This window comes from Myotis daubentonii, chromosome 3 (genome assembly GCF_963259705.1).
Source record: "Myotis daubentonii chromosome 3, mMyoDau2.1, whole genome shotgun sequence".
NCBI lineage: Eukaryota > Metazoa > Chordata > Mammalia > Chiroptera > Vespertilionidae > Myotis > Myotis daubentonii.
In genome coordinates this window covers 168,530,752-168,582,935 of record NC_081842.1, presented here as the reverse complement: position 1 = coordinate 168,582,935, position 52,184 = coordinate 168,530,752, and the positions used below count along the sequence as shown (strand labels likewise).

Here is a 52,184-nt window from a genome sequence, read left to right as displayed (position 1 = left end):
TTGAGTTATGAAGGCCAAACGTGAAAGGGATGACAGTGGAGTGTGTGCAGGGCATTCATATCATAGGAAACTTGAACAACGAGCGTCTCTCGCAAGTAGTTCCTATGTTCCCAGGTATACTAGATTTGGAGTTTAGGAGGACGAGGTGGTGAGATGTCAGCACTTAAAAAAAAATGACCTTTTTATGACATAGAAAAAGATTGTAGTTTAATCCTGAAAGCCATGGAAAGACACTGAAAGAAATGACATAAACAGAATTGATAGTTAAAAAGACCACTTTGGTATCACTGTTTGGTGAAACAAATTAATTCAGCAAATACTATGGAAAACCTTCCATTGGCCAGACAGAACTGGAGGCCAGATGACCATTTAGGAGGCAACATAATATCTTAGCTTACAAACCAAAGTAGTGGCAGTAGTAATGGGGCAGTGTGGGTTTGAGGCTTTGAGGTAGAACTATTAATTCTAAGTCAATCAGATTTGGTTTAGAATAGGGAAGCAAAAGAGAAATCTAAGGATTCCTTCCTATTGACCAATATCACCCCAATTTAATTAGAAAGACAGAGAGGAAAGAAAACAAAATAAAAATTCCCGAGTTACTGATAATGCTTTTATTGATATGAAATATAATACTGGTTTTGGTGGATACTGGGGGAATTTAGATATGGTGAAACTGACATTTATTTAAAGGGAGACAGATACACAGTGGGTAGAGATACAGATTTGGTGCTATAGAAAGGAATAAGCAGGAAATAAAATTTGAGTATTAGTATTATACGAAATATCTGAAGACATGAGTAGAGGGTAAAAATAACAGCCAACATTTGTTATATACTTATGTGCCAAACATAAAGAACACGGCAGGGTCATAGAGCTACCATGAAAAATTCAAAGCAGGTACTTTAACTCTAGGGGTAAATATATAGAAATCAATTATCACTGCCAATTCTAAACTGGATCGCACCCATTAAAGTAAACATTACTAGTACTTCGTTACATTCAGGTTGGAGGTACTCAGTCTTTGTGATGACTCCACTAGGTTACAGATGTTTCATTTTGGGAGATACTGTAAAGGTCTCTACCTCATCAGTTTTCAATCAGTGTTCAATGTGGTAGTTTAATTCAGACAGCATTATTACAAATTCCTCTCATTTTCCAAGGTTACCCATAGCCAGTTATTTTTGGTCCCCTAAGATGTGATCAAATCTTGAACCTTCACAAATTAGCTCACCTTATTAATCTGTAAGGTTTCATTCAGGCAAAACTGATTCTTCCCATTTTACGTTTTTTCCCCCCTACCATGAAAAATTCTATGGAATGTTCTCCCACTGGACTGAAATAATAGGAAAGGGGTTGTCTTATACATTTTTTAGCTTTAAATCCAGGTCTTTTACTTAAGTAATGCTATATAACTTCCTTCATAATCTTCTTCTTAGATGTATTTTAATAATTCATTAAAGTTTTTATGAATTTACCTGGTTATTATATATTTCTTATGCTAGTACCTTTTATTTTGATAGACATTTAGGAACTATTACTTATTACATGTTTATCTTCTGTTTCTGTGTATAATGCTACAACATCCCATATCCTGGGTGAGCACCCATGTGCTAGTGTGGCTGGGGAAAAAATCATAACGTGTTTACTGGTCACTCTCAGCGACTACAAACTTAGCTCTACTACTACATGGATCCATTCCTCCTGTTACTCTAGTTAACTGTCAAGACCCCTATTTAAGGTTGATGCCATTGCCACCACATTGCTAGATCCCCTTCCATTAAGTATTCGACGAACCTCTCTAACACTTCTTCCTTCTCTCCATCATTTACTTTCTGTTCTATTGGAGTATGGAGGCATGTCAAAGACACAGGAGCCAACCTGGAAAAATTCCCAATGGCTAAAGGTGGGACAATTTGAACCATAAACTAAACACTGCACTGAACTATGACCTAAAGTCTAAAATAAATAAATATGCATGAGTCCATGCTGATATAAAGTAGACAAAACTTTCATACAGAAGAATCCAAATTATGAAGAGAAAGCCTTCCCCCACAGGAGGTGGCATTTAATACTGCCACTCCCATGCCTACGCTGAAGGTGGGCTATACTTAATGCTTTGCTACCAAAAAATGGGAGTAGGCTAAGAGGAAAGAAACTAACTACAATAGTGTATTAGAGCAATTCCTACCTTAACAAAATGATGAAGGTTAACACCTCCAGTGATGTCATATGGATACCATGTAACCCTGGTATGATGTGGTAAGGCATTTTTCCTCTATGGTATTCATATTCCAAAAACCCATACCCCCAGTCTAATAACAAGGAAAAATATAGACAAACTTAAAGTAAGAGGACATTTACAGGATACCCAGCCAATATTCCTTAAAATTGTCAGTCATCAAAAGCAAAGAAAAAATGTCAGACCAGACAGGTAAATGTGGTACCTGGATTGGATCTAAGAACAAAGTAATGGAAAAATGTTAAAATTCAAATCAAATCTGAACTGTAATATACCAATGCTGCTTTCTTAGTTTTGACAAAAATATGTGGCAATATCTTAACGATGGTAGAAACTGGATGGGGAGTTTATGGAAACTCTCTCTATAATCTTCACAACTTTTCTGTAAATTTAAGGTATTCCACAAACTGAACATGTCTACCTATCTTCCCATACATGACTGAGATGATCACCTTCTTATAAAAATCACTGGATTAAAAACATCTGACCATTTTGGCTTAACGTTATCTTCTCAAAAAGCTTATTTCGTTATCATAGGTAATACTGAATTTTGCCATCAGATTTGGGGGTTAATCCTCATTCAGCCACACCTGTGGCTCCCTTGGGAAAGTTTTTCATTTCCTTAAGCTGTGTAATCCTCCTTTATGTTAAATGGGACATATTATGTAAGGGTGACAGAGAAAATTAAATAATACCTGTAAACCACTTATTACATACCTTAAATGACTTTTAATTACCTATCTTCTTACCAACATCTGTAAGGCAGGCTATGAATGCCACATAGCAAGAAGAGATGAGACAGGAAGCTTTTTTGAGACAAGAATTGTTTTATCTTGATAAATGTGCCTAGAGATGATCTTACATTTAGGGCTTACTCTGAACTTGGTGAAAGGACTGCAAATAGAAACTTAAGATAACTTAGCAGTTAAAAAGAACAGTTATTGAGTGCAATAAAGTGAGTTTTAAGAGTAATTCAGAGCCTGAACAGCATGGCTCAGTTGTTGAGCATTGATCTAGGAGCCAGGAGGTCATGGGTTCTGTTCCCAGTCAGGCCATATGCCTGGGTTGTGGGCTTGATCACCAGTGTAGGGCATGCAGGACGCAGCTGATCAGTGATTCTCTCTGATTTTTGAGTACCCAAGGTGATAGTGATGCTTTATAATGTTTTAAACCAAGCACTCCTATATGAAAATAAGATGACATTATATACAGGGTAAGTTGCTGGAGGATAAGACCAGCAGGTCATAAATGCAAGAAGTCCTCAGAAGGCTGATGGACTTTGATATTCAGCAGGGCTGAAAAAAAAAATCAGCAATATATTACCCTGCTGCTGGCCAAATGGCTGAAGGCGATCTCCTAACCTGTTAATTTTTAACTGTTTATCAAACCTTACCAATGGCAAATGTATATATATATTCTAGTAAATAAAAAGCCGTAGGTCCGGAGATTCAGAGAGCCACTCCACTAGAGGAGGAGTTCTCTGCCTGACTTTCCCCCATGCCTTCTAAATTTATATTTCTTGTCTAGTGTATCTGTTTAGGTTGTAGCCCCTTCTCCAGATCCTTGAACCCTTGACGCAAAAGGCTGCAGCAGTAAGTGAATATAAAGAGTTTAAAATGAGAAGTAACAAACAAGGCTGCAAATAGCTTTAAAAATGAACATTAAATCAGCATTTAAAATTTCTAATTTATTTCTAACAAACACCACTTGATGCTTGACTCACAAGCTTTATTTACATTTGTCTACAGCATCATTTCCTTATGGACTACTACAGTTTAGTTAAACCAAATGAAATCATAATCATCTGAATTGTCTGTAAACAACTATTAGCTAAATTTATAATCTTGCATTTATTTAGTACAGCCAAAGTTTAAATACAGAAAGCACAAGAATAAACCAATAGTAACATGTAAAATCTAAAAGATCATCTGGGCATTTTAGGAGGTGGACTTTCAAGAAGTCTGAGGCACAATTACAAGAGAGAAAAGTTCTTGTGCAAACTACAGTAAATGTAGGAAAGAAAATTAAGACAAAAAAAACAAGGGGCAAGTTCATTGTAAAAATATTATCAAAATATTCCTACATAAGATATTTTGATTTCATCTTTAGATCAAGTGAAGAGAAAAACCACTCATTTTAAAATAAAGAAACAAATATAATTTTGTTTGGTCTGTCTACAAAATGCCTTAAAGCATTTTAGTTTTTAATTGCAGAAGACATTACTGTTCAAAAAAACCCCCAAAAAACAGAACAAGAATAATGGGTATTGATCCCCATGACAAAAAGTCCTCAAGCACAACTGCTGATCTTCCTTAACATACTTACCTTGCATTGTCACTGAAGATACTGTTAAGAGAAACCTTTTGTTTTTTAAACCAAAAGACATAATAAAGCTTGTGACCAGATTTTAATTTTGAGAAATAAAACAAACTCTGAAAGTATTTTAAGCCATAAGTAATTTCAAGTGAACAGGAACAATTATTTCTGCTTGTGTTGTGCAGAAATAAATATTCATTTATTACTCAAAAAAATTTTATTAAGTGTTTAAAGTTAAACATCTCACAGCAAAGGTTTGCTTAAATTAACAATGTCTCTGTTGGTCTTTCACCCAAAGAGAACTATACTTCAGAAGTTTTCTTTATTAACTATAATTTAGCTTTGTCTACCCTATCATGTGTGATAATGGATTTTTAAAAGACATCACACAAAGCTTCTTAAAATAGTAAGATAAACATTTTGAACATAAGATGTTTTCCTCATCAGACAACCATATCAGCAGATTAGAAATGAACTGTTAGATATTCTTGCTCAAATGATGTGTCAGAGTGAGAAATATGGAACACCATTCTCCTTCTACAATTCACAAGATTTTTCTGCATTAAATGTGGTGCAAAAAGCAAAACTGAATAAAAGACAGAATAATTCTAAGGCACCCTTAGCATAGGGAATTTAAGAATAAAGTTTCTAGTTGGCTGTTTTACAACTAGTTTAACTTTTTCTGAGAAGAATCACTTTGACATAGGTTAACATACCTAGGCTGACTCCTTTTCTCAGATTAACATAAACAGACTGTTTCCAACTACTTCACCACAGTCTTGCCTCCATGCCCAAAGTTCAGGCAAGCCTAAGGTAACCATAAGTCACTAAACAATTCCTATTTGGAAATGAGGAAAACAAGAGTTCAAATTAGGAAATAAAGTAAACAAAAACAAAAACCCAAAAGAAGCAAAGTACTTCGTTATAGATGAGATGGTTTTTTAAAAAAAATGACTGTAAATAAAGAACGATAAATAGAGCATCTATTTTGGGATATTATGGCTTAAAATACTATTTACTTTTAATTTCACAAATAAACACAGCTGTATTGTTCTGAAAAGCAATGAAAGGCATGCACCTCTACTAGGAGACTTAGCACTTTTGACCAAGTAAGACACCAACTTCTTAAAAAATATGCTTCATGCACTGTACTGGATTTTTTTTTTAAGATGTAAATTTTAATACATTATTTCTTTTTTGAACTTGAACGGGAACCAGAATGGGATGATCCAGAAGATGACCTGTGGTGCCTGTAAGACATAATAGAGAAAGCAGGTAGTCTTAATAAGCTGGAGTTGGATATCATCATTCATTCATTAAGACTTTGAGAATATACAAAAATCAAACCTAATTATACTAGAAAAACATAACAATTAAAATCTAAGATATAAACTTATACACATAAAATTAGTGTTTAGACCTTGGATGTGAGCCCAGTAATAGTATAATTTAAAATTCTCTATAATTAAAAAAATCTCTCATTTCAAGATACAGCCATCTCTCAATTATTTAAGAAAAGCCTTGCAAAAATAGGTAAATTACAGATAATATACAACAAAGCCATATAAACTTGTTAATGGAAGAGTAACTAAAACAATCTCTGTGATAACACTGTAGATAGTGTGGTAAGTCTATATGTAAAACAGATACAGCAAGGCTTCTGACTGTATATAAGAATATGTATTCATAAATAATTACATTTTGGAAATCTAGGTCTCACAAGATGATTGTACAATTAGTTAAATGGTTATATGCATGCAGCTAATATGAATAAGTCAATATATCAACCTGGGTAAAGTAGTGGTGTTCCGAGGGGTTGGCCCTGGGCTCAGGGTTGTTTAGTGTTTTCACCAATCACCTGGCTTATGGAATAGAGAACATGTTCATTAAGTTTAGATGACAACAAACTAGGGGGATTATATGTGGCTAAAATAAAAATTTGCAGAAGTAGTAAGAAATCAACAGAATGAATTTCACAAGTATGGAGTTATTTTTCTTACAAAAAAACAAAATCAAACCAAATGCAGAGAAAGAAGACTAGTTGTGTGTAACCTTAATATCTAAACTTCAAAATGTGAAGCAAAACTAATCATTCTGTGCAAATAGGAATCATGAGGCATCCTACCACTAAACCCAGCAATAATCAGATTTTACCTAATCATTACTTTCACAAGCTGAAAGGATAAGAAAAATTTTGCCAAGGATACAAAGGAAGCCATTAAACTGACTGTATAATTAGACGTTGAGAATCAAGAGGAAAATTAATTAATTAATTAGTCTGTTGTAGGAAAGGCTGACAGATGACATGCTCTCCAAACTAAAAAATGTCCACATAGATAACATAATCAAGTAAAGGTCTTTCTCAAAAAGAAGAAAAAAACAACGGGGTTTGTACTGCAAGATGAAAAATGTATTAGCTACAAGAACAATTTCCTTATAAAGAGTATGAAACAATAATTTGCTGTGCAAATGCATTTACACATATTTAAATGAGGACAGATTTTCAATGATCTAGAATAATTATTTTTACTAGATGCCCTAGAATATTAATTTCTAATATTAATATAAAATTTATAATATGAACTAAATACATATAGAAATCAACTTCTAAATTACTTCAACACACAGCTTTTGAATTAAATCTTAAAAGATAGAAATAACCAAGAGTTGGCTATAATTATATATGAAAATAAGTATTTAAGTAATAAAATGAACAGATAGAAGAGTGGCTTGATCTACAACTTTTCTAAACAATCCAATCAAAGCACAAAAGATAAACAAAGCAATTAATGTTTTTTGAAGTTTAAAGTTGAAAAGTATAATTTAAAGTTGGACTAAAGGAGATTATAAAAATCTGATCCTTGACTAGAAGTTTAATCTATTAAACACACTTAAGAACACCCATTCTTATTTCTACAGAAACCCAAACCTTTCGGGTGACCGTGATCTTGTTCGTCTTTTTTTGCGATCACCAGATGAAGATCTAGAACGACTTCTCTTTCTGTTCCTCTCAGGAGAAGATGATGAACTTGAATAAGATCTTTTTCGTGGGGAAGAAGAGCCCCTGTGGGATCTGGAGCTGGATCTTCATTGATTGAGAAACAAATCAAACATTTCATTAAAAGAAGAAATGAGGCAGATATTTAGTTAACAGCTCCAAAACAAAAAGGATTTATAACTGAAAATTTTATGAGAAGAATACTTACTGCTTACTCAACAGAAGACTTCTGGTTCAACCATAAAAACAATTCTATTTAAATACATTCACTTTAATCTCATCTCTTTTTAAAATTGTAAGGTAAGTGTTTACTACTTATGATTAACAACCAGCCCAATATATTAAAGTAGAATTTTTAAATTATTTTTTTAAAACTTAAGGCTTTCATTTTAAAGTATACATAAATAGCAAAACCAACAGGTAAACTGTGCATTTACACATTTTTGTCTAGAAAATACATCCTTCCATTTGGAGAAAAATATGTATCATATATACACAACCTCCTGAGAAAAGTAAACATAACAATTCCTTGTGGAATTATAAAACTTATTAGTTAAGTTGCTATAGGAAAAGCAGGGATAGGGGACAGAAATGAGAAAAACAGCAACTATTAAACTGCTAAATATTCAAAGAAAAATAAAATGAGTAACTTTAAAACTTTATTTATATCAGCAATATTTATTTTTATGAAAGCCCACTATTCATGAAGTATGAAGTGTTGACATTCACATGTTTTAGGTAGTGGTAACCATGCAAATGTTTAAATGCAATTTTTTCTTCATTTACATTTTGGTTGAAGTAATTTAGCTCAAACTTCCCAAAAAATTCACCTTTGGGCTTAAAATAAACTTAGAAAGCCCAAAAGGAGAATTCTTTGGAAAGTTATAAGCAAAGAAAAAATGTTTGGAAAGAATATAAAGGCTGTTCTGTAAACCTTATTACAGTGCTTCCCAAAGGGAACTAGGACTTATCTTCACCTAAGAAGCACTCAAAAGACTATAACAATGATAAATACACATCACCACCACAGTAACAACAATAAACTCATTGGCTCTCTATTTTCTATTGGCTTAAACAAATGTGCATATCATTCTTTTCTTCTTAACGTTGTTAAACTGTTGTTGCCCTCTAATGCTATAGACTTGGCTCTAATAAACTATTAAGCCATTATTTTTACCAAAGGAGCTACCACTAAACTTCAGTGTAAAGTTCCACACAAGTGGAATTTTTTGTGTTTTCCTTATTCATGTTAGATGCCTTTACTAGATCAATAAATAAACTTAAAAAGAGAGGCAGTATATTTTGACAATGTTTAGAAAAACTGGTGTCTCGTGTGCTTTTTAGAAACTGTATAACTAAATGCAACCTAGAGTTAACAATATTACTTAAGACCACACTCTACTTAGACTAACCAACCAACTTCTTGATTTAGTTTGTGGAATTTAAGAGGAGTGTCTGTTCTCACACACTGTTTATAATAGTCTATGTAATATTACAGAGAAATGAAAATATGTATAAGACCCTCCCCCCCGGAAACTTTATCTGATATAAATAACAAAATCGTTGCTATAAATATTGAAACAATTGCCTTTTAAAACAAAATCTGTTTTGAGGCGAACTTATTTTTCTTCCTTTTAAAAATGAGAAAAAAGCCCTGGCCAGTGTATCTTTAGAGCGTCAGCCTGTGTACTAGAAGGGTCACAGGTTTGAGTCTGGTCAAGGGCACATACCTGGGCTGCAGGTTCCTGCCCCCATCAGGGTGAATGTGGGAAGCAATGTGTGTGTGTGTGTCTCTCTCTCCTTCCCGCTTCTCCCTCCCTTCCAATCTCTAAAAATCAAAGGTGAAAATATCCTCCAGTGAGGATTAACAAAAAACAAAAACAAAAGAATAAACATTTCCTTTTTATTTGCATATCTCTAATTTTATTTGAACTACTACTGCAAACATAACTAATGTATGAGATATTTGGTAATAAGACCTGGCTCTGTCTTCCTAATTCATCACATTTTAGCACAAATAACAAACCTTGCACAATGCAAAATAACCTGAATTCAATCATGGGAATGTCTTGGCACACTGCAGGCAATGGAAACATCTCATGGTGAGAAAATTAAGCCAAGGCAAGTGCATTAGTTTTCTAATGCTAAAATAAAATTGACAATAGAAGCAAAATAAGGGGGGAAAAAGCAGCAACACCTTCTGCGGCCTTTAAATACTTTTTTCTCTCTGCTTTACAGAGAGATGCTACCTCATTCACCTTGATTTCGACCCACGAGATCTCGAATGTTCTCTGGAACTGGAACGAGATCTTGACTGCGAACTGGAAGAACTTCTTGAACGGGACCTGGAACAACATGGAAGGATTTTTTTTTCCAGGACCACTTAATTGAACTTTGTGATATGAACACTGAAAGAAAGATATGCATTAGAATTCATTTTCATGTAAAAGGACAACTATTTTGATATATGTTTTCATAACATAATATTTTAAAGTAACTTTTTGTTTTGATATTTATGCAAAAACTTAAAGATATAGGTAATTTTAAAAAAATAATCAACTATCACTTTTCAAGTTTGACAAAATTACTCTAAAATATTACTCAAGATTGTACAAATTAAAACTTTCAGTATTATCACTTTATTAACACTGAATACTTTACATTTACAATATTTAAAAGTAACTTAACAGGACTTAACATATCCAAGGATTTGAATGTTGCAGTTTACATTTAATTAACTTCTCTGAAATATCTATTAATTTTCCTTATAAAATCCCTTCTATTTCCTCATTCACTATTTAGTATGAAGCTTTAAATGTTGACATGTGTATGTTTGTTTAACCCTATTTTTCTTCCTGCTCAAATGTTAGAGAATTAAAGGGAAAATACATTAACAACCCTGTCATTGTTTTAGGTAATTATATAATTGAAAAATGACACAGGGGAGATATGGTCCATTTAAATTTCAGAAGTCACAACAGAAGTAAAATTCAGTAGTAATCTTACACCTTTAATTTGTTCCTTAAAATAGCCTGCAGCAAAAGAATGTAACATTTTCATCTTAAAATTATCTTTAGAATCAATCACTTTTAAGCTTTAACTAATTAAGTACTCAATTAGCTAATAATTTTTCCTAAATACATTAAAAATTCATTGCATGTTGATTAACTTAAACTGTGAATAAGAATTCTTCAAGGAAACAGTTTATACAAAGCACTGATTTTTCTCACATAAAATTTTATTTTTATTGTTGACTACTCAATCAGGAAATATTTACTAAAATTTTACATTACTAACAAAATAATATTCAAGTACACCACCAATTGACTCCTCTAATTTATTCCTGAACATCTCAAAATTATAAGCATTAAGCCAATAAAACTTATATGACTGAATTTTCTCCTTTATTCAGAATACCTATAACAAAGTAAATTATCTAAGCACTATGTAACAAGCAAAAACTTAAGGCCTAGAAAATTTCTATATTAGCCTTTACTAGTGAAAACAAATATTCACTTTACTTAAAAATTTCTAAATGTAAACTGTATAGGTAGATAATACACTTTATGTAATGATTTAATTAGATCTTTAAAGTCTATTTTAATAAAAGGTCTGGAGATAAATGGACTGAGCAAGTTTCATATTAAAATCTGCATTTCTGAAAATACTGGACAGTAACTTCAAGGCACTAAGAAAAAAATTATCTTTTAAAAGATGACTTGAATGAAATCTCTAAAATAAAAGGAAAGCTTATTCAGTCAATAAAAACAAAATTTATAAATAAAGAAGTTAGATACTGACATTTTGACTGGTGTTACCCTTGACCTGTACCCGTTTACCTGGACCTAGACCTTGAACTTGAGGGGGAGGATGAGCGTGATGAAGATCGTGAATGTGAAGATCGAGACTTTGAGCGACTTCGTCTATTAGATTTCTTTTTATTACTATCTTCTTCTTCACTGGCATCAAGATTATATTTTGAGAGATCAGCATCATCTTCATCCTCATCCTAACAAAAATTCAGAGTCAATTATACTCAACATTTAGATATTAATGCTATGTAATAGGAATAATGAACAGTTCTAGGTACTGGGCATCTCCATATGGATTTAAATAACATCATTAATATCTCAGCAAATTCACTCTCAAGCTAAGCAGACTTAACAATTATCTCAAATATTTCAAAGAAGTAAACCTAGTAGTACTTATTTCCTCTTTTTCTGTCATAAAGTAGTACCAAAGAGCTGTCAACAATTTTCAATTTTACTCCCATTAAAGTCAATGAATCCATATCCCTTACTACTTCATTCTTTTCTCTACTGATATTACAGTAACTTTTTATGTGATCTAACTCAGAAAATCCATTCTGCCTCCCCAATTATCTCAATGTTCAAGTTGACCCTTGAACAATGCAGAGGTTATAGAGGCATCAACCTCTCGCGCATGATTTTTGACTCCCCTAAAACCTAAGTATTAGCCTATTGATCAACAGCCTTGCAGAAAACACAAACTGTTGATTAACACATTTTATGATATGTATTATACACTGTATTCTTACAATAAAGCTAGAGAAAAAATGTTAAGAACATCACAAGAAAAAGACAATACATTATAATATGCATTGAAAAATAAATCTGTGTATAAGTAGACTTGCACCATTCAAACCCGTGTTGTTCAATGGTCGCCTGTGCATATTGACACTCATCACTCTGAAATACAAGTCAGATACCTTATTTGTCTCTTAAAAATTTTGATTTGTTTAGTTGCATTCAAGGGCCTCTTATGATCTTAATCTAGACCTATACATCCAACCATAAAACTTTACACTCAGGCCCACAGAACAAACACCAGACCTCATGTGCTCGCTGCCCTCCCACATTCTTCCCTTTGCTCTAGTCACACTAGCCTATGTTGATTTTTTTAAAACGTTGCCGGCTTGTTTCCTATTCAGGGAACCTTTATTTGCTTAAGTTCCATTAAAAGAAGGGTGTTTCTGTCTCAGTCATTATTGTATTTCCAGAGCCAGAATACTGCTTGGCAGAGTGAAAGCTCAAAACCTTGGTGAGAACAAATGAGTACACAGCCAGAACATATCTTCACCAGGGGCCAAAGGTCATCAAAAACATTCATATGTTATGTCATAACTGAAATAATACAAAGGGGAAAAAAATCATTTACCTCATCCAATTTATATTTAGAAAGATCTTCATCCTCATCCTCTTCTTCTCCCTCAGATTCTTTATCTTCAACTTCCTTTAAAATAGATGCTGGACCAACTGCCTTCCCTCTGTATTTTTTCTTTTTACGTCCAAACTAGAGAAAAAGTTTCATAAAATTTCTGTCAGCTAAAAATGTACTAATACTTTTTTTCTAAAAAAATTTGCATACATTTAAATTAATATGTATTTTAAGTCCATTATGCCAATTATATAAAGTCAATTATGATTTCCTAAAATATGCTTTTGTAAGATTCAAAGTGTACTTACAAAAATAAGATACATTTATATTTTCCTTTGCACTTAAGATACTTTCTAACATGTTTTTCTAATTTGTATTCAACCTGCACACTAATGCATAGCTTATTACCTCATCATATTCACCATCAGATTCTTCTCTTTCTATATATTCAACATTTTCTCTTTCATTAAAACCGCCACCATATCCTAAAATAAGAAGGGCATAAATTGTTATCCTCTGACAATTCATTAAAATAGCAAAACAAAAAAAAACTCCTCAAAATCATCTCCAAGCAACAGAAAAAAGAAAAATCTTGCCCTGAGATTTGCCTGTGCATATAATAATTACTAGTATTTTAAAAAGCATTATTTAAAAAACAAAGAAACAAAAAAAAAACACTACAGAGAAAAGTCTCAATGTGAGATACTTAAAGGTTAAAAGGTTAGAAAGTCCTGTCACTATACTTCCAGCTCTTATCAATTTCAGTGTCCTTAGTCCAGCGGTTCTCAACCTGTGGGTCGCGACCCCTTTGGGGGTTGCCTAAGACCATCGGAAAACACATATATAATTACATATTGTTTTTGTGATTAATCACTATGCTTTAATTATGTTCAATTTGTAACAATCAAAATACATCCTGCATATCAGATATTTACATTATGATTTAAAACAGTAGCAAAATTACAGTTATGATGTAGCAACGAAAGTAATTTTATGGTTGGGGGTCGCCACAACATGAGGAACTGTATTAAAGAGCTGCGGCATTAGGAAGGTTGAGAACCACTGCATCAAAGAGGTAGAGCATGCATGGGAATATATGGGTGAAAAACATCTCCTCAAACCTCTGGTATAACTAAGTTTAAAAAGTAAAAAGGACTTTTCTCTGTAGTTTATCATAATTTTTCAGGTGAATTGGCCTAAACAAGAACCAAGAATCAAATTTCACTGTTTACCAACTGCAGATAGTCAGCAGTCTTGATATATTGAAATTTTGCTGGGCTAAAATTACAAATTACACCAGGCAAAATGATAATGGAGATCCAAATTGCTTTTAACCCTTTTCGGTCCAACGTGGAGGCTGACTCAACAGACCAGGCGCTAGGAGCAGGTCCAACGTCGAGGCTGAGGTTGACACCACAAACCGGTTCAACATTCAATCCCGTCAATTAATTTGGACCAGACTGTTTGAATTCCAAAAATAAAATTGGACCGCAAAGCGTTAATGAAATTGTTTTAAATACAGAGGTGAAAGTCACGGAGGGGTCTCTGAAGCAGCCAATTAACTTTTAAACTGAAAATATTCTATTAAAAAGTAATCAAGATCAACGAACCATTATTCTTTGATGTCACAATTAACACCTACAAGTAGACTGTCACCCCCGATCCCGACCCCCACAGACTAAGTCTTTCACATACATTTCACAGAGATTGGAATGAGAAAGTGAGTTAGTTTTACAGAAAGTGAGATGAGAGACAGTTTGAGTAAATCTCCCACTGAAAAATAATTGAGGTATCAAGTCAATAGTTAACAATCTACCCTAACATTCCAGAGCAATATGAGCACATGAGGGCAGTGATTTCCAGATTTAAGGACTTCACGAACCAGAAAAACATTAAACTTGCAAACAAATACTTTTAATTTGGGATTTGTGACTTTAAATTTATCAAACATGGGCATTAAAAGAATGATCATTATCCTATTATCATTTCATTAACAGCCACGAATAGTGGAACGGTTTTGTTTTAATAGAGTAGTGCCGGGGTCCGACCCCAGCAGGTCCAGGGGTCCCCAAAGGCGTGGACGGAGTCGGCGAAGAAGGAATGACACAGGGACTTCTCCAGCCAGGTTTGGTCACCAGGTTCTAGTCAGGTTCTCTTGCCAATTTCTGTAGTCAGGTTCAGTCCAGGATCCCCTGCCATGCTCTCTCGCCAGGCTTTGCCTCAAAGCTCCGAGGCCAGTCCCTGTCCAGGATCCTCCGGCATGCTCTCGCCAGCGAAGTTCTTCTGTCTCTAGAGAACGTTCTGTGTAGGTTCTGTGCCTAGGCTCTGTCTCTCTTGGTCCTGTCTTCCAAGCCCTGTGTTCTCAGTTCTGTGTTCTGAGTTCTGTGTGTTTCTGTCTTGTTACAACTGTATTTATACCAGTTGATTCAATCCTATCAATCTCTATTACAAAGGTTAGGGCGTTTCTTATCTCCATTCCAGGGAGAAAAGATTATGTAGTTTAAGCATGATTGTTCATAGTTAAAGGGATTAATTACCCGCCTGGCACTTAGTTGAGGGGTTTTATTCCCTCCCTAACTTCAGGGGAAAATCCCTACCTGGGGATTCAACCTTTCTAGGAGAGGTGACCTTGGTTAAAACACAGCGCCAAGAAGGTGAGCAAACATATAAAGAACAGTATGCCATATATGCCAGGTCCCTTGAAACAGCAAGGATGGACCGGCTCCCGGCAGAGTAGCATAATAAATATTGTCTCCTTTAATATAACATTCTTTCTTTTCTTCATTATACGTTGTACCAGTAAAAACTGCAATGTATCAATGTTTATCTTTGATATACTTGCATATCATCCTTTTCCTCCTCTTCCTACCTTGTTTCAGAGACAATATGCACTCCAATGGAAAAATATAAGAATTTCCTTTTCTTTTTGTCCATATAACATGAATAACAAGTGTATCAAATACCATTAACTTTTCCTTAACATTTTGGCTGTAGTTTTTCAGAACATCATAAAAAGACAGAACTAAGCACAAGTGGGTTATGTTCACCTCAAGAGAACCACTCATACTCACTGTTTTTTCTGGATTACAAAAATAATGAAAAGTTATAATTCAACCATATTCTTTGTTTCTAAATTTAGTTAACATTGTATCAGTACATCCCAAGATTAAAGTAAGAGTAGTTTGATAAATAACAAATTCTAAGAGATGACTCACAGTAAAAATCTAAACTTCAAAATACTTAGAAGTAGGTAAAAAAAAAATTCATGGTATTTTCATCATTTAGTAATTTATAGTTGAAAAATGATATGGCAAAAATGGAGAGCTAAAGAATACATTATAGACAAAATTTAGAAAGTGAACTGTAATTCACATAGGTAATTTTGCATATATATGTAAGTAGAAATTACTTTAATATGAATATCATAGCAAATACAAAGCTATTTTCATGTTATCTCATACAGGCCACAGAAAAACAACCTAAATAATCTGCTGACAAGGTACTAGAGGCCCAGTGCATGAAATTCGTGCACTGGTAGAGCCCCTAGTGCAATGATGGTGAACCTATGACACGCGGGTCAGAGGTGACACACGAACTCATTTTTTTGGTTGATTTTTCTTTGTTAAATGGCATTTAAATATATAAAATAAATATCAAAAATGTAAGTCTTTGTTTTACTATGGTTGCAAATACCAAAAAATTTCTATATGTGACACGGCACCAGAGTTAAGTTAGGGTTTTTCAAAATGCTGACGCGCCGAGATCAAAAGGTTCGCCATCACTGCCCTAGCGGCTGCCAGCTGGGTACTCCCTCCCTTCCTCCCAGTAGCCTGCTGCCACCCCAGCTGCCAGCCAGGGCCTCCATCCCTTCCCCCCGCCGGTCCCACCTCTGGCCGAACTCCCGGACAAACTCCTGGTCAAGGGGACAATTTGCACTATGCTTTCATTATATAGAATGTTGTATGAACCAACACAACAAATCCACCTTTATGAAGGGATGGATACATGGAAACACAGCTCTCTATCATGAAAAAACTTGAACACATCATTTTCATTGAAAAAAGGTGAGTTAGCATGGCCTGCATGTGTGTTTCCTTCTTTCCATTGGTTTGAAGTTTGTCAGGTTATATTGTAAAAATTGGTCTTCTTGTTTCTGTTCTTGCCACCCTCCCTCAAATTATTTTTCTACAAATCAGCAATATTTTTTAAAAATTGAGGTGTTGCTTTCTTGTCAAAAATCTTTCAGATATTTCCCATTATATTTAGAATGAAATAAACTCCTTACACCATGATTTAAATGGCTTTTGACTTTTAAAAGTGTTTCTTTCTCTTTAGTGTTTTCTGGAGCTAACTAAGAGATGACTCACAGTAAAAATCTAAACTTCAAAGGTATCAAGTCAAGAGTAACAATCTAGTCACATCCAATGTGATACATTCTTTCAAGTCTCAGGTCCTTTACACAAGCTGTTTACCCTTGCTTGCAATCATCTTCAACTTGTTACTTAGGTAATTCTTTTTCTTCTTAGCTTAAATGCTTTATCAAACACACTGCTTTCTTAAAAAGACTTCATTAATTTTTGTCTCTAGATGTCTATTTTGCTTACCCAAGTATCCCCAACATCTTGCACAATGGCCAATGAGTTATTTAATCAATGAATGAATATAGAAAAGAACATAATTCTAGTGCCATTTAAAGAATTTGAGCTTTTTAAACAAGGCTTTAAAATATAGTTGCTTTTTTGTTAATCCTCACCCAAGGATATTTTTTCCATTGATTTTTAGAGTGGAGGGGAGGGAGGGGGAGAAAGAGAAACAACAACGTAAGAGAGACACATTGACTGGTGGCATCCCTGCCCCCGTCACGTGCCAGACCAGAGCTGGTGATAGAACCTGCAACCCAGGTATGCACCCATGACTGGGAATCAAACCCTCAACCCTTTAGTGCTCATGCCAATGCTTCACCCACTGAACGACATAGGCCAGGGCTAAAATAGTTAAGTGACACAAGCAACCAAGAACCTCTGTAGGTGTTAATATAAAAGTATTTTCAAATTTGTCTCATAATAAAATGTAAAGTGGTGAACGATACTGAACACACATTTAAATCAAGCCTAAGTTAGGGCCGTGAAATAAACAGAGAAAAGGGGATGAACATAACATGTACTTCAAAGGAAGAACTAAGGCACTAACTTGAAAATTCTGTGATTCTATATTTTGAACAAATTAATTAATCCAACTTCTGAGAATTTATTCTAATGAAATCAAAAGAACAAAAATCAGTGTATTGTTTCTATTGCAGTTATCCTTAACTAGAGGCCCTGTGCATGAAATTCATGCAAGGGGGTAGGGGGGGAGATACTCCTCAGCCCAGCCTGTGCCCTCTCGCAGTCTGGGAGCCCTCGGGAGATGTCCAACTGATGTCCTTAGCGCTGCTGCGGAGGCGGGAGAGGCTCCTGCCATCACCACCACTGTGCTTGCCAGCGTGAGCCCAGCTTCTGGCTGAGTGCACTCTCCCTGTGGGAGCGCACTGACCACCAGGGGGCAACTCCTAAGTTGAGTGTCTGCCGCCTGGTGGTCAGTGTGCATCACAGTGACTGGTTGTTCCACTGTTCGGTCGATTTGCATATTAGCCTTTTATTATATAGGATAATAAACATTTAGATCAGTGGGGAAAAAGGGAATAGAGCATTTCTAAAAGTATTCTAATGTCACTGTTAGGCTACAGCTTCCTAATGCTGTACTTTGTAAATTATAAAATTCAAAAACAAAAGATGATTTTTATGAGTATGAGGGGGAAAAATCAAGGGAAAAAAACCATAAAAGTAGAACAGAAAGAATCCTCAATCACTGTGCTCTTCAGATGATATAAACTTTTAGTTCTTTAAAAATCATTGTTAGAATGTGCCTTTATCTTACCTGTTCTTTCTTCTAACTTAGCATACTTTGGAGTATTACACATGTTACACTCTGATCTTCTTGCCCAATTCACATTACTGCAACTTTAGAAGTTAAAAATACCAAGTTAGTAGATAACTACAAGAAAAATAGTAAATTTTTAAACATTCTAGAATTTTAAAATAAAAACCAGGATGAAATAACTACCATAATAATATACTAAGAATATTGCAAACAAGGAAAATGTACCATTGTACTTTTTTTTCTGAAGAGAGAATGTGGGTTCTAACTAAGCAGAGAAGCAAAAGCAATATAGTATGGTGCCTTTCTCATTTTATGAAAAAGAAATGACAAATCATACTCATAGAGATTCTGATGCCTTAGGGGAAAAACATTTGAGATCAAAGATTCTACTAATTTCTGCCTCTGAATTCACCTCAAAGAAGGGTCATTTTTTTTCCTTTTTGAGGAGTCAGTTCAAGTACTGAATTCCAAACCCAGTCTTAATCTGTTGCTGGAAAATTCTTCAGCACAAATTAATATCTATAGGATCAGAAATTTATAAGACCCCCTTCTGATTAAATCCTTTTATATATTTGATTCATGTACACAACATAAAAAAAATGGAAATTGGAAAAATCAATATAGAACTCAAAAATATTAAGAAATCTATCTAACTAGGAATAACTATTATGGCACACATGATTCTAAAATTACTTTGTAAACAGGTAAAATAACTTTTATGGTGTATTTCACATTAATAATTATTTTTGAGATTTTTCAGTAATAGTAGGCTTTTTTGGGGATGTCAGCTCACCTTAAGCATGTTTATTGGTATACATACCCCATCCTTGTAACAACTAATATTACTATTAAAAAATAGAACTTAATAGTTCTTTACACTTATATATAAGATACGGACTGAATAACAATCAACAGATCTTTGATTTAAAGGTGACCTTGGCTTGCTAATGTGACTAATAAGAGTTGGTAACATTAACAAGTAATGAGATACATTTTTATGGAAGAAGAGTGGATGATAATAAACACATACGTTTTACACTGCCAGTCATTAGCACTAAATAGACCTCGGCTCTTTTCTGCAAGTGTCTTTCCTATTTCAGTGCCCCCTGCTTTCATCATCTTAGCCTCAGTTGTTTTCTCTGAAAATAGAAAAATTATGCAACATGAATCTGGGGAAATAATGAATTTATCTGTATATACTGTCCTAATAGAAGCTTCCTTAATGCTTACCCCGACCACATCTATTACAGCTGGTTCTTCTGGCAAAGTTTACATTTCCACATCTGAAAATAAAGCGAAAAATATTTAGATAATTTTAAACCAATATAATTTTTTAAATCCTATATACACAACTTTCAAATGTGTCCTCCCTCTCGATATACCTGGATCCAGAAATTCTAATGGCATCTAAGTTCATTCTAAAACCATGTAGTTAATATTAACTACAAAAAACAAATATCAAAAAACCTCACAATTTAGTGGGAAAACGTACGATTTAAAGTCACAAGTGCAGGATAAGAAACTCAATATCTCACTTTCTACTTATGTGATCCTGGTAAGTTACTTAGGATCTCTATGACTCAGTGTCCTATTAGTGCATGTCATTACAGTTTTGCGCCAAATAACATTTTGGTCAGCAATGAACAGCATATACAACAGTGGTTCCATAAGATTATAATGGAGTTGAAAAATTCCTATTGCCTAGTAACTTCTTACTGCAACGCAAGTGGTGATGCTGGTATAAACAAACCTACTAGGCTGCCAGTAGTATAAAAGTTTAGCACATACAATTATGTATAGTACATAATACTTGATAATGATAATAACTATGTTACTGGTTGATTCAATCCTGTGTTGTTTTTTGCAGTAACATGCTATGTATAGGCTTGTAGCCCAGGAGCAATGGGCTATGTATCATACAGCCTAGTTGTGTAGTAAGTAAGCTATACCACCTAGGTTTGTGTACATGAACTCTGCATTTGCACAATGACAAAATGGCCTAATGACATTTCTCTGAACATATCCCTGTGGTTAAGTTGCGTATAACTGTAATTTTTAAAATTGATTTTTAGAGAGGGAGGATGAGAGGGGGAGGGGGAAAAGAGAGGAGGAGGCAGAGGGAGAAGCACTGATTTGCGGGAGAAACATCTATCAGTTGTCTCCCCTACATGCCCGACCCTGAGGATCAGGCCTAAAACCTAGGTATGGCAGAGTTCTGACGTGGAATCAAACTGCACGGGATGAAGCACCAACCCACTGAACCACACTGTTAGGGCACTGTAACTGTAATTTTAATAAAATCCCCTTGCAAAGCTGAGGTAAGATATGACTCCACTTACAATTACTGACAAGGCACCTGGGAGTTCCAAGAAACTTCAAAGTAATTCCCAGTATAGAAAATAAGATATACACACAAATGTATTAAGTATTATAAGAAATACAAAATCCTAAGGGTGGACCAGTGGGGAGAAAATAAATAAATCATAGAGGGCTTCATGGATCTTGATAAAACACTCTTTTTACAAGTAGGAGGTGGGATAGTAAGGAAAGGAAGATAGATGGATTCTACTGACTAAAAACTATACATAGGTTCAATAATTATAAGGAAATGTAGCTTTTTGGATTATCAAAACCTCTGAAAGCTAACTTAAAAAAATTATAATCATAACCAATAACCTCAACACATGGATTAACAGTATCACTTTATGCTTATAGTCTATAAACTTTAAAAACAAAAATATATTGGACTCACTAACATGGTCTGAATAGTACATGTGCATATCAGTAACAGAATGTTAAATGGTCTAACATGTAAAACTTAAATTTAAAAAAAACTTTACTTTTTTTTAGTTATTATACTGGAATAAAATAAAGATGTGAAGTATGGAATCACCACTAAACCAAAGCATTCCAAATAACTTTCTGGTCCCCTCCAATGCCCAAGAATATCTGTTCTGACCCAAACACATTCTGAAAAATGTTTCCTGGATTTATATGTAGAAATAATATTCTACCCACATGTCTGTAACTGAGAGACCTCCTTCAAATACTTGGGTGTGTTGCATTAATGAGGCTATCAAAAGCACGTTATTCTACAAGCGACCAACACCACAAGAGAGACGTTGTTGAATACCATCGGAATGTTTTCAAATAGTCTCACCTCTAGGAGCAATGCTTTCCTAACACATCACTCTCGTTCTTGTTCGAGATTGTCAAATAGACCTGGAATCCTTCCGGATACCTTAATTTTTATGCAAGTGGCTTTTTAAAAATACCTTTTCATCCTTATTCTATTTGTTCAACATTTTGCTTGGAGATTCATTGATGATTTTTTTTTTCATGTAAATTTAGATCCTCTACTTACCCAGCAACATACTCCTCTGTGCAAATATACCAATATGTATTTCAGTTACAGATGAACCTTTGGGTCGTTTATAGGTCCTGGCCACCATAAATAGTATAGCTATGGCTATTATGCAATTGAGAGCCACCAATTTGTTATGTAAAAACCATAATGGCTCATTAAACCTGCGGAAAGCATGGGCAGAGAACGAACGCTGAGGAAATAAGGCCTGAATCTCCTTGAGTGTCAGTGGGCATTTGCTCCATGCCACTGCTCTCCACGCTATTTCATGTATTTATGGTTCCGGAAGCCACTCTATCCCAGTTTTTACTTGTAAGCAACGTTAAATAAGAAGGTTACGTGGCTAACAAGCAATAGGGCTGACATTACACCCAGGTCTCTGTTTGCTTCCAAGTCTTTCCTCTTTACCACCATCCGCTCTGCCGGCGGCGCCAGGGATCCCAGGTTTTTATTCGGACGTGAGTTGTGCGCTCAATGCTCCTGACCATGACTTTCCACAGCCATCCCCATATATTTACAAACAGATCCACCCATCGGAGTGCCCTGCGATGGAAACCACCGCCGGACGGAGCACAATGACTTGGGCTACAATGTCAAAGGCAGAGCCGTCCCCGCACGTGCTTCCCCGCGGCGGGCCTTCCCCGCGGCGGAAACACGGGCCTCCAGCCTCTTGGCTGGAACGAGGCGAAAGGTTTCCTTCTTGTGGGGGAAATTCAGGGAAAAAAGTCAGGATTTCCCACCCCAAAGAAGGGTAGTGCTGCTGCTGTTATGTGTTTTTTTTTTTGGGGGGGGGTGGGTGGGGGGTAGGTGGGTGGGTGGGTTATATATACACTACGAAGAAACGTTTGCAGTTTTTTTAAAAAATCCAACAAGGTGAACTATGAGAAGCCAAAGAGCGTGACGCTTTCCTCAAACAAGACAAAGTTCTGCGGGGAAAAGTCACGTGAGGGAGACCCAATACCAAGCGGGCCTCACCGGGGAAGATGTCCTGACGGCTGAAACCTGGCCGGGCAGGGCCGGGGCGGGGCGGAGGGTGGGGGTAACGGGGAGGCCAATCTCGCTCCCCAAAATGAGGGGCTGACTTGGAGACACAGGAGCGAGGAAACGCTGGAGGGATGATCACGAAAGCCCTCCTCGTGAGGAGACTGGGAGCCTCCTTCCCGCCCAGGAGCCCGGAGTCGCCGCCTCCTCCCGGCTGAAGGCAACGGGGATCGTAAAAGGGGAAAACGCCGAACCGATCTGAGAAAGACGTCACCGATCAACCGCGCTCCAAGGCGGGGCCCTGGCTGGACTCACTTTTTGTCAGGGCAAATCCAGTCACCGTCACTGACTCGGAAATTCTTGGTCGACATCTTGGACGCCGCCGCCACCAGCACAGCCACCCGCAGCTACGTCTTCACCGGAGGAAAGCGGGCTGGGGACTTTCGGCACTCCGGGGCTGTCCTCGTGCCGCCTGACTCCTTGCCGCCGCTGCGTCAGGGGCTGGTGATGTGGGCACTCGGCCGGGATTGAGTTTAAACGTTATTGTCCAGAGTAAGATGCCTGTGCGATTTTTTTTTCCTGGCCAAAAGAGTTATAACGCAAATGTATTCTCCCGAGCTAAACTAACAGGCGCCGCAGGGGCACCCCAGGCGGAAGGCCTCTAGGCCCTCGAAGCTTTGGGGCGCCCCCTACAGGCGGGAGGACCCAAAAGGAAAGTACGTGCGTAGCTCAGATGGGCGGAGCCACGTAGGCCGAGGCAGAAGCGATTGTATTCAGCTTGGGTCTTGGAATAGCTGGCCGGTTGTTCAGTCTACTGTCAAAGGGTTAGGAACAGTGTGTTACCCAAGTTTTTGGAACACCTTCTTTAATAAAGGATTGAAAATGTTGTTCTATTATGCACACATCATGTCGTTTAGAAAATTATTGTTTTTTGATACATAAATACAGATAAGCAGCGTACACATGGAAACGGACCATTAATTTGTGAACAAGGATATTGCCAAAATTAAAAAATCTTTTTTTTTAATCGAATTTGTTGGGGTGACATAGGTTCGCAAAACTTCCGATTTTCATGTGTACTGCTCAATAACGCCATCTGCACACTGCATTGTGCGCCCATAGCCCCAAGTAGCCTCTTCTCATTCTCCCCACCTTCGCCCACCTCCAGCTAACCCGGACCCCCCACTTCTCTCTGACTGTCATCACATTGTTGTCTGTGTCAATGTGTGTACATAGGTAGGTAGATAGATGGATAGATAGATAGATGATAGGTAGATTGCACGCGATCAGCTGACTAAGGTCCACACTTGACAAAGAGGTGAGAAAAGGGAGGAAAAAAAAATTTGGATTACCTCTATACTCTTCAGACCACTGAGGCCTACTTTCCCATTTCTCTTGTCTAGAAAGATAGGGTTTCTCTTAGTATTGGAGCTGACTAAGCCCAGGCCTTAACTACTAGGCTAGAAAGATGGTTTTTGGTGTTGGAACTGTCCAATCCCAGGCCTTAACTCCCAGGGAAAAGCTCAGAGGGGAAAAAGATGGAGAAAAAGCCAGGAATTCCCCACAAACTTTGGCTCACAAAAGCCCCCTTCCACCATTCAACTGGCTAGAAATATGTTGTTGTTTTTTAGTTCTCAGATTTTCTGCCTGGGCTGCCATCAGTTTCAGTAGGTGCCAAGGCTCAGGTCAAAGCTGTAAGAGAAAACAGGAAAAACATGGGGCGTTTCTCCCAAGTTTTGATTCTCCCCAATCTGTCTGTTTTTGTATTCTCTTCAGAGTCCCCAGGTATTTTCTTTTTGTATTTTGTCCGGAGCTTTCAGTTGTAATCAATAGGAAAGCTAGGCTGCAGTAGTTTTACTTCATTTTGGCTGGAGTTACTTACCAATACATATCCATCAGCATGATTAAATGAAAAATTCAGGCAATACCAAGTGTTGGAGAGAGTATGGAGAAACTAGAATTCTTACACACTGCTAATGGAAATGTCAACTGATACATATGTTTTGGAAAATATTTGCCAGAATTTATTATATTTGAATATATACAAACCCGAAATACCACTCCTAAGTACACTTCCAACAGAAATGAACATAAATTCGCCAAAAACTCTATCTAATAAAAGAGAAACATGGTAATTGGCATACGACTGCTACCCTTCCCATTGGCTAATCAGGGCGATATGTAAATTAACTGCCAGCCAAGATGGCAGCCGGCAACCAGGCAGCTTGAAACTAACATGAGACTTGCTTGCTTCAGTGACGGAGGACTGCAACGTTCCCCGCCTGCCTTGCCGGCCTGGCAGTTTGAAACATAGTTACAAAAATAGAAGCTAAACAAAAACCCAGAAACCAGCTTTCAGCGAGCCGGGATCTCAGACCTGGAGTTGATACAGAGTTTCGATTGTAGAACCTAAACAAACCAGATACCTGCTTTCAGGAGTGGAGGCCTAAGAGCTGGAGCCTCAGAGCTAAAGCTGGCTCAGAATAAAACAAAAGAAAAGAAAAAAAGGAGCAGTTGGGAGCATCAGTCCCAGCCTGAAAACAGCCCTCAGCCCGTCACCCAGACTGGCCAGGAACCCCAGTGGGGACCCCCACCCTGAAGGGTGTGTGACCAGCTGCAAACAGCCATCATCCCCTAATCCAGGCTGGCCAGGCACCCCAGTAGGGACTCCCACCCTGATCCGGGACACCCTTCAGGGCAAACCAGCCGGCCCCCACCCATGCACCAGGCCTCTATCCTATATAGTAAAAGGGTAGTATGCCTCCCAGCACCGGGATCAGCGGAGCTGAGAGGCCTCCCGGCACCTGGATCAGCATGACAGGGGGCAGCGCCCAAATCCCCTGATCGCCCTGTGGCTCTGTGTGTGACAGGGGGCGGGGCCACAACCTCCCTATCCGCCCTGCTCTGTTCCTGACAGGGGAAGGTGCCCCACCCCCCTGATCGGCCCTGCTCTGTGCCTGATAGGGGGGAGCTCCCCAACCTCCTGATCGCCCTGAAGCTCTGTGTGTGACAAGGTGCGGCGCCCCAACCCCCCCCACCCCATGGGCCCTGCTCTGTGTGTGATGGGGTAGATCCATAACCTCCCCATCGGCCCTGCCCTGAGTGTGACATGGCGGTGCCCCAACCCCCTGATCCACCCTGCTCTGTGCGTGACAGGGGGTGGCGCCACAACCTCCCCATCTACCCTGACTTGAGTGTGACGGGGGGCGGTGCCCCAACCCCCCAATTGGCCCTACCCTGAGGGTGACTGAGGGTGGCATCGCAACCTCCCAATCCGCCCTGCTCTGTGCATGACGGGGGCGGCTCCCCAATTTCCCAATCGGCCCTGCTCTGAGCCCGACCAGGGGCTGCACCTAGGGATTGGGCTTGCCCTCTGCCACCTGGGAGCGGGCCTAAGACAGCAGGTCGTTATCTCCCAAGGGTTCCCAGACTGCGAGAGGGCACAGGCTGGGCTGAAGGCCCCCCCCCCCCGAGTGCACAAATTTTTGTGCACTGGGCCTCTAGTCCTATCTAATAAAAGAGAAACATGGTAATTGGCGTACGACCGCTACCCTTCCCATTGGCTAATCAGGGCGATATGCAAATTAACTGCAAGCCAAGATGACGGCCGGAAACCAGGCAGCTTAAACTGAACATGAGGCTTGCTTGCTTCAGTGACGGAGGAGTGCAATGTTCCCCACCTGCCTTGCCGGCCTCTGAGCTGGCAGTTTAAAAAACATTGTAACAAATATAGAAGCTAAACAAAACCCCAGAAACAAGCTTTCAGCCGGCTGGGATCTCAGAGCTGGAGTTGATACAGAATTTCGATTATAGAACCAAAACAAACCAGATACCTGTTTTCAGCAGCTGAGGCCTCAGAGCTGGAGCCAAGCCTCAGAGCTAAAGCTGGCCCAGAATAAAAAAGAAAAAGAAATAAAGGAGCAGTTGGGAGCTTCAGTCCCAGCCTGAAAACAGCCCTCAGCCCCTCACCCAGACTGGCCAGGCACCCCAGTGGGGACCCCCACCCTGATCCGGGACACCCTTCAGGGCAAACCAGCCAGCCCCCACCCATGCACCAGGCCTCTATTCTATATAGTAAAAGGGTAATATGCCTCCCAGCACCGGGATCAGTGGAGCCGCGAGGCCTCCCAGCACCAGGATCAGCGTGACAGGGGGCAGTGCCCAAACCCACTGATCGCCCTGTGGTCTGTGTGTGACAGGGGGCGGGGCCACAACCTCCCTATTGGCCCTGCTCTGTTCCTGACAGGGGAAGGCGCTTCAACCCCCTGATTGGCCCTGCTCTGTGCCTGATAGGTGGGAGCTCCCAACCCCCTGATCACCCTGCGGCTCTGTGTGTGACAGGGTGTGGCGCCCCAACCGCCCCCCCACACACACACACACACACGGGCCCTGCTCTGTGTGTGACGGGATAGAGCCATAACCTCCCCATCGGCCCTGCCCTGAGTGTGAGAGTGGCGACGCCCCAACTCCCTGATCCGCCCTGCTCTGTGTGTGACAGGGGGCGGTGTGCCAACTCCCCTATCGGCCCTACTCTGTGAGTGACAGGGGGGAGCTCCTCAACCCCCTGATGGGCCCTGCTCTGTGCATGACAGGGGGGAGCTCCCCAACCCCCTGATTGAACCTGCTCTGTGCATGACGGGGGGAGCTCCCCAACCCCCTGATCGGCCCTGCTCTGTGCGTGACAGGGGGTGGCTCCACAACCTCCCCATGGACCCTGCCTTGAGTGTGACATAGGGCGGTGCCCCAATCCCCCAATTGGCCCTACCCTGAGCGTGACTGAGGGTGGCATCACAACCTCCCAATCCGCCCTTCTCTGTGCATGACAGGGGGCGGCACCCCAACTCCCCAATCGGCCCTGCTCTGAGCCCGACCAGGGGCTGCACCTAGGGATTGGGCCTGCTCTCTGCCACCCGGGAGCAGGCCTAAGCCAGCAGGTCGTTATCTCCTGAGGGGTCCCACACTGTGAGAGGGCACAGGCCGGGCTGAGGTACCCCCCCTCCCCGCCGAGTGCACAAATTTTTGTGCACCGGGCCTCTAGTGTGTATAATAATGTTAATCACTGCACTATTCACAATAGCCCCAAACTGGAAGTTTCCAAATACTTATGAATAAATGGTTATATAGTCACACAGTGGAATACTATATACAGCAATGAGAATAAACAAATTGCAACCACATTGAACAGTATGGATGTGACTCACAAATACAATATTTTATTGAAAAGGCCAGTCAAACTAGTACATACTTTATGATTCCATGTATGTGAAGTTAAAAAGCACCTAAAACTAATCTAGGATAATGTTTACTAGGGAGTGGGGAAGACATAGTGACTAGAAGGGAACATGAGGGACCTTTGAGGGTCCTAATAATATTCTTTGTCATAATCTGGGTTCTTCACCTTCTAAAAATTCATTGAGTTGTACGCTGTTAACCTAAAAATAAAGGCCAAAGTGAGAGGCAACAAATGTTTATTTGAGATCAAAGAACAGCTACTTGGGAAGCACTGTTTCAGGCAGAAACTCAGTGTTCTGATTATGGGGTGAAGGCAAGGAGATTTTATGAGAAAAGGAAAGGAAAAATTACATGGACAAAAGGGTGAAATTTCTATTTATGCTAACAAGCTAAGTTATTCTTTAGCTGTACATGGCTATTTACTGGTTCTAAAGAATGTCTTTAATTATGAGTTCTTGTAATCAGGAGGTCTGCTTTCCTGTTACTTTTACAAACAGTTGTTGGGAAGACAATGTTGCTCTGGCTCAGTCCAAAGGTGATTCTGCCCAGTTCGAACTTTCCAGAGGTTCAAGAAATAAGGTGCGCAATGCAGTTCCTCTGGAATGGCTGCCCAGACTCGTCAAAATACTTTTTACAACACTTAGGATTTGGGTATTATTTTCAACTCCAGTAAGAAGTTTAAAAAAAACAAATACTTAAATATACCCATCTCATCATATCCCACCTATCTCCTCATTCAATAAATACTTGCTAAATATTATACCAACTTCAGGGCAAAGGCAGTAATCTCAGACCCTCTTGTGACCTGAGTATCGTTTAAACCTAGGTACCTTCTGACTCTAAAGGCGAGTGAGGTTTCTTACAGTTGTGATGTGTTGCATCTGCCCAGGGCTCCTTGTCTATCCTCACCACTGGGAATGTGCATGGGCTGCAGGGCTGCAGTCAACATTAAAAGGGTCACATTGTACCAATGCAGCGAGGCTTACACAGTTCAAGAGAAGACATGGTTGGAAGATGTGTTGTTTTATGTTCATGCTTTACATGCTATAAGTATAGGCTATAAAATTCTAAATGATAAATTTAACATGACCATAAAACAGATTAGTTGTTTACATTTTCCTGCATTCTCTGGGTAAGACTTCCATTTGTGGTCATATCAACAAAGCACATTAACAACATTAGAGAGACATTGGAAGCCACTATTGATGGGTAGCACTATGGATGTTGCCATGAGATGAGTAATGAGGTAATCAGCATTAAATTAATGGCATTAGGGAACTGCAGAGGCAAGAAGATCTATACTGTTTCAATTAAAAACATTCCAAAAAATTTTTTTTCCAAAGAGCCATAGCATTGTGAATAATAACAGTGTTGCTACCTTTTCCTTGCAGTGGGATATATGAAATTAGCCAGGAATGGTATCTTTAACCATCAATAACACAAAGAAATGGATCCTGGAAACCAAGAAAATTTTTCTTGTGCACTGATTAGGCATCCATGTTAGTACCTTTTTCTTGCCCCAAAACTTATCAATACATCACTACACTTCACATGGGCCCATGATTTTTGCTAATTACTTTTATAATCAAATTGTTGCTATGTATAGCTTCTACATTACCCACCCTAAAATATTCCCCCCAGGACCTTGTATATCCCAGAGGCAACTCTGGACAGAAGACAGCGTTACTATAGCATCCATAGTTATATCTCTCTTCCATTCAAGAGATTCTGAACAAATCTTGTAGCTCCCTCTTTATATTTCCAGACAAAGGCTCTGGTTGTGCTAGCTTGGGTCAGATTCAATCAGCCATGTCAGGTGTAATATACAACCCTGACTGCTAGGAGGCACCCCTGTGGGAAAAGGGTAGCATCAGAGAAAAGAAAAAGCAGTTCGTTCCTGTATTAGTTTTCCAGTGCTGTGTAACAAATTACCACAAGCTTAGCAGCTTAAAACAACACTTTTATTATCTCTCAGTTTCTGTGGGTCAGAAGTCTGAGCATGGCTTATTTTCTGCTTAGGGTCTCACCAGACAGCAATCCAGGTATTGGCTGGGGTTGCAATTCCATCTGAGGCTCAGGGTCATCTTTCAAGCTCATTCAGGTTTTTGATAGAATTTAGTTCCTTGCTGCTGGAGAACTGAGGTCCCTGTTTTCTTGCCAGATGTCAGCCAAGGCTTCCTCTCATTTCCTAGAGACTGCCCTCGGGTTCTAATCACATGGCCCTCTCACAGCAACAAGTTTACTTCTCCAAATTCTGCAGAAGAATTTCTCTACAATTTGTTCCTGCTGCTGCCGCTGCTACCATTACTATTGCTGCTACCACCACCACCACCACCACCACCATGAGAGTAATCTTATATAATGTAATGAAATCATGAAAAAATGATTCTATCACCTTTGTTGTGTAATGTAACCTACTCAAAGGGGTGACATCCCATCATGTTCACAAGTCCTGCCCACACTCAAAAGGAAGGTACAGCGCAGGGGGCAGGAATCTTAAAAGACATTTTAAATTTTGCCTAGCATGGCTATTGAATAGATACTTCAAGAGTTGGCCACTATAGTAGTCACTCTCTCAAAGCATTGAGAAATCCTTAATCTTGTTAACTATCCTTTAATCTAACCCCCTCCTTGCTTTCCCCCACCTCCATATTCACCTTTTCCTCTTTGACATTCTTTTAAGAACAAAACGAGTCTATTATAGTGCTTTGGATATTTGTGTGGATATTCGCAGACATTCAGGTCTCATGTCCCCCAAACATTCATCTCTGAGAATATTCTGTCACACAGATTCTCTCTACAATTCAAACTAAATGTGCTAAGTGAGAAAAAAGAATGATTAAGCATCGTTTACTTAATACACTTTACGATTTGACATTTTTGGAAATTCAGTGGATTAAAAAATGTGAGTTTACGCACATACACACTTTACAAATCTCCTACAACTTAAATGTTCTTTTTGTTCTATGCTAGCCATTAATGGGAGATTTTGCCACCTGGTGTTTCAGAGTCCTTTGTAAATTAATTATAGTATTTAGCAGCCATGAGGGAGTGGAGAAGTCTATTTAGGTCAAGAAGGCTGGCCCTGCTGGAGACTGAAAGGCAAAGCATAGATAAGGTGTCAGCATGTATAAGGTGTCAGCAGTGCTTTCTTGAGCACATATGTTAAAAAAATGAACAATACTGAGATTATATGCAAATATTTGGGAAAAGTCATTATAATTTGAAAAAAAATTTTATTGAAATTTGCCATCAATGCATGGCAAAGATAAAAATTTTAGCTGACACACGACTTCACATATGTTCCATGCCACAGAAAGAATGGATGCTTGATGCTGATAGCACATTCATTCATTTACTTGTTCAACAGGACAGGGGTAGATATCATAGCTATGAAGACAATATCATAGCCTCTTTCTTTAAGGAGCTCACAAAGTGCTGGTGAATACAGATGTGAAAGAGATGGTTAGAAAGCAGTATCGTTAAGTGTAATATAGGCATAACTAGAGGATATTATGGGTGTTCCCAGGAGGAACAACTCTCCCAGTTCATGGGTGGGGAAGGGAAATGCATCAGGGTTATTTCATCACCAGTAACAAAACTGGTTAACAGGTCTGGTTAACTTCATCCTTTAGGACTGGGACAAGAGTGAGGCAAGCAAGTCACAAGAGGTGTGAAATTCAAGGAGGCACGCTCAGGTGCTCAGACTGAAGGTGTCACCTGAGAGTGAGTGGCTCCTTAAATTTTGTATATTAGATGTCTGGCTCACCCTAGCCCTGACCCAATTTATTCCTTCAGTCTATGGATGAAAAAAGGAGGTAACCTCAAATGGGTGATCTGATCATAAATTCCTAACTGGGCAGGTCACGGTGCTGTAGTCATGCCCCAAGCACATAACTTGTTAGTAAAAGGTTTATCTTTGCCTTAAGCAAGCCCTGTCTATTGTTTCTGAGCTTCTCGGTTATCTCAAGTTTGAAATAAACTACCCTCAAGACAGCACATAATCTTGTTAACTATCCTTTAATTTTATCCCCTCCTTGTTTTTTTCCCACGTCCATGTAATCTTCCTTACATTTCAAATGCATAATACAGAAGCCGAAGCCGGTTTGGCTCAGTGGATAGAGCGTCGGCCTGCGGACTGAAAGGTCCCAGGTTCGATTCCGGTCAAGGGCATGTACCTTGGTTGAGGGCACATCCCCAGTGGGAGATGTGCAGGAGGCAGCTGATCGATGTTTCTCTCTCATCAATGTTTCTAACTCTCTATCTCTCTCCCTTCCTCTCTGTAAAAAATCAATAAAATATATTTAAAAAAGAAAAAGAAATGGAAAAACTATTATTCTTTGGAGCATTTGAGATCTTGTTCCCTGGCATATGTTGTCAGTTTGACTCAAAAAAACTCTTATAAAAACTCTCTATAGGTTTGGACATTCCTCATGTTGTCAAGTCCTACCCTTAGTCAAAATCTTCTTCTTCTTCTTCTTTTTTTTTTTTTTTTTAAAAAAAAACTAATAGAAACATCAATGATGAAAGAATCATTGATCAGCTGCCTCCTGCACAACCCCCACTGGGGATTGAGCCCACAACCTAGGCATGTGCCCTGACCGGGAATCAAACCGTGACCTTCTTGTTCATAGGTTGATGCTCAACAAGAGCCATGTCAGCTGGGTACAATTCAGTTTTTGAATCATGGTTTAAGGACTTGACTTCTGCTAAACTGAAAATTTTCTTTAAAAGAATGTATACTTTAAATTGTTTTTAGTTATTTATATGAGTGTGAATGAGTTTCTCAACTGTTTTTCATTGAAAAGAAAACTAAAACAAAGAAAAAGAAAAGCAAGAAGATTTTGAGCCCAGCTGGTTTGGCTCACTGGATAGAGCGTTGGCCTGGGGACTGAAGGGTCCCAGGTTCGATTCTGGTCAAGGGCATGTATCACTGAAATCAATGAAAATATATTTAAAAGCAAACAAACAAAAAGCTGAATTGTTTACAGGGACCACCAGGCAGTAGCATAAATGAAGCAGGCCTGTGCAAGGCTCTAGGCCAGTGGTTCTCAACCTGTGGGTTGCGACCCCTTTGGGGGTTGAACAACCCTTTCACAGGGGTCGCCTAAGACCATCGGAAAACACATATATAATTACATATTGTTTTTGTGATTAATCACTATGCTTTAATTATGTTCAATTTGTAACAATGAAAATACATCCTGCACATCAGATATTTACATTATGATTCATAACAGTAGCAAAATGACAGTTATGAAGTAGCAACAAAAATAATTTTATGGTTGGGGGTCATCACAACATGAGGAACTGTATTAAAGGGTCGCGGCATTAGGAAGGTTGAGAACCACTGCTCTACGCAATGAGGGAGATTATGACGAGCTATTCAAAGACCTTCTGTTATCAGAGAATTGCGTGGCTTGCCCTTCTGCTTTGCTAGTGATAGTGGGGTCCTTGGGTCCCTCTAGAATAAATATTTCCAGAGGCTCCCATGGGAGGATAAGATGTGGTAGAAAGCTTTATTTGCATGGAATTACATCCCTGGGTATCAAAAGTTCTTTTACCTTTCAACCATTCCTGGAAAATGTGCAGCTGGGGAGTCAGCAGAGCTGACAGCAAAGCTAGTGTCCAGAACTTCTGTTCCATAGTGGAGCTGGGTCTGGCACAGCATCAGGCTAGTGCCAGTCCATCAGTCAATTGTGTGTGGGGTCCTCATGGCTGTGGGCCATGTGGTCCAGTGCAGAGCATGAGAGCCTGCAAGCCAGGAGTTAGGTGCCAGTGGCAAGAGGGGAAACTCCTTTGTTTAGGAGCTTATGTATCAGATTTCACTCCTTTACAGTAGCCACACCTACTCTGGCCAATGACCTGTTCCCAGAAGTGACTGACAAACAAGTACCTTCCCTATTTCACCCAGACTTTATTGGGCATAATTTCTGTCACTTGCAATCATGAATTCTGACTCATATAGCTGGAATTTGGTATGGGCCAGACTGGAAGGAGGGCCTGGGAGCTCAGGAACAAACAAGTCTGCTAGAATAGTCCTCAGATAAAAATCAGATGAGAAACAAAGACAATACACATCATGAAGCTTTTTGATTTGTTTTGTGATGAATGCTATTATAGTGAAGGCATGTGGCTAACAGTTGCTGCAATAGACAAGGAAATGACTACTTTAAATTGTTCCACAATTTAGAGTAGTGGTTAAAAATCATGGGCTTTTGGAACTAGAATTCCTGCTCTGTCCCCTGCTAGCTGTGTAATATTGGTCGAAGTGCTACCTCTCGGTTTTCTCACCTGTATAATAGGATAATACATTATATTGTTTTTGTCAGTATGAAATGAGTACTATATTTAAAAATATATATTTTTATTGATTTCAGAGAGGAAGGGAGAGGGAGAGAGAAATAAAAACATCAATGATGAGAGAGAATCATGGATCAGCTGCCTCCTGCACACCCCCTCCTGGGGATTAAGCCTGCAACCCGGGCATGTGTCCTTGACTGGAATCAAATCCGGGACCCTTCAGCCTGCAGGCCGACGCTCAATCCACTGAGTCAAACCGGCCAGGGCTATTTAAAACTCTTTATAAGAAGAGTGTCTATCCCTAGCCCGTTTGGCCCAGTGAATAGAGTGTCGGCCTGTGGACTGAAGGGTCCCAGGTTTGATTTCAGTCACAGGCACATGCCCAGGTTGCGGACTAGATCCCCAGTAGGGGACATGCAGGAGGCAGCTAGTCAATGATTCTCTCCCATCATTGATGTTTCTATCTTTCCCTCTCCCATCCTGTCTGAAATCAATAAAAATATATTTTTAAAAAGTCACTCCTTAAAAAAAAAAGGAGAGTATCTAGCAGTAGCAAATGCCGTGTATTTACTGTGATTATTATTATTATTGTTCTCTAAACTCAGTTTTATCACAGTAAGTTGAGGATAATATTATATATGTGTGTGAATTTCAAATGAGATAATGTACTAGTACGTGAAATGCTTGACAGTGAATGCACAATAAAAAGCAAGTATTAATAGCTATTAGTAGGAGAGAATTAGAGCAATTGAAAGTTATGTGTACCAAATGTGTATTCCCAATTTTCAAAAACAAAGTTATGTGACTAATTTAAAAATAAAGTACACAAACACACTTCTAAGTAGTATAGTGTTGGGGTTAATGGTAGAGGCATTGGCACCAGTTTGCCTGGGTTCAGATCTTGGTCACCCCTAATAAAATGAGAATAATGGTAGTATCTACTCCATAATGTGGTTTTGATGATTAATTGAGGCAGTCCCTCTTAAGTAATAAAAACCATGTCAGGAAAATAATAAACAATCAATAAATGTTAGTTCTTATTATAGCTCTGAGTCTCAATCACATTCAATGGTGAAAATGAGGATAATAACATCCACCGGACTAGGCTGTTATGTGGATAAAATGTGATAGTGCCAGTGAAAATGTCTAGTAAATAGTAGGTATTTGATAAATGCCAGTTTTATTTCCCATTTTTATGATTCAGGAGACTACTTGGAATTTTACAATGCCTTCAGGTTATCACTATAAATATCAATTGGATTTCTATGTGTGTGGATGTAGGACAGAGAGGATTAGGTAGCATTTGATCAGTGACACATATTAAATGTTGGTTATTGAATACCTATCATTCAGTTGGTGTATTAGCTGTTCTTTTCTTATAAAAGTAGATTGTGCCAGAAATATCCTTTTTTTTTTGTATATTCTTTTAATCCAGGTCACAAATAAATGGCAATTCACTCAATTCAGAGAAGGATAGAAAAGTAGGCTGGTATTTTAGGTTGTTGCAGCAAACACTGGTGCACAATCTGCTGGAACCGAAGGAGGATGTTATTAATCAGAAAGTGTACAAGGAGGCAAAGAGCTTCATTATGCTGTTTTGCTCCCGCAAATTGCACCTGGAGCTTTTTAATGAATGTGCCCTTTGGAGACAGGTGGCACTCTGCAAAGTGTAAACCTCTCTAAACCTCTTCTTGTCTCGAACTGACACGTCTTCACGGCACTGTGAATAATCAATCTAAGCCTTAAATGATGTGAAAGGCTTTGATAGAACTATAATTAGTTGAAACGTTTTTTTTCCTGGTCTTTAGGAGTACACATGGCTAGAACTAGGGAGAGAAAGAATGTCAAGAAACAGCTGTGGGGGAAATTCACTTATTCATTGTAAAAGGCAAGCCTGTAAGAGATGCTATTGTGTACTGGGTCGGCAAGCACGGTAGATGGCAGTTTAGTAACATACAATATCATTTTCTCGTATTCAGAAGTCATCTTTTAAAAAAGGATATATAGGAAAATATGTACCTTAAGTATTATATGTTTATTGTCATCTCTTTTGGGGAAAGGTTTTGTGCGTGATCTCTGCTGCTTTAGAGAAAGAGAATTGTTATAAATTTGTCACATACCACACATTATAAAAGGGGCATTGGGTACTCTGGGATTTTTCCACCATGTTTTGTTAACTAATTCGTCTTGAGCACATATCGATGTTTTTTGATATTTGAAGAGATAAAGCACTTGGATATGACTCTCAAGTAAAATAACACTACAAACAAGAGTTGGTTCCTCTGAGAAACAGGCTGTAATTTTAGCATTTCATGCATGTTTTCTTTAATTGCTAGTTAACATATTTAGCAAGCGGAGAGAGGTATGGAAAGGATGCAGAGACAGAGAGGATAAGAGAAGGTAAAATTTCCACAAATTTTTGAATGTTAAGGGGAGAAAGAATAAGAGCCCAACCTTCTCTGAAATAAACTCAAGACTGCATCTCTTGTTACGGGGCGGGGGGGGGGGGGGGCGGGTCCCCAAAAATGCCCAGGCATTAGGAAAATTTTGATCCCAGAAGAGAATGTTGACAGTTCTTGCTCAGATGGACTCAGACCATTACGCAGGCTATATGGGTTTAATTGAGCATACATTGTGCCCCTCAGCAAGAAATCTTCCGCTGTGCTGCCCTATTTTCTTGGACACCAGGGCTTGACAGATTTCTCACACAAGTAGGCAGTTGAGTGTGATACAATTTTGACATGAAATGTGCTTATACTTAGAAAGCCATTAAACAAGACTTGTTTGCTTATAATTTTCTAATAAAATAAAAGGCCTTCTGTGGAAAAGCAGTTTTAAAAACACATCATAACATTTTAACTGTGTAGGTCTTGCAACATTTGTTCCAATTTTCTAGTGACAGACACGGAGAAATAAGATTTCCCTAACAGATGCTTAGTGCTGAGTACTCACATGTCACTCAAGCTGACAAGGTTTTAGAAAAAACAACACCACTTTCTTCACCATGTTACCATTTTGAAAGATCAACTATTGTACATAATTCAATTTTGCTTAATTGAAAAGTGTAAACTTTATAAAATAGAATTTTTAAAGTTAATATGATAGAATTAATTGGATATACACCATAAACAACTCACTAGATCCTAATCTACAAATTTATCTGTCCCATATGAGATTGTAATCCTGCATGCCTGGAGAAAAGCTTTAGCCCAGAATTTTGGAGTTGGGAAAGATACTTAGAGAGCATATGTTTTAAATTTATGCCTACTCAGTGGTTCAGCATCAACCTATGAACCAGGAGGAAATGGTTTGATTCCCAGTCAGGGCACATGCCCAGGTTGTGGGCTTGATCCCCAGTAGGGGGAGTGCAGGAGACAGCTGATCAATGATTCTCTCTCATCACTCATGTTTCTATTTCTCTCTCTTTCCTTTCCTCTCTGAAATCAATAAAAATATATTTTAAAAAGAATAAAATTATGCATACTTTTAAGGATTTTCTTTTTTTATGCCTGAAGGATTTGGATTTAATTAATATTTAAACAATATATAGCAAGCACCATTCAAGTTCCATGTTTTCTTTATTCATTCATTCATTTGTTCATTCATTCATTCTCTCAATAGACATATATTGAGCAGCTCACATGTATTGGTATATTCCAGGGACTATATTAAGGACCAGTGATACAAGAATAAATATTTCATCACCCTTGCCTCTGTGCAGGACCTCAGAGTATAGCTGGGAAGATAGACAAATAAATTAATAACTACACCATCCTATCTAATAAAAGAGAAACATGGTAATTAGCATACGACTGCTACCCTTCCCATTGGCTAATCAGGGCAATATGCAAATTAACTGCCAGCCAAGATGGCAGCCAGCAGCCAGGCAGCTTAAAGCTAACATGAGGCTTACTTGCTTCAGTGACGGAGGACTCCAACGTTCCCTGCCTGCCTTGCCGGCCTCTGAGCTGCAACTCTAAGCAACTATGTTACAAATATAGAAGCTAAACAAAACCCCAGAAACCTGCTTTAGTCGCCAGGCTTCAGCCAGCAGGATCCCAACATTGTTTCAAATACAGAAGGTAAACAAAGGCCAGAAACCTGCTTTCAGCAGCGGAGGCCTAAGAGCTGGAGCCAAGCTTCAGAGCTAAGGCTGGCCCAGAATTAAAAAAAAAAGAAAAAAAGGAGAGGTTGGGAGCTTCAGTCACCCGCCAGCCTGAAAACAGCCCTCAGCCCCTCACCCAGACTGGCCAGGCACCCCACTGGAGACCCCCACCCTGAAGGGTGTGTGACCAGCTGCAAACAGCCATCATCACCTCACCCAGGCTGGCCAGGCACCCCAGTGGGCACCCCCACCCTGATCCGGGACACCCTTCAGGGCAAACCAGCCAGCCCCCACTCATGCACCAGGCTTCTATCCTATATAGTAAAAGGGTAATATGCCTCCCAGCACCGGGTTCAGCGTGACAGGGGGCAGCGCCCAGACCCCCTGATCACCCTGCGGTTCTGTGTGTGACAGGGGGCGGGGCCACAACCTCCCTATGGACCCTGCTCTGTTTGTGATAGGGGAAGGCGCCCCAACCCCCTGATCAGCCCTGCTCTGTGCCTGATAGGGGGGAGCTCCCCAACCCCCTGATTGCCCTGCTGCTCTGTGTGTGACAGGCTGCAGTGCCCCAACCCCCTGATCGGCCCTGCTCTGTGTGTGACAGGGTAGAGCCATAACCTCCCCATCGGCCCTGCCCTGAGTGTGACAGTGGCAGTGCCCCAACCCCCTGATCGGCCCTGCTCTATGGGTGATAGAGGGCGACACCCCAACCGTCCCCCACAGGCCCTGCTCTGTGTGTGACGGGGTAGAGCCATAACCTCCCCATCGGCTCTGCCCTGAGTGTGACAGTGGCAGCGCCCCAACCCCCTGATCAGCCCTGCTCTGTGGGTGATAGAGGGCGACACCCCAACTGCCCCCCACGGGCCCTGCTCTGTGTGTGACGGAGTAGAGCCATAACCTCCCCATCGGCCCTGCCCTAAGTGTGACAGGGTGCGGCGCCCCAACCCCCTGATCTGCCCTGCTCTGTGCGTGACAGGGTACGGAGCCCCAACCCCCCTGATGGGCCCTGCTCTGTGTGTGACAGGGGGCGGTGCCCCAACTCCCCTATCGGCCCTACTCTGTGAGTGACAGGGGGGAGCTCCCCAACCCCCTGATGGGCCCTGCTCTGTGCGTGACATGGGGGAGCTCCCCAACCCCCTGATCGACCCTGCTCTGTGGGTGACAGGGTACGGAGCCCCAACCCCCCTGATGGGCCCTGCTCTATGAGTGACAGGGGGGAGCTCCCCAACCCCCTGATTGGCCCTGCTCTGTGCGTGACAGGGTGTGGCGCCGCAACCTGCCCATGGACCCTGCCTTGAGTATGACAGGGGGTGGTGCCCCAACCCCCCAATTGGCCCTACCCTGAGCATGACTGAGGGTGGCATCACAACCTCCCGATCCGCCCTGCTCTGTGCATGACAGGGGCGGTGCCCCAACTCCCCAATCAGCCCTGCTCTGAGCCCGACCAGGGGCTGCACCTAGGGATTGGGCTTGCCCTCTGCCACCTGGGAGCGGGCCTAAGCCAGCAGGTCGTTATCTCCCGAAGGGTCCCAGACTGCATGAGGGCACAGGCCTAGCTGAGGGACCCCCTCTTCCCCCCCGAGTGCACAAAGTTTTGTGCACCGTGCCTCTAGTCCTATATAATAAAAACATAGTATGCAAGTTGTCCCCTCAACCAGGAGTTCATTTGGGAGTTTGACTAGGGGCCAGGGCCAGCCAGGGGATGGGAGGGAGGCCCCAGCTGGCAGTGCTAGGGACCTTACCAGTGCATGAATTTCATGCATTGGGCCTCTAGTAGTGTGATAAAGGCTGTGACAAGTTTGTATACAGTCCTGTGGGAAAACAGACGAGGGAGCAATCTATGTCACTTGTGGGTTCAAGAAGGCAACAGAGAGGAAGTCCCATTTGAGCTGGAACAGGAATTCTCAGAGGAGAAGTGGGGGCTGAGGATGTAGGAAAGGAAATAGATAAAAAGGCAGAGAGTATGTTTGGACAATGACAGTGTAAAATATAGGGAAGGGTGGGAAATGATGTAGAGTCAGATTGGAAAGACAATTTAGGGAGACTGCAAATATCAGATTCTAAAGAGGTTGACATTTCTATTTGTAGGACAGAGTAGACAGTTGAAAAAAAAAAATGAAGGTGAAGACCGGGATGTGATCTGATTTATTTTTGAAAAGCTGTCTCTGGCAATGGTGTGAAAGATGGTTTAGACTAGGTTAATAGCAGGCATGTTGAAGTATGTTTTGGTGTCATACTAGGGCAGCGGAAGGGACAATGGACAAAACCATACATTAAGATACATTTTAGAAACTGAATTGACAGAACTTGGTGGTCAGTTGCTTGGCAGAAGCAGGTGCTAAGGGGGAGGGAGAAATTAAGGATGGCTTCAAGAGGTCAAGTTTGCATGATTAGTTTTGAGGGATTGGAAAGGCATTTATTTAATCCTCTTCACAAGCTTTTGAGCTTTGCCACAGAAGAGAAAAACTGAAGTTTTGAAAAGTTAAGTAATTTGCTGAGGTTACCATATAGGTAGTAATTTATGGAGGCCAAGTTTGAGCACATCCTGTTTAACTGATTACAGAACCGAAGCTCTTAGCCATTGTACTGACTTTCTTTCTAGATCGACTGCATGGGGAGTGATGCCATTTACTGGGTTGGGAAATACAGGAGGAAAATCATGTTTTGAATGGAAGATTATCAGCATGTCTTTTAACATTTTTGAGTTTGATCTACCTGAAAGGGCAGAAAGTTGAGATATTCAGAAGATAATTGGAAGTAACAGTATCGAAGCTCATGAAAGATATGGAATCAGAAAGTTGAAATTTGGGTGATGTCAATGAATAAGTGACAGTTGAAGCCATACTTATGACTCAGATGACCCAGAGAATAGGCATAGGGAAGAAGATTATGCAGAGAGATTTCATTAGCAATGGAACAGAAAGAATCAGGGAGACTGTTGAGAAGAAGTAATGCAAATGGCTGAAAGGAAAACCAGCATAATACAACTTCCACCTAACTCTGTGAAGCGAGACTTACTTTTTCTCCCTTGGGCATACATTGGGCAGAAGGTTAGATCATTATCTTCTTGTGTGTTCACTATGGCTTTATGAGTATTGTTATCACTTGGAAAAACTGTCACTCAGCCTCTCCTTTTCTGAAGTGCACAATCTTTCCATTCAGGACCACTGTCTTCCACTCCACACAAATTCCCGTCATCACGCTAGGCCACAAGTCCACAACCTTGATGATGCACCCACTCTCTCCTCTAGTCAACTGTACTCCTGAACTTCACCTCCAATATGTTTTCACATTGTTCCAGGAATTGCTCCACTGTGAAATATTTAACCATGAAATTTCAGTGACTGAGCATAGTGTCTTTCTCCCTTCCACTAACTCAATTCAGATTCGATTTAGTTCACATCATTTATTATCTAGAATAATAAAAGCGTAATATGCTAATTAGACAGAACAGCCGAACGACCTTCCGGATGTCTTTCTGGACGAAGCTGCGGCAGCAGGGGCCAAGGCAGAGGCGGTTAGGGGTGATCAGGCAGGCAGAAAGGCAGAGTGGTTAGGGGCATCAGGCAGGCAAGTGGTTAGGGGCAATCAGGCAGGCAGGCAGGTAAGCGGTTAGGAGCCAGTGGTCCTGGATTGTGAGAGGGATGTCTGACTGCCGGTTGGGGACTAAACCAGCAGTCAGACATCCCCCGAGGGGTCCTGGATAGGAGAGGGTGCAGGCTGGGCTGAGGGATTCCCCCCTCCCCTTCCCGTGCATGAATTTCATGCACCAGGACTCTAGTCTATTATGTGATGCATGCTTGGATTTAGAATTTCACAGAGTGGGAAGGGAGCAGATATGGGAAAAATTTTATTTGCAAGCCTAGTGTGAAAAGTAAGACAGTAGAGGTACTGAGCAGTTGCACTTGAGTTGAATATGGGAAATATAACATTTATCTATAATTGCATAACTAAATCCCCCAAACTTAGTGGCTTAAAGTAGCAGTGATGTATTCTTTCTCACAATTCTGTGGGCTGACATGGTTCCACCTACATTTAACTGGGGGCTGGGATGGACAGGTAGGGCCAAGAAAGTCTTACTCACATGTCTGGGGAATAGGTGCTGTATGCCACCTCTCCTCTTATAGCCTTTCTCTCCGCATGATATCTCCTTATAGCCTGGACTTTGTTTTTTTCATGGTATGGTTGTTGGGTTAGGCTAGAACTGGCAGAGTGCTAATGCAGCAGCATTCTATTAATTTGCCCAGAATCAACGGCTTTAGTGGGATAATAGCTTGAGTGTACAAGAATGGGATGAAAATTTAGCAACATTCCTTTTTTCTTTTTTTCCTGCAGATAAATCACCAAACAAGATTTTAAAGAGGAAGAGGTTTTTGAAACGAATCTTGAGGGCCGAGAACTTCATCAGGTGGACGGGGATGTAGGAGAAGAGGAGGAGGAACTCTTTGGAAAGAACAGCAGTGACATGAAAGTGTAGTTGTTCTGTGTGCCAGGACATGTGGTATGCCTGGGGACACTTGGGGGAAAGAAATGAGAAATGAGCTTATGGAAAACCTGGTTATAAGAAATAAATTAAACTTTATTTCCCAGGCTGCAGAATGGCCTTTAAGAGTTTTATGCAGAGGAGCGGCTGCTCTTCACTTTCATTGATTCTTCTACAAGGCCAGCTTCATATGTTCTTGATCAATAAGCCTTTGACTTCATTTCCTTATTCAATCCAACTGACAACCCATGGTCATTCAGTTAAATCTCTCTCTCAACAGCACCCTTAGTTCCCAACACTCATGACCTCCTTTTCATCCCATTTTCCTAATAAATTCTAGAATAACCTAACCAACTGTTTCTGGAAGTAGGCACTGAATAATATTAGAGAAAATTATGTACCAAGTTGTTTGTCTGCCTTATACATTTATGATCTCCAACCGCTATTGAACTCTCCATATGATCTAGCAAATATTTACATATCTTTGCCCATTTCTTATACTGGTAAGTTTTTACCACTAGTTTCAAGCTTTGTACTTAATACTGCACTAATTTCCCTTAGCAGATTACCTTGGCTACTTTTCAGAGGAAATAGTTGTTAGAGCTTTGAAAAACTTTCTTCACATCACCTCTTTGAAGTTCATTTATTTTATTTTATTTTTTTAATATATTTTATTGACTTTTTACAGAGAGGAAGGGAGAGGAATAGAGAGTTAGAAACATCGATCAGCTGCCTCCTGCACACTCCCTACTGGGTATGTGCCCACAACCAAAGTACATGCCATTGACCGGAATCGAACCTGGGACCCTTGAGTCCGCAGGCCGACGCTCCTCTATCCACTGAGCCAAACCAGTTAGGGCTCATTTATTTTTTCTTGTTCTGGATCATTCCCTTTCTTTCCTTCCAAATTCCTGTCATCATCCTAGGGCTTATTTTACTTCTACACCTCTGAATTGATTTAGTCTCATCCAGCCTTATCTTCTTCCCTCCTTCCACAGAAAAAAGAGTCATTCTTCCTCCTTTTCTTCACCTGAGCTGATCAGCCCACTCCTCCTACCTCTTGCAAATTCTTGCTAAATAATTAGGCCTGTTTTTAACTTGCTATCTCTTTCCACAACTTTATTTTCAGTCTAAAACATGCAAAAATATGTTCTATCCAATAAATATTTTCCTCAGCCTTGTTTTTACCACAATCAATATTTTTTCACTGTACCCCCCCAACTTATTCTTTCTTATTTCATATTTACTCTTTAGCAGCTTGCAACTTGACTTGTCTTGATCAAATGCCAAGTACAGTGTCTGACACATAGTATACATGTAATAAATATGTGTTAACGACCCATTTCTAATTGCCAATATTACGATCTCTTGTTAGCCCTCATCTTACTTATGGTGGGAGGAGGGACAGGTTCCACTTTAAGGTCCTGCCCTTGGCTCAGTGGAAACTCATAAACCACACACATAATGACTGAGATTCTGTACTCCATTGGTTTCTTCCAAAATCAATCTTATTCTATTTGCATTTTGGTTTGTTGGAGCCTATGCTATACCAATTCGTAAATATATTGGCTATTACCATTGATTACATATGAATGTTCTTTATATCAATATAAAGTGATGATTATTTTTATTATGTCTATATTAAAATGTGGTGCCCATTTAACACCTGATAATCATAGATGTTTAGAGTAACAAAACTTTCTCATATGCTAGACAGATTTATGAAGGCAGGGAACCATAGTTCCCTGGTACGTGATAGATAATACATTTTTGTGGCATGAATGGATGAATATTCCTTATATGCAACCCAGCCAAATTTTTCTAAATGAACATCAAAAATATATTTCTGATTTTTCCAATTAAATATACTAGCCATTGTTAATGCTTAGAGTTTTCACACATTCTAAGGTGTTTATTGTGCTATTGATACTATTGTGATTAACCTAGTTACTAATATCAGGAAAGGAGCAAAGGGAAGGCCAAACATTATAGGCATGCCACTTGGGCATCTTTTCCAGGATTCTAAAGCATTACATTCCCCAGGGTACCACCAGTCCATTACCCACAGATCACTGGGGGAAGAGATGGGCAAGGGGAGAATAAACACATGCACAGTGAAGTTGGAGTGACATTGGGCAAGTACTTACCTATCAGTCACCTTGGAACAAGTCATTGGCCAGAATGGGGGCGGCCACTGCAAGGGCCAAAACTTTGAAATATTTATTCCTCTAAGCAAAGGAGTTCCTTCTCTTGGTTCCCCTTGGCCTCTCTTTGTTTCTCTTGGCTTTTTTGAGACTCTCAGTATAGGGTGTGCATTCTGTTGGCTCCCCTGTATTCACCCACATGTTCCAGGGCCGTGTGGCTCCCATACACAATGGACTAATGGGCTGTAACTAGCCTGATGCTGAGCTGGCCCCAGCTGCAACATGGAATGGAAACTCTGGACACTGGCTTTGCTTTTAGCTCTACTGCAACCTCAGCTGCACTACTTCCAAGACTGGATTAAAGGAGATGGGACTTTGGAAATGCAGAGATGTAATTCCATGCAAATAAAATTCACTCATCCTCCCATGCTAGTCTCAGAAAATTCTTTTTCTCGAGGTATCATAAGGACACTATCCTCAGCACTCAACAGGGAAAGGGATACCCCAAATCCCTGGATGTCACTATTGTTATTGAGAGGGAAAAAAACCTCTACCAATCAGTACAGGTAAACTCTGTTTTCTCTAGTAAATTTCATCTCTTAGAGTGTGTTTTAGATGCAGTCTTTCCACAGAAACACACATAAACTCATGTGCTTATGAGTTTGAACTTAAACTACTGCTATAAAACTAGGTACTTATTGGCCTTCAATTTATCTAACTTTTATCTTACAGACTCTGAGCTCATTTAATAGCATTAAGCGAAGTAAGCTGGAATAGCATTCCCTGCACTGCATACCTTTGGGACCTTCCTGTGTAATGCTGACATTCAGTCTTGACCAACTTGACAATAAAATGATCCATTTATCCAACACAAGCAGGCAGAGGAGGAAGTACTGCATCTTTTCACTCTGCCTCCCACTCCCAGAGCCAGTGCGATGCTTCCGTTGGGCCAAACACATGCACACATAAAACACTTCATCAACAGTTTTTCATGGTTTCTCTTAAATTGGGTTTGCTCTTCTTATGTGAATTTCCCCCTTGATACTCTCTCCAAATAGCACTGAAAGTATTTGAAGGGAACTAAAACTTTTTAATAATAAAATTTGTGGCTATAAAGCCCTGGGACTAAGAAACACTTATAAACAAACGAAAATGACCAGCTTTATCATTATATAGACAAGACCACTGAGGAGTTTAAGAGAAGTCACAGACACTTTAAAAAAAAGATGTATTAGCCTTAATCTTAAAATCAAACTCTTCAAAGGGTCAATGTTATCTAATTAAGGACTTTTATGAATTCTTTGCAATCAATATCATAAAGTAATTATTTTAATCACCAAAAATATTGAATACAATTTTTACTTCATTCCAGTCCCTGGTAGTTCTATAGTTTCTTAAACAACAACAACAACAACAACAACAACAACAACAACAACAACAAAACACACACACACACACACACACACACACGCACACACACACAATTGTCTTTTTACTAGTGTATGACTAGTATGGTTGCTTATTTAGAGATCTTTTTTTTTTTCTTACTGAAAATAAATTGTTTTTTGTTGGGTCATGTTTTGTTGCCACTGTGGAATTCTAGAATGACCAGCAAATTTGAGAGCCTTGAAAATCTAGACTGTATAAAATTATTATAGCCATGGTGTAATTATTTGAGGGAAACCCAAAGTGCCAGTGTCCCTTAAATATCTTTCTATCAATTTGTCAAGGTACCTAAAAATGTTATTTTAAAGCCTTCATTTTCTTGAATGCTCTTATTAAAATAAAAACATGTTATTAGTAGGCTGTTAAAATATATATATTAGTGACAATAAATAGGATTCTAACAACAACAACAACAACAACAACAACAACAGCAACAACAAAAGAGTCCTGAGCAGAGAGATTTTGTATGGACAATGGTAGCAGAAAGTCTGACAGAAAACCATGCAATGCTCCATGAAAAACCTTGCTGGTATGAGGGCAGGGTCCTATCAATCTTTCAATTGCAACATTCAGAAAATCCAGCAGAAAGTGTCTAAAACCAGAAAGGAATTTATTGACTCTCATGACTAATACTCACAACCTGTGTGCCACTTGTCAATTTATTGCCTCTCAGCTCCAAATTCACCCTTCAATATATGTCCTATGATAACAATCTCATTCAGTGTTTCTCCTTTAAAGTGAGACCTATGTTAAGTGTTCTCAGTGGAGGGCTCTGGAGGGACTTTGCTGGAGGAAGGAGCTCTCCTGCTGGGTTGAGCTGCTGCTTAATGAGCCAAAAGAGTAGGTGTGAGGACATCTGGTGAAGCTCTGCCCTGCCATGCGCCTGATATGTGGTCCTTCAGCAACCTTGCAGCCTGGCAGTAACCTTCCTGCTGCACACTTGGCATGGAAATTAGCACTCCCGAGGCTTCCTCTCTGCTTCCTTCCTTCCAGTGCCTCATTTCCCTTTGCAGGTTCCTGTGCAACCTGCCTGTACCACAGAGGGCTGCTATCAAGCCAGCTTTTGTTCTCTTTGAAAGCCCTGCATGCTTTGCCTGCTGCCCAGGTTTCTACCTGCTACCAGTTGCTGGTTGTCTGCTCACCACCTGCACTCCAACAGAGTTGCTTCCTGATTGCCCAGCACCTGCAGAACAGTTCCAGTACAGGACACCCAGTTAAATTCTGGGCTAGCCAGGGGTCGAGCTGAAAAGACCTTCTCCTAAAAGGTCTTTTCCTGACTTTGGACATTCCTACTGCAGATATTAGAACTTGTTAGCTTACATGATCACATGAGCCAATCCCTTATAATAAATTCTCTCTCTCTCTCTCTCTCTCTCTCTCTCTCTCTCTCTCTCTCTCTACACACACACACACACACACACACACACACACACACACACACACACACACACAGTTGGTTATATACACACATCCTGTGTCAGTACTGAACTCTAAAGGGGAAGGGAAGAGAGGAAGCAGAGAGGGTGGGAGGTTGGGGGAGTGGATAGAGACATGAGGATTAGAGGAAAGTTGGGAAAGAAGGAAAGTTGGGAAAGAAACAACTTCCCTTTTCACAATTTTGTCTTGGGCTGGTCGTGTATTTACCAATTCCAGGCTTTTAGTCTGTTCATCTCTCACCTTTGGGGTTCAGTAAGATACAAAACACTGAAACATTCATCTACTGGCTTGTTGCTATGAAACAAGAGGACACTGGGAGACTTACCTGTACTATTAAGCTGGGATAAAACTTGACCCATAAGGTCCTCTTAAAGGATTATAGATATCTTATAGGGAACTGATTCAGTGGTTTATTTGCTTGTCCTTTTAGTTACATGCTCATCCAGTTATCCACTTAGCAACATAGGCTGGCATATGTGAAGTAATGCAAGGAATTCCAAGGAACTCCTGGTTATCCTGATTCATACACTTGTTAGATAAGAGACATTTTAAAATATCTGAAATACAGGAACTTGTAGGATCAAACTCATAAGAGAGGTTCAAATCATACAGGCTCATAAGAGAGGGTATTGTTGCAACTCAGAAAGGGAAAGACAACATCTACTGAAGTCAGGAAAGACTTCATAAAATGGTATATTTGATCTTTGAAAAACACATAAGATTTTGAGATGAAGTGAGGTACAAGAAAATTCCCAGTGAGAAAGAGGATGAACAAAAGAATAGGGTTGAAAGAATAACAGAACCTGTTCTGGGAATGAGTGAATAAACCAATATAGTTTGTTATGGACTACCTGTTTGTATCTCCCCAAAATTTATATGTTGAAACCCTAACCCCAATGGGATTATATTTGGAAGTGGAGACTTTGGTAGGTAATTAGGTCATTTGGAGGGAATCCTCATGATGGGATTAGTGCCCTTTTAAGAAAATACATGAGAGAGCTTGCTTCTACACAGCAAGGAGGTGGCTATCTGAAAACCAAGAAGTGGATCCTCACCAGACACTGGATCTGTTGGCACTTTAACCTTGGACTCCCTATCTTCCATAACTGTGAAAAACAGTTCCCTGAAGGAAACTACACTGACTTTTAACACCATGGATTAGTGCTGTCTGTTTTTGAATTCAATATAAATGTCATTAGATAGTATAAATTATTTTGTGTATAACTTCTTTAACTCAAGATTGTTGATGAGATTTATACATGCTGTTTAATATATCTATAGTTCATTTATTTTCATTGTTTCATAAGTATTCCAGGGTATGACTATACCACAGTTTATCAAAGTCACTGTTGTTTTTTGGGAATTTGGGGGTTATAGGATATCCACTTGTTTAGCTTTAGTAGATTCTGAGAATCAACTTCCCAAAATTGTCCTATGCATACACTTCCACCAGCAGAACTTGAGCGTTCATGTTGCTCCACAACCTCTCCAAAATTTGATATTTTCAGATTTTTTTTAAGTTTTAGCCTAGGAAATTTAAACTTAATTTTGTATGCACTGGTGAGCCACTGAAGGATTTTGAATTGGAAAGTGGTGTGTACACCTGGTAGGGTTGCATAGATTAGGGTGAGAGAAAGATCTGAAGAAGGTGCCAGTTCGGTGCTATTTTAATGGTGTCAAAAATCATGTGAAAACAAACTGAGTATTGACAGAGGAGCTGGAAAGGAAGAGAGAAGAGCGATCATTCCTGTAGTGTGTGCCCATGACTAATAAGATTTGTCTGTTAATAAATTGTGGGATAATGGTAGCAAGGGTGATTGAGAGTGAGGACATGTTTGAGCTTGAGTGACTGACATAGTGATAGAATCTTAACCAACTTAAGAAGGCTTGGGAGAAAATTTCTGTTTCAGGGAAATTGTTTTTACCCAAATTGAATAATTTACCTTATTTAACTATTTCAGCAGACCCTTAGTTTGAATTTGTGACTATCTTTTTCACCAACTCTCATTTCTAATCATTGCAGTGGGAGATCATTCTCAGTAGAAGTTGGATCTATCAGGCAAGAAAGAACCGGGACTACGTTGGAATAAATTGCCTCTCTCGGTGATCTCAGTGTCCAGAGAAAGCAGCAGAAGGTTTTCTGTTATTTAGAGCTGACAGCTTTGGTGTGAGGAGTGATTGTAGCTGGGAGAATGACAGATCTGGGACTTCTGGGAAGCCTATGTCCACATAGCTTTTAAAGTATGAACTATTCTCTGTGTGCTCACTTCCATTAGTGATTTTTTCCTTTTCTCTAGACATTTTTTTTTTCCTGTCATTGACATAGCAATGGCTTCTTCCATTTTTGCAATACATTCTTTATTTAAGTGGATATTCCCAAGGGTATGGGAAAAATGTAGATGTATCAGGACCAGAACTCCACTGCCTTCACCTGCACTGGTATTGAGATAGTAACTCCAATTGATTATTTTAACTTTTGAGACAATTTTGCTTGGATAAACAGTTCAAACATTGGTGGGTTTACCTAACTCTATGAGCTCCTATCAAATGGATCTCATGGGCTCTAGGTCTGTTTTAGCACAGTCTCTCTAGTAGAGGCTTTTGTTTCATATCTTTGATAATATTTTACCTACTATTGTACTAAATCATAAGACTACCTATTAAGCTTGTCACCTCCAATGAAATCACTTTGACAAAAGTTTTATTGTAAATTTGTACATTTGGGCCTGTAACTATATTGTGATAGAGTGCAATGTGGCACTAACAGGAATCAAGTAATAGGACCTTATATTTCTAGGCCACTTTAACATTTTAAGGCACATCTACATCTATTCTATGTCCCTTTACTCTCCCCATCAGCCTAAGAGGTGCTATTACTTTCATTTTTTGAGATGAAGAAACATAAGCTCAAGGACTTAGGTAGTGTTGTCAGTCAGGACATTAAATTAGATCTTCTAATGCTAAGATCAGTGCCTGTGATGGTTAATTTTATGTGCCAACTTGACGGGGCCACTGGATTGCCAGGTTAAACATTATTTCTGGGTGTGTCTGTGAGGGTACTACCAGGAGAGATTAGCATTTGAATGGGTGAACTGCACAAAGCAGATTCCATTTGCCAATGTGGGTGGGCATCATCCAAACCCTTGAGGGTCTGCGTGGAACAAAATGGTGGAGGAAAGGCGAATTCTCTCTTCCTGACTGTGAGAGCTGAGACAACAGTCTTTTCCTGCCCTCGGACTGGGACTCACGCCATCAGTGCTGGTTCTCAGGCCTTAACTTAGACTGGAATTTATTCCATTGACTTCTCTGAGTTTCCAGTTTGCAGCCTGCAGATAGTGGGACTTCTCAGCTTCCATAGTGAGTGTATTCCTTATATTATATCTCAATTTCCTATTGGCTCAGTTTCTATGGAGAACCCTGACTAATACAGTGATCCTTTGCAGGGCTTCTGCCCTGATTACCTTTGGCATCTAGTTATAGATCTTTCTTTTTCCCCTCAACTCTTAATCAGGAACTATATTTTTGCCAGATGAGGATTATATATATTGAGTTCATATACTTTCGCATTAGACAACATTAACAATTCTCAAAATTATCAGATTAATTTAGTACATGAAACCAGCCTATATTCAGGAGTTAATCATGTGGCATAAGACTTAACTTTTATCTTTTTTTTTTTTAATTTTCTTTAACCCGTATCACCTCCTATGTGAGTAGGGCTCAAATTAATAGCCAGTAAACTTTTACTACAGGCCCATTTACGTTTGATTTCTTTTTGGCACCAATAAAAGCTGTCAACTTCAGCCTGATTATGTTTTCAACAAGTTGTTTTCATAGTCTAAAAACTAAGTCATTGCACATGTAATGTTTTTCTTGAGAAAAATGAAATTATTTTCCTGGATATGTTATATAGATCATCAGAAGGTATGAATTTTTGAAGAGATTGGTCATTGGTAAACATATTAAAGAAAATAATCCAAAACAAACCAAAGAGACAGAGGACAACACTTGTATTAGCTTAACATTAAGTCTCTCAGTA

At 39.6% G+C, this 52,184-nt stretch overlaps 1 protein-coding gene across 3 annotated transcripts; it reads right to left on the bottom strand.

Annotated features, from left to right (window-relative positions):
* Positions 1-3,911: 3,911 nt before the first annotated feature.
* ZRANB2 (zinc finger RANBP2-type containing 2) lies at positions 3,912-23,531 on the bottom strand. Of its 3 annotated transcripts, none has more exons than XR_009451957.1 (11): positions 23,311-23,525; positions 19,881-19,933; positions 19,681-19,789; positions 18,648-18,730; positions 13,140-13,216; positions 12,732-12,866; positions 11,393-11,562; positions 9,812-9,898; positions 7,485-7,640; positions 6,344-6,413; positions 3,912-5,805 (listed from the first exon to the last, which is right to left on the bottom strand). XR_009451957.1 is itself a non-coding variant. In XM_059689182.1 (11 exons), exons 1-10 carry the CDS (start codon positions 23,364-23,366, stop codon positions 6,384-6,386), a joined length of 960 nt encoding a protein of 319 aa, XP_059545165.1. In that variant the 5' UTR covers positions 23,367-23,518; the 3' UTR covers positions 3,912-5,805; positions 6,344-6,383. The 3 variants fall into 3 exon arrangements, 2 of the variants coding, with proteins under 2 accessions (XP_059545165.1, XP_059545166.1); XM_059689182.1 differs by having other exon boundaries at positions 6,344-6,417; positions 23,311-23,518; XM_059689183.1 differs by lacking the exon at positions 6,344-6,413 and having other exon boundaries at positions 23,311-23,531.
* Between the last annotated feature and the right edge of the window lie 28,653 nt (positions 23,532-52,184).

Excerpts from the sequence above, each read along its gene's own strand:
- ZRANB2 (XM_059689183.1), bottom strand. The coding sequence starts at position 23,366 with ATGTCGACCAAGAATTTCCGAGTCAGTGACGGTGACTGGATTTGCCCT. Across the intron at positions 19,934-23,310 it reads TGGATTTGCCCTGACAAAAA|ATGTGGAAATGTAAACTTTG; the intron begins GTGAGTCCAGCC and ends CTTTATTTTCAG. Across the intron at positions 7,641-9,811 it reads TCTCGTGGGTCGAAATCAAG|ATCCAGCTCCAGATCCCACA; the intron begins GTGAATGAGGTA and ends CAATCAATGAAG.